The sequence below is a fragment of the Ranitomeya imitator genome, chromosome 1 (assembly GCF_032444005.1).
Source record: "Ranitomeya imitator isolate aRanImi1 chromosome 1, aRanImi1.pri, whole genome shotgun sequence".
Taxonomy (NCBI): Eukaryota; Metazoa; Chordata; class Amphibia; order Anura; family Dendrobatidae; genus Ranitomeya; species Ranitomeya imitator.
The window spans coordinates 187,930,175-188,002,263 of record NC_091282.1 but is presented as its reverse complement, the minus strand read 5'-3'; the positions used below and the strand labels follow the sequence as shown (position 1 = coordinate 188,002,263).

General features: G+C 46.7%; 1 protein-coding gene across 2 annotated transcripts; it reads left to right on the top strand.

The window, feature by feature from the left end:
- The first annotated feature begins 16,967 nt into the window (after window positions 1–16,967).
- Window positions 16,968–62,807, top strand: REEP5 (receptor accessory protein 5). 2 transcript variants are annotated; one of them, XM_069752868.1, is made up of 5 exons: window positions 16,968–17,265; window positions 24,503–24,596; window positions 54,648–54,786; window positions 62,061–62,229; window positions 62,384–62,807. In XM_069752868.1, the coding sequence occupies exons 1-5, from the start codon at window positions 17,046–17,048 to the stop codon at window positions 62,431–62,433; spliced, it is 672 nt and encodes a 223-aa protein (XP_069608969.1). In that variant the 5' UTR covers window positions 16,968–17,045; the 3' UTR covers window positions 62,434–62,807. The 2 variants fall into 2 exon arrangements, with proteins under 2 accessions (XP_069608969.1, XP_069608978.1); XM_069752877.1 differs by having other exon boundaries at window positions 16,998–17,265; window positions 24,506–24,596.
- The last annotated feature ends 9,282 nt before the right edge of the window (window positions 62,808–72,089 follow it).

The following is a 72,089-nucleotide window of genomic DNA, read 5'->3' as shown; positions in this document are numbered from 1 at the left end:
CATTGAGCACATGCATCTCATTGAGCACATGCATCTCATTGAGCACATGCATTTCATTGAACACATGCATCTCTGTTATGACCTGGTGGTCAGGACAATAATGGACCTGGTGGTTAAGAGCACACGGAATGACCTGATAGTTACTGATAATGAGGACGAGCTCTGGGACGTGGGAACTCTGCTGACCGCAATCCCTAAACCTATCAAACACACTAGAAATAGCCGTGGATTGTGCCTAACGCTCCCTATGCAACTCGACACAGCCTAAGAAACTAGCTAGCCCTGAATATAGAAAAATAAAGCCTACCTTGCCTCAGAGAAATTCCCCAAAGGAAAAGGCAGCCCCCCACATATAATGACTGTGAGTAAAGATGAAAATACAAACACAGAGATGAAATAGATTTAGCAAAGTGAGGCCCGACTTACTGAACAGACCGAGGATAGGAAAGGTTACTTTGCGGTCAGCACAAAAACCTACAAAAAGACCACGCAGAGGGCGCAAAAAGACCCTCCGCACCGACTCACGGTGCGGAGGCGCTCCCTCTGCGTCCCAGAGCTTCCAGCAAGTAAGACAACAAATTAAATAGCAAGCTGGACAGAAAAATAGCAAACCAAAGAAATACAAGCTGGAACTTAGCTTCTGATGGGAAGACAGGTCACAAGAACGATCCAGGAGAGAACTAGACCAATACTGGAACATTGACAGGTGGCATGGAGCAAAGATCTAAGTGGAGTTAAATAGAGCAGCAGCTAACGAATTAACCTCATCACCTGTGAAACTCAGAAACACCCACCAGAGGAAGTCCATGGACAGAACCAGCCGAAGTACCATTCATGACCACAGGAGGGAGCCCGACAACCGAATTCACAACACATCTCATTGAGCACATGCATCTCATTGAGCACACAGCTCATTGAGCACATGCATCTCATTGAGCACATGCATCTCATTGAGCACATGCATCTCATTGAGCACACATCTCATTGAGCACATGCATCTTATTGAGCACATGCATCTTATTGAGCACATGCATCTCATTGAGCACACATCTCACTGAGCGCTTTATAAGACACACCTGATTATAAGATGCACCCACAAATTTGGTGAAGAAAAATAGAAAAAATAAATTTTTATGTTAAATGGGGGTCTGTTTTATAATGCCAGTGACCGTCTTACAAATCATATATCTGTCCCTCATCATGGTATCTATATAGCGCCTGCTGCTGGCATACCACTGACCCCCTGTGCTGCTGACACACCACTGCCCCCCATCCCATCCTGGATATGACATCCCCGGTCACTATATGACCCCCTGCTGGCACGCACATGTTAAAATAACAAACACTTAAAGGGAACCTGTCCTCGGTTGCGCGACTACAGGTATTATCTCCATCTAGTCTCTTTAAAATTAAGAAAATGATGCTTCTAACTAGCCGCGGTGGTTGGGAATAAACTGCGGCAATGGAGCTTTGAAATAAATTATCGGTTATAAGAGACTTACACTGATTTTACACCCGGTGCAGTATAGAAGAAGAGGTGTGCTCTGAATGGGGACAGGGATTGGATCCCATTACTTCCTGTTGGGATATTTAAATGGGCCCAGAGAGGGTCTATACAGGTCTGTCCTCCTATCAAGGCACCTCACATCCATTGACTGGCTCTGCATCTGTTGCCTCCTAATGAACCGTATGGACGGGGAAACGCGTCGAGGCGGGAAGCTAAGTTTGGGCTAAACCCCAATTGTGTTGATTTATCTGCTTATCTGTTTTTTACATAGCCACAAATCGTGCAGTATTTGTTTGCATTCAAAGTGGCGTTTTTTTCATGTATAAACTGTATTGGTAAGGCTAGTCATATGGCCCCTTGGTTGTTGTTCTTTGGTGTATGTACAGACTTTGAAAAACTAATAAGGATTCATAAGGTCCATTTGTGTTATATGGGTCATATATATAAAAAATTGCCTGGCACGTAATACCTATGGACAAGGGTGTCAATTAGCACATAACCTACTCTGTTATCTAATAAGTACTATCCCTTCATCTCTTTAATTTGCTTGTTGCTTTCCCACCTATAGCATATCAGGGAATTATCAGGGTTAGTCAGGGATAGCCACCGTTGAGTGGGGGCGCCAAAAAATCAACTCTTTAAGGGTATGTGCACACGTCAGGATTTCTTGCAGAAATTTCCTGAAGAAGACCGGAAATTTTCTGCAAGAAATCCGCATTTTTTTTTTGCGCTTTTTTCGCAGTTTTTTTTCGCATTTTGCAAGCGTAATTAGCTTGCAGAATGCTAAAGTTTTCCAAGCGATCTGTAGCATCGCTTGGAAAACTGACTGACAGGTTGGTCACACTTGTCAAACATAGTGTTTGACAAGTGTGACCAACTTTTTACTACTGATGCTGCCTATGCAGCATCAATAGTAAAAGATAGAATGTTTAAAAATAATAAAAATTAAAAAAAATGGTTATACTCACCTGCAGACAGCCGATCTCCTCAGCGGCGTCCGTTCCTATAGATGGTGTGTGTGTGCAGGACCTTCGATGACGTCGCGGTCACGTGAGCGGTCACATGAGCGGTCACGCGACCAATCACAAGACGGCGACGTCATCGCAGGTCCTTCACACAGAGCATCTATAGGAATAGAAGAGAGAGCATGCACCAATGAGAGGCGGGAGGACTCCGGGGCCATCAGAGGGTGAGTATATCACTATTTTTTATTTTAATTCTTTTTTTTTTTTACCAATTATATGGTGCCCAGTCCGTGGAGGAGCGTCTCCTCTCCTCCACCCTGGGTACCAACCGCACATAATCTGCTTACTTCCCGCATGGTGTGCACAGCCCCATGCGGAAAGTAAGCAGATCAATGCATTCCTAGGTGTGCGGAATCCCCGCAATTCCGCAAGTTGAATGAACATGTTATTTTTTTTTCCGCAATGCGATTTTTTCGCGGAAAAAAAAGCAACATTTGCACAAGAAATGCGGAATACACTTTAAATAATAGGAGGCATATGTAAGCGTTTTTTTCGCGTTTTTATAGCAAAAAAACACGAAAAATACTGAACGTGTGCACATGGCCTTAGGGTGCCAACCTGCTTTAAGGGGTCCTCTGGGGTGATGTTATGGCAGCTAGATGGTATAACTTCCCACAGGTGAAGTATATCCCCAGGGCTCCCGGTGTTATGACCTGGTGGTTAAGAGCACACGGAATGACCTGATAGTTACTGATAATAAAGGACGAGCTCTGGGACGTGGGAACTCTGCTGACAGCAATCCCTAATCCTATCAAACACACTAGAAATAGCCGTGGATTGCGCCTAACGCTCCCTATGCAACTCGGCACAGCCTAAGGAACTAGCTAGCCCTGAAGATAGAAAAATAAAGCCTACCTTGCCTCAGAGAAATTCCCCAAAGGAAAAGGCAGCCCCCCACATATAATGACTGTGAGTAAAGATGAAAATACAAACACAGAGATGAAATAGATTTAGCAAAGTGAGGCCCGACTTACTGAACAGACCGAGGATAGGAAAGGTTACTTTGCGGTCAGCACAAAAACCTACAAAAACACCACGCAGAGGGCGCAAAAAAGACCCTCCGCACCGACTCACGGTGCGGAGGCGCTCCCTCTGCGTCCCAGAGCTTCCAGCAAGCAAGACAACAATAAAAATAGCAAGCTGGACAGAAAAATAGCAAACCAAAGAAATACAAGCTGGAACTTAGCTTCTGCTGGGAAGACAGGTCACAAGAACGATCCAGGAGTGAACTAGACCAATACTGGAACATTGACAGGTGGCATGGAGCAAAGATCTAAGTGGAGTTAAATAGAGCAGCCAGCTAACGAATTAACCTCGTCACCTGTGGAAGGAAATTCAGAAACACCCACCAGAGGAAGTCCATGGACAGAACCAGCCGAAGTACCATTCATGACCACAGAAGGGAGCCCGACAACCGAATTCACAACATCCCGGTGTGTAGATGGAAGATGAGGAATGGTGCAGTAAAGAACGAGGACACAAGGTTGCAGTCTCTTTACCTTTACTGAAGACTTCAGCATCCACAGTCCAGAGCACCAGATCACAGGGCAGGCAAGGCCCAGCCGGCTTGAAGGCAAGTTAGGAGTCCCCTTACCCTGGTGGAAATAAAAGCCTTCCTTTAGTGCCGTAGTGTTGTAGTCCCTTACTGCTAAAAGCTCACATAAGGTCCTCACAGATGTTGTCTCTCTCTGTCCCCAGGTAGGATAGGACATATCCCGTATGACTAGTGGCTTGAGGCTGTTTATAGGGACTCTAGCACGCCCCAGCCTCGGAGGGGTGCCACCGTGCCTCCTGGGTGTTAGCTCGGACAGGTAACGTAAAGTTCAGCTGTCCTGCCGGTCTCTGATGTAAGTCATAGAGTGCCTTACGATCCTCGGTATTCCGGCTACTGGTCCTGCGCCTCAGAAGTAGGCAGCCTGCTCAGGGCTGGTCTCCCTCTGATATTCACTCCTGTGCTTTGCTATCCTGTACACTCTCTGCAATCAATTTGGCTTTCTGAATGTCTCTTTCCAGGAACTGCTACACTGGGGCTACAGAGCTCCGTAAAACCTTCGCCTCCCTCCCTCAGATGGCTCCTGTCTCCTTCCTGGCAGGAACCCTCTGGAAAACTGACTAACTTTCCCTACAGACAACCAGTTATATACAGTGGGGCAAAAAAGTATTTAGTCAGTCAGCAATAGTGCAAGTTCCACCACTTAAAAAGATGAGAGGCGTCTGTAATTTACATCATAGGTAGACCTCAACTATGGGAGACAAACTGAGAAAAAAAAATCCAGAAATCACATTGTCTGTTTTTTTAACATTTTATTTGCATATTATGGTGGAAAATAAGTATTTGGTCAGAAACAAACAATCAAGATTTCTGGCTCTCACAGACCTGTAACTTCTTCTTTAAGAGTCTCCTCTTTCCTCCACTCATTACCTGTAGTAATGGCACCTGTTTAAACTTGTTATCAGTATAAAAAGACACCTGTGCACACCCTCAAACAGTCTGACTCCAAACTCCACTATGGTGAAGACCAAAGAGCTGTCAAAGGACACCAGAAACAAAATTGTAGCCCTGCACCAGGCTGGGAAGACTGAATCTGCAATAGCCAACCAGCTTGGAGTGAAGAAATCAACAGTGGGAGCAATAATTAGAAAATGGAAGACATACAAGACCACTGATAATCTCCCTCGATCTGGGGCTCCACGCAAAATCCCACCCCATGGGGTCAGAATGATCACAAGAACGGTGAGCAAAAATCCCAGAACCACGTGGGGGGACCTAGTGAATGAACTGCAGAGAGCTGGGACCAATGTAACAAGGCCTACCATAAGTAACACACTACGCCACCATGGACTCAGGTTCTGCAGTGCCAGACGTGTCCCACTGCTTAAGCCAGTACATGTCCGGGCCCGTCTGAAGTTTGCTAGAGAGCATTTGGATGATCCAGAGGAGTTTTGGGAGAATGTCCTATGGTCTGATGAAACCAAACTGGAACTGTTTGGTAGAAACACAACTTGTCGTGTTTGGAGGAAAAAGAATATTGAGTTGCATCCATCAAACACCATACCTACTGTAAAGCATGGTGGTGGAAACATCATGCTTTGGGGCTGTTTCTCTGCAAAGGGGCCAGGACGACTGATCCGGGTACATGAAAGAATGAATGGGGCCATGTATCGTGAGATTTTGAGTGCAAACCTCCTTCCATCAGCAAGGGCATTGAAGATGAAACGTGGCTGGGTCTTTCAACATGACAATGATCCAAAGCACACCGCCAGGGCAACGAAGGAGTGGCTTCGTAAGAAGCATTTCAAGGTCCTGGAGTGGCCTAGCCAGTCTCCATATCTCAACCCTATAGAAAACCTTTGGAGGGAGTTGAAAGTCCGTGTTGCCAAGGAAAAGCCAAAAACATCACTGCTCTAGAGGAGATCTGCATGGAGGAATGGGCCAACATACCAACAACAGTGTGTGGCAACCTTGTGAAGACTTACAGAAAACGTTTGACCTCTGTCATTGCCAACAAAGGATATATTACAAAGTATTGAGATGAAATTTTGTTTCTGACCAAATACTAATTTTCCACCATAATATGCAAAAAAAATGTTAAAAAAACAGACAATGTGATTTTCTGGATTTTTTTTTCTCAGTTTGTCTCCCATAGTTGAGGTCTACCTATGATGTAAATTACAGACGCCTCTCATCTTTTTAAGTGGTGGAACTTGCACTATTGCTGACTGACTAAATACTTTTTTGCCCCACTGTATGTATGGGGAGTCACCTAGCAAGTAGGATCAAAAGCTCCCCCTGGTGGCCTGGAGTGGGAATGTGTTGCATGTTTGTGGTACCTGGTTACAATTATCCCTTCTTGCCTTCAAATGTAACATCACTCTCCCCGTGAGGAAAGCAATGCTACTGTGACGACCAGTAGCAATGCTACTGCCACACATGCTCTGAGGGGGACTACATTATACTCTGAGGAGGCTGCATTATACTCTGTGAGGGAGCTGCATTATACTCTGAAGGGGCTGCATTATACTCTATGAGGGGGTGCAGCACTATACTATATGTGCTATATGGGACATGCATTATACTGTATCGAGGACTATCTCTACATCTGTACCCACCATTCCTCCTCAGCCGGTGTAAAGAGGCCGGAAAACAAGTGCCGAATGGCTTCAATATTGTCGATCACGCTCATTTAGCGGCCTGCACTCAGCACAAGTACGTAAATGCAATAGAAATGTTTCTGTGTGATGGTGCAATATGTGAGCATTTGGGGCCCCACTTTAAACTTTTGCTCAGGGCCCCACTTTGTCTAAAATCAGCCTTGGCCACCGCTACAGGGTAAGTGGGAAGAGCCTTGGCAAATTGCCAGAATTGATGCATCTTATAGATGTGCCTTTTTTGAGTGGCTGAGGGCTGCTGTTTTTAGGCTGAATGGGACACTGTCACCTGAATTTGGAGGGAACAATCTTCAGCCATGGAGGCGGGGTTTGGGGGCTTTTGATTCACCCTTTCCTTACCCGCTGGCTGCATGCTGGCTGCAATATAGGATTGAAGTTCATTCTCTGTCCTTCATAGTACACGCCTGGGCAAGGCAAGATTGTCTTGTGCAGGCATGTACTACGGAAGACAGAGAATGAACTTCAATCCAATATTGCAGCCAGCGGGTAAGGAAAGGGTGAATCAAAAACCCCAAAACCCCGCCTCCATGGCTGAAGATTGTTCCCTCCAAATTCAGGTGACAGTGTCCCTTGAAGGGGGTCAATATCCATGGCCTCCTACCAGCCTGAGTATACCAGCCCCTAGCTGCTTTAGCTTGGCTGGTTGACATAAATGAGGGAACCCCAGTTTTTTTAATTATTTATTTAAATAATAGAAAACAAAACAGCATGGGGACCCATCCATTCTTGATAACCAGCCTTGCTGAAGCTGACAGCTGAGGGTTGCAGCCCACAGCTGTCAGTGTTGCCTGGCTGGTTATCAAGAACACAGGATAACCCATGCCATTTTTTTAAATGTATTTATTTATAGCGCAGACTCCCATCAGCCACCGCCTGCTCTCACTGTTATTTGCAGCAATATGTGTAGGCTGAAGGGAGTAATAGTCCCATCAGCCTCCACCCGCTCTTGCTGTTATCAGTTGAATATAACTCTCATAATTCTCAGCTGCTCTGCCGGATGGAAGCCATCTTCAGCACCCGGCCCTGGGGAACAGCGCTAACTGTACCGCTGCTTCCCGGGCACCAGTACGCGTGGTAGTGATGCGGCACACGGTTGCCACTTATGTGCCCCCTGTATTACACACACGGACACTGATATCTCCTGCACTGGTTTTTCCAGTACTGGAAATATCAGGACATGTGAAACAGCATTAAAGGGTATATCCAGGATTTTATGAAAAACAAAAAATGTGCCTAAGCACAAACATGTAGGTAATTGCCACTTTCCTGCCTATTGTGTACAGCGCCGTTCTACCCTGGCACAGAGCGGTCAGATACGCTCCAGACAGGGATTCAGCTGCATTTGCTGACATCCCATTGAAAGAGCGGAGGCTTTTCTCTGCTTAGCTCTGTAGATGGGGCAGGACTGCCAATGTCATTCTGATTATAGTCGGATATCCGATGCATGACTGGAGGAGCTGGCTGTCAATCAGAATGAGTCAGAAGTCACACCTCGTTGTGTCAGCAGAGGCAGCTGACTCCCCAGCAGGAGTGGTCTGTGACCGCTCTGTGCCGGGGAAGAATGGCACTGAGCACATCAGGCAGGTAGGTAGCAACTACCTGCTTGTTAGTGCTTAGGCACAGTTTTTCAATAAAGTTCTGGATACACCCTTTTAGACTGACATGAAAAGTTCTGTTCTTCACGAATTGGGGTTGTAGTCTTGTGTAACTGTTTGCTAAGAAATAATTAAACTCCATAAAGCAACTCCATTCTAGCTGTATATTGTTGTAAATGTATACATTTGTCTTGTTATTTTTGACAGTATTTATGTAGGGAAAACATAGCACCCTATTTGGCCCACTGGATGGGGATATAGTTATACTCAGAGTGTAAATAAATTTGGGGGTAAAAATTGGTTCTTCTAGTCTGAAAAATATGCTAAATGCTGCTGAGGACAGGAAATAAATTGTCAGTGAGATCTGAACGATTTAGTGCAGGTCTACTGGTGAGGACTTTGCAACAAAATTGCAGTGTGTGAACATACCCCGAGCTTTAGAAGCATAGAAATAAAAATTAGACTCAGTTTTATTAAAAACACAAATAAATATGTCTAACAAAAAGGAGAACTATATCAAGATTTATACATACAAGTCTATAGCAATGAAATTTACAAATCAGTATGCAGAACTAAGCCATGTTAGAGATAACAAAAAGCACACGAGTGACAGAACCCTCTTCCCCCCACACAGCCCCACGAGTGACATAACCCACTTCCCAACACAGCCACAAGGTATTTACAAATGTGACAAAAATCCACCTTCTTGGAAATTGCTAAAATTTATTGTACATAGATATAAGATGAAAACATGCTAAATTGCAGAGACAGCATAGAAACGCGTTTCAGACGCACACGGCCTTGTGTGTTTGAAACGTGTTTCTATGCCGTCTCTGCAAGTTAGCATGTTTTCATTTTATATCTATGTACAATAAATTTAGCAATTTCCAAGAAAGTGGATTTTTGTCACATTTTATCTAAGGTATATACTCAAGTATAAGTCGACCTGAGTATAAGCCAAGGTACTTTTTCCACGGAAAACTGGGTAAGCTTATTGACTCAAGTATAAGCCGGGTATGTATTGTCCCCTCACCCCTGTTCTGGCTCCCCATCCCTGTCCTGGTATGTGGCTCCCCCTGTCCTGGTACGTGGTTCCCCCCTGTCCTGGTATGTGGTTTCCCCCGTCCTGTCATGTGGCTCCCCCTGTCCTGGTATATGTGGCTCCCCCTGTTGTATGCATGGCTCGGCTCCCTCGATCCTATGGTTGTATTCATGGCACACAAACCCCCCCCTCCTACTCACCCTCCTCACGCCTGCATCTTCGTCCCTGCATCTCCGTTGTCCCAGGGCGCAGTGTTGAGCGGTCACGTGGTACCGCTCATTAAGGTAATGAGTATGTGCTCCATGCCTATGGGAGTGGAGACGTGTACATATTCATTACCTTTACCCCTTCAAGACGCAGCCTTTTTGCATTTTCGTTTTTCACTCCCCTCCTTCCCAGAGCCATAACTTTTTTATTTTTCCGTCAATATGGTAGGTAGGGTATAGGTTATTTTTTATCTAAGTGGTGAAAAAAAATTCCAAACTTTGCTAAAAAAAAATAAAAAAATGTGCCATTTTCCGATACCCGTAGCGTTACTACTTTTGTGCAGATACGTTCTTTTGATCGCCCGTTATTGCATTTTAATGCAATGTTGTGGCGACCAAAAAAAAACGTAATTCTGCAGCGATTCTGAACGCGGCGATACCAAATATGCGTATGTTTGATTTTTTTTGTTTTATTTTGAATGGAGCGAAAGGGGGTGATTTAAACTTTTTTTTTCAGATTTTTTAAAACATTTTTTTTTTTATTTTTTACTTTTGCCATGCTTCAATAGCCTCCATGGGAGGCTAGAAGCTGGCACAACTGGATCGGCTCTGCTACATAGGAGCGATCACCAGATCGCTCCTATGCAGCTGAATTACAGGCTTGCTATGAGCGCCGACCACAGTATGGCGCTCACAGCAAGCCGGCATCAACCATAGAGGTCTCAAGGAGACCTCAGGTTGTCATGCCGATGCATCACTGACCGGGGTCGCCGATGCGAGCATTTCCGGCCCGATGGCCGGAAGCGGTAGTTAAATGTCGCTGTCTGCGGCATTTAACTAGTTAATAGCGCCGGATGGATCGCGATTCCACCTGCCGCTATTGCGCGCACATGTCAGCTGTACAAAACAGCTGACATGTCGCAACTTTGATGTGGGCTCAGCGCCGGAGCCCACATCATAGGGGGAGACACAACATGCGCAGTACTAATACAGCGCATGTCGTGAAGGGGTTAATGAGCGGTACCACGTGACCTCTCAGCACAGGAAGAGCTGCTGCACCAGGACATCGGAGATGCAGGGACGGAGATGCAGCGACAGAAGGTGAGAATGATGTCTTCTGTTAGCCGGTGGCTGCAGCTGTCACTGTGCCACAGAAGCCGGCTCCTGCCGCTGCTACGCCTCTCCCCCGCCAGCGTTCTGGACATTTGACTCGTGTAAAAGCCGAGGGGGGGGGGAGGGTGTTTTTAGCACAACACAAAGGTGCTGAAAATCTCAGCTTATACACGAGTATATACGGTTCATTTGGTCCCAGGGATTACATGCTTCTGTGCGCCTAGAGCTACGAGGCTGATGTTGGTTTCTTATTTGTCAGTTTCTTATTGGCCTTTGGGCCACTGATCTCACACTGCAGACATAAACTGTCATGGCCAAAAGTATTGACACCCCTGCAATTCTGTCAGATAATACTCAGTTTCTTCCTGAAAATGATTGCAAACACAAATTATTTGGTATTATCTTCATTTAATTTGTCTTAAATGAAAAAACACAAAAGAGAATGAAGCAAAACATTGATCATTTTACACAAAACTCCAAAAATGGGCCAGACAAAGGTATTGGCACCCTCAGCCTAATACTTGGTTGCACAACCTTTAGCCAAAATAACTGCGACCAACCGCTTCCGGTAACCATCAATGAGTTTCTTACAATGCTCTGCTGGAATTTTAGACCATTCTTCTTTGGCAAACTGCTCCAGGTCCCTGATATTTGAAGGGTGCCTTCTCCAAACTGCCATTTTTAGATCTCTCCACATGTGTTCTATGGGATTTAGGTCTGGACTCATTGCTGGCCACCTTAGAAGTCTCCGGTGCTTTCTCTCAAACCGTTTTCTAGTGCTTTTTGAAGTGTGTTTTGGGACATTGTCCTGCTGGAAGACCCATGACCTCTGAGGGAGACCCAGCTTTCTCACACTGGGCCCTACATTATGCTGCAAAATTTGTTGGTAGTGTTCAGACTTCATAATGCCATGCACACAGTCAAGCAGTCCAGTGCCAGAGGCATCACAGCAACCCCAAAACAACAGGGAACCTCCGCCATGTTTGACTGTAGGGATCGTGTTCTTTTCTTTGAATGCCTTTTTCTCCTGTAAACTCTATGTTGATGCCTTTGCCCAAAAAGCTCTACTTTTGTCTCATCTGACCAGAGAACATTCTTCCAAAACGTTTTAGGCTTTTTCAGGTAAGTTTTGGCAAACTCCAGCCTGGCTTTTTTATGTCTCCGGGTAAGAAGTGAGGTCTTCCTGGGTCTCCTACCATACAGTCCCTTTTCATTCAGACGTCGACGGATAGTAAGGGTTGACACGGTTGTACCCTCGGACTGCAGGGCAGCTATAACTTGTTTGGATGTTAGTCGAGGTTTTTTATCCAACATCCGCACAATCTTGAGTTGAAATCTCTTGTCAATTTTTCTTTTCCGTCCACATCTAGGGAGGTTAGCCACAGTGACATGGGTTGTAAACTTCTTGATGACACTGCGCACGGTAGACACAGGAACATTCAGGTCTTTGGAGATGGACCTGTAGACTTGAGATTGCTCATACTTCCTCACAATTTGGTTTTTCAAGTCCTCAGACAGTTCTTTGGTCTTCTTTCTTTTCTCCATGCTCAATGTGGTACACACAAGGACACAGGTTGAGTCAACTTTAATCCATGTCAACTGGCTGCAAGTGGGATTTAGTTATTGCCAACACCTGTTAGGTGCCACAGGTAAGTTACAGGTGCTGTTAATTACACAAATTAGAGAAGCATCACGATTTTTCGCACAGTGCCAATACTTTTGTCCACCCCTTTTTAATGTTTGGTGTGGAATTATATCCAATTTGGCTTTAGGACAATTCTTTTTGTGTTTTTTCATTTAAGACAAATTAAAAGAAGATAATAATACCAAATAATTTGTGTTTGCAATCATTTTCAGGAAGAAACTGAATATTATCTGACAGAATTGCAGGGGTGTCAATACTTTTGCCCCACATCAAAACCCAGGACTCTCCAGCCTGGCCCAAATGGGTTCTGGGCATCAGAACTGGCATCAAAGTGGGCAGTCAATTTTGGCCATTTGAATAAGTAACTGATGGTTTTAAGGGGTTAAATGACTTTGGGACACTGATCTGACACTTAACCCCTTAAGCCCCGAGGGTGGTTTGCACGTTAATGACCGGGCCAATTTTTACAGTTCTGACCACTGTCCCTTTATAAGGTTATAACTCTGGAACGCTTCAAGGGATCCCGGTGATTGTGACATTGCTTTCTCGAGACATATTGTATTCCTGATAGTGGTAAAATTTATTTGATATTACCTGCGTTTATTTGCGAAAAAAAAAAGGAATTTGGTGAAAATTTTCAACTTTGAATTTTTATGCCCTTAAATCATAGAGATATGTCACACAAAATACTTAATAAGTAACATTTCCCACATGTCTACTTTACATCAGCACAATTTTGGAAACCAAATTTTTTGTTAGGGAGTTATAAGGGTTAAGGGTATGTGCACACAATGGGGATTTTGCTGCGGATCCGCAGCGGTTTCCCATGTGTTTACAGTTCAATGTAAACCTATGGAAAACCAAAAACGCTGTGCACATGCTGCGGAAAAAAAAACGTGCGGAAACACAGCGGTTTACATTCCGCAGTATGTCACTTCTGCGGATTCCGCAGCGGTTTTACAACTGCTCCTATGGAAAACCGCCGTTGTAAAACCGCAGTGAAAACCGCGTTTTTGCCCTGCAGATTTATCAAATCTGCTGCAGAAAAATCCGCAGTGGCCAAGAATACGTGTGCATATAGCCTAAAAGTTGACCAGCAATTTCTCATTTTTACAACACCATTTTTTTTTTAGGGACCAGATCACTTTTGAAGTCATTTTGAGGGGTCTATATGATAGAAAATAACCAAGTGTGACACCATTCTAAATACTGCACCCCTCAAGGTGCTCAAAACTACATTCAAGAAGTTTATTAACCCTTCTGGTGCTTCACAGGAATTTTTGGAATGTTTAAAGAAAAAAAAATAAAGAAAAAAATGAACATTTAATTTTTTTTTCACAAGAAATTTACTTCAGCTCCAATTTGTTTTATTTTACCTAAGGTAACAGGTGAAAATGGACCCCAAAAGTTGTTGTACAATTTGTCCTGAGTACCCCATATGTGGGGGTAAACCACTGTTTGGGCGCATGGCAGAGCTCGGAAGGGAAGGAGCACTGTTTTACATGTCACGTTTGGAGAGCCCTGATGTGTCTAAACAGTGGAAACCCTCAACTCTAACTGAACCCCTAACCCAAACACACCCCTAACACTAATCCCAACCACACCCCTAACCAGCACACCCATAACCCTAATCCCAACCATAACCCTAACCACACCCCTAACCCTGACACACCCCTAACCCTAATCCCAACTATAAATGTATTCCAAACCCTAATGGGAAAATAAATACATTTTTTTATTTTTCTCTAAGGTGGTGATGAAGGGGGGTTTGATTTACTTTTATAGCGGGTTTTTAGCAGATTTTTATGACTGGCAGCCGTCACACACTAAAAGACGCTTTTTATTGCAAAAAATATTTTTTTGTGTTACCACATTTTGAGAGCTATAATTTTTCCATATTTTGGTCCACAGTCATTTGAGGTCTTGTTTTTTGTGGGACGAGTTGAAGTTTTTATTGGTAACATGTTCGGGCACGTGACATTTTTTGATCGCTTTTTATTCCGATTTTTATGAGGCAGTATGACCAAAAAACAGCTATTCATGAATTTTTTTTGGGGGATGGGGGGGGGGGGGGGTTGGGAGGCTGCGTTTATACCGTTCCGCGTCTGGGAAAATGGATACAGCAGTTTTATTCTTCGGGTCAGTACGATTACAGCAATACCTCATTTATATCATTTTTTTATGTTTTGGCACTTTTATACGATAACTATTTTATAGAAAAAATAATTATTTTTGCATCGCTTTATTCTGAGGATTATAACTTTATTTTTTCGCTGATGACGCTGTATGGCGGCTCGTTTTTTTGCGGGACAAGATGGTTTCAGCGGTACCATGGTTATTTATATCCGTCTTTTTGATCGGGTGCTATTCCACTTTTTGTTTGGCGGTATGATAATAAAGTGTTTTTTGCCTCGCTTTTTTTTTTTTTTTTTTACGGTGTTCACTGAAGGGGTTAACTAGTGGGACAGTTTTATAGGTCGGGTCGTTACGGACGCGGCGATACTAAATATGTGTACTTTTATTGTTTTTTAATTTAGATAAAGAAATGTATTTATGGGAACAATATTTTTTTTTCTTTATTTAGGAATTTTTTTTACACATGTGAATATTTTTTTTTTTTACTTTACAACATTGCACAGCGTAAGATCAGCGATCTGACAAGCAGTGCTCCTGGCTTACCAGCACCTGCTCTGAGCAGGCGCTTGTAAGCCACCTCCCTGCAGGACCCGAATGCAGCCCCACGGCCATTTTGGATCCGGGGCCTGCAGGGAGAAGGTAGGAGACCCTTGGAGCAACGCGATCACATCACGTTGCTCCGAGGGTCTCAGTGAAGCACGCAGGGAGCCCCGTCCCTGCGCGATGCTTCCCTATACCGCTGGAACACTGCGATCATGATTGATCGCAGTGTGCCGGGTGAGGTCCGTGATCGCTCCTGGCACATAGTGCTGGATGTCAGCTGCAATAGTCAGCTGACACCCGGCCGCGCAGCCGATCGCTATGACGTACTATCCCGTCCCTAGGAATTAAGTCCCAGGTCACATTGATGGGGTAGTACGTCAAATGGGTTAAAATACACAGATAGTGATGCCCAGAACCCATTTGGGCCAGGCTGAAGAGACCTGTTTTTGATGTGGGGCTCTCGTTTATATATGTCTGCACTGTAGTATCAGTGGCCCAAAGGCATTTAACCCCCTAAAAATATCAGTTACTTTTACAAATCTGTGAAAATGGGCTGATTGCCCACTTTGATGCCAGTTCTGGTGCCCAGAACCCATTTGGGCCAGGCTGGAGAGTCCTGGGTTTTGATGTGGGGCACCCTGTTCTATTTGTCTGCAGTGTGAGATCAGTAGCCCAAAGGAATTTAACCCTTTCTTCAGCGCTCTTTGGTGACCACTTTGATGCCCATTTTTGTACCAGATTTATTGTTTTTGTAGCTGTTCAGTGTATTCACATCAGGGCACCCAACTGCATTGTCTTTTATTATTGTGATGCTTATTTTTTGTTGTTAAACCTATAAAAAACAGAAAAGAAAGAATTGCCGAATAAGAAACTGAATGAGTAAGAAACCAACTTCAGCCTTGTCCTAGAGGTTGAGTATTTTATGTACAAGGTGGATACATCACACACACACCCCTCCTCTGCACAGTACCTCATCATCTTCCCTATGCAGCCCCACTGAAGGAACATCAACCCTTTACAAAATACATCTTCAGTGCATTCACACCGAGCCCTGTGTCCTCATTCCCATTTGCACAAAGGTCCATGGTGCAGCCCCTCGGTCCTCTCCTCACACGGCTCCACGGTGCAGCCCATCGGTCCTCTCCTCACACGGCTCCACGGTGCAGCCCCTCGGTCCTCTCCTCACACGGCTCCACGGTGCAGCCCATCGGTCCTCTCCTCACACGGCTCCACGGTGCAGCCCCTCGGTCCTCTCCTCACACGGCTCCATGGTGCGGCCCCTCGGTCCTCTCCTCACACGGCTCCACGGTGCAGCCCCTCGGTCCTCTCCTCACACGGCTCCATGGTGCGGCCCCTCGGTCCTCTCCTCACACGGCTCCACGGTGCAGCCCCTCGGTCCTCTCCTCACACGGCTCCACGGTGCAGCCCCTCGGTCCTCTCCTCACAGGGCTCCATGGTGCGGCCCCTCGGTCCTCTCCTCACACGGCTCCACGGTGCAGCCCCTCGGTCCTCTCCTCACACGGCTCCATGGTGCGGCCCCTCGGTCCTCTCCTCACACGGCTCCATGGTGCGGCCCCTCGGTCCTCTCCTCACACGGCTCCACGGTGCGGCCCCTCGGTCCTCTCCTCACACGGCTCCACGGTGCGGCCCCTCGGTCCTCTCCTCACACGGCTCCACGGTGCGGCCCCTCGGTCCTCTCCTCACACGGCTCCACGGTGCAGCCCCTCATTTCTCGCCTCTCCCTCGGCAGCTTCCAGTTATCGGGTCTTTACTCTTCACTGGATTGAAGGAGGCCCCGCCCATTCCAGTGACATCATTACCTTAAAAAAACAACTCTGTTCTAGTCGCTACTGTGGCTGCAGTGCGGGGAGAGCAGGGCGCAGGGGAGGGCAGAGGGCAGCGGGCAGGGGAGGGCAGCGGGCAGGGGAGGGCAGCGGGGAGGGCAGCGGGGAGGGCAGCGGGCAGGGGAGGGCAGCGGGCAGGGGAGGGCAGCAGACGGGAGGGCGGGCTGCCAGCTGACGGCTCTTGTCTCCGGGACTCGGCCTAAATGCTGACGACAAGTGATGGCGGCGCTGAGCTCCGCCTGCGGCTCCTCCCTCCTCCATCTTCAGACCGAGCTCTGCTGCGGGTGTCACGCATCAGCCATCACACGGCCCGGACTCGGCATGGCTACAGCACTGAAGGACGGCTTCGAGAAGTTCCTCAGCCACAAGAATGTGTGCACCGACCTGCTGGAGAAGATCGAGGCCAAGACCGGGGTGAACCGGCGCTACATAGCCCTGGGTGAGCCGTGCCGCCGCGTCTGTACCCGATGTGGCAGCGCCCCATACACAGGAGCAGGCGGCTGCTGGGGGAGCACTGCTGCTGCTGCTCTCTGCTGTCACCGCCTTTGTACACGGGCCCCGGGTCTGTGCTGGGAAGTGTCGCAGTTCAGTGCTGTGTGATGAGACCTTTGTGTTGTCGCAGGAGGCACTGCCATTGTGCGCCAAATGCTGACAACACAAGGAGTGCTGGCAAACAGGGCGGGATCCTGCACCCATAGGTGCGAGACACTGGGAAAAAGTCTGATGATACCAATCCCATCACTAACAGCTGCCCCACCTGATGTTACTGTCATGTCTGTCATCCAGATCTGTGTCCTGGTGATAAGAGCTCCCATCATAGGTGGCTGGAGGCAGTGACGGGAGGCTGGAGCTGGTGGTATACGGATACGGGAGGCTGGAGCTGGTGGTATATGGATACGGGTGGCTGGAGCTGGTGGTATATGGATACGGGCGGCTGGAGCTGGTGGTATATGAGCGGCTGGTGGTATGTGGGCGGCTGGAGCTTGTGGTATATGGATACGGGTGGCTGGAGCTGGTGGTATATGGATACGGGCGGCTGGAGCTGGTGGTATATGAGCGGCTGGTGGTATGTGGGCGGCTGGAGCTTGTGGTATATGGATACGGGTGGCTGGAGCTGGTGGTATATGGATACGGGCGGCTGGAGCTGGTGGTATATGAGCGGCTTGTGGTATATGGATACGGGTGGCTGGAGCTGGTGGTATATGGATACGGGCGGCTGGTGGTATGCGGGCGGCTGGAGCTGGTGGTATATGGATACGGGCGGCTGGAGCTGGTGGTATATGGATACGGGCGGCTGGAGCTGGTGGTATATGGATACGGGCGGCTGGAGCTGGTGGTATATGGATACGGGCGGCTGGAGCTGGTGGTATATGGATACGGGCGGCTGGAGCTGGTGGTATATGGATGCGGGCGGCTGGAGCTGGTGGTATATGGATGCGGGCGGCTGGAGCTGGTGGTATATGGATGCGGGCGGCTGGAGCTGGTGGTATGTGGGCGGCTGATCTCTACCTGCCAGGTGCTGCCATCTATTTGGCTGTACAGTAGGAGGGAATAACAGTGTAACACCTGCTCGGATCCATGTGGTCTCCCGGCTGCCAGCTACCATATGGCAGTGCTCTCGCCAGGCAACATATGGGCCTCCGCTCATCTGCCGACATAAGGGTGTATTGCAGAAATGTAAGGAGACGTTTACAAAGTACACAGTACAAAATGACTTCTCACAGCCAGCGCTCTCCATGGCGAGATGTACGAAACCTGGCGGCTCCTACAAGCGTACACAATAGTGTGTGACTGCCCAATACACAGAAGGCCAAAATTTAAAGCTTGGACAAAGTCACTGCCAGCCTTAAATTTATTTAAAAAAAGGTCTACAATTGAGGACGTCTTTCCTTATCATGAAATATAACAATGAACTTTTTTATATAGAAACAGACTGAAAGGGTTTATCCCACAAAGTACATTTTACAGTAATTAATACATCTTAGAATAAAATATTGGAATAATGTTATGTAAGAGCAATAAAAAGCAACTCGCTACATGGTCTAATTTAAATATGTAATAACAAAGGATAAAAACAAATAATACAAATAATAAAGTATGATGCAAACAAAAGTGCCACCCCCGCAGTGAATTCCTCCACAGTACCCACCATATGCACCTTACCATAACACTACTGTACCCCACACTGTTTCATACAGTATAATGGGGCCATGCATTGCCTTGCATACAGTATAAGGGCCCCACATAAAAAAGAACCAACCTCTCCCAGTTCCCTGACTTGCTCCGGTCTCTTCATGGTGTCTTCTGATCCTCGGTACAGCGGGCGTGTTGTAATAACGTCATCATGCCGCTGCGCTGAGACCTTAGACATAGAGGTGGAATGATAGGATGGAGCATCAGCTGACGCTCCTTTCTCCATCACTGCTTTCAACCATCCAATTCTGTCATCCAGGACGCCTATACAGGTGAAAGCGCTATACCTGGCGGGGGACGCATGCGGCCTTCTGGGCCAATTACACGGTACTTGCCCTGTGAGCCTGAATTTGACCTATGTGCTCTAAAGTCTTGGTAGGGTGAGCAGTGCACATCGGCTCTTCTAGGTGAGTTCTTCATGTAACCCCCTCATAGGGAATCTGTCACCTGAATTGGAGCCTGACAGCGGGGTATATTTTTCTCTCAAACGTCAAAGCATTTCAGAGAAAACCGTTTGATCCGGCAGGTGACAATAGGGAGAGACAAGATTAGTCCAGTGCCGCCGCCCTGGCCGCCTTCTCCCCACATCACATGTCAATCAGCTAGAGCCGTGCTGGCACAATGCGATGTATACCTCCGCCTGGGTGGACGATGTGGCAGCCATACGCCATAGAAACCCTTTACAGAAAGCTAGATATAACTGACAATAATATATATAATTAGTACGTGTGAAAATGAGCAACTTTTATAATATATCTTATCAGAGTAATCCACTACTTTCTGCTCCTGGACTGATCATTCTATTCAGTGGTGAAATCTGTTTTCTGTAAAGACAGATTTTTCCTGTTTTTGAGGAGATGACAGTTGCTGCTCATAAAAATCTATGGAGGGCGGAACTAGAGGCAGACAAATTCTGCTGCAATCTCTCCTTAACTGAAAAATACACTATAAGGCCACAATCACATTTTCTGTATTTGGTCAGTATTTTACCTCCGTATTTGTCCCATTTCTTGCTTTGGCTTACGATTAGTGGAGAAGTATCACAGAATCACATCACCACTTCTGTATTTATTACCCACTCCTGGTTTTGGCTTATAAATACTGAGGTAAAATACTGGCCAAGTACTGAAAGTGTCCTAAGGATTATTGTGTGTTTCCTAGCACATACTTTTGGTTGTCCCTACCCTTCTGCACATGTATGCTCGGATTTCTCACAAATATGTACCCCTCATCCATGCGCAGCACACTAACCCATAGTTTAGTGGAACCATTCACACGTTCATTTACCTAACAGGATGGACACACGGACCTGTTAAACTCATCACATGTTCAGTTGTCCTCATCTCAGACTCGGCCATTCAAGTCTATGGGAATCCAAGAAAAATGGATGAAAAACTGAAAAAAATCTATTTTTCCATTAGTTTTTCATTTGCTTCCAACTAATCCATCAATGGAGAAATAAGTTCACAGTGTACCTTACTAAACACAGGGGAGGAAAAGAAGTGATGTAAAAATGGATGACAGAACAAAAGGCCATTACTTTTATGGCTATGAATATGGAGGCAGCTGCATGAACGTAGTCTATGGGAGTAATGTTCTGTCCATGGCCCGGTAGAACTGCTGAGTAACATTCCTATCCGACCCATAGAGGAAAACTACTCTCTCTGCCTTGCAGGTCTATCGGGATCCGCATTCAGGTGGTGGAAATGCAGAATATTCTCCAGTGTAGATTCGCTTGCAGAAAATCCACAGTATTTTTCAGTGACAACATGGTGCACTATATTGAAAAAGAATCTCCTACTGCACAGTTACCCAGAAATATTCTCATCAGAGTGCTCCTCTATAACCTGTTCCTCCAGTATGACAATCCCAGTGTCCAACGAGCTCCGGTGTGGTGAGGTCCTAGAGCTGGTCACCAGTGGATTTCTCCCTGACTGGTAATTTTTGAAAAACTTTTACACTTTCCCTGCATAAAAACTACTAAAAGTGACCATGTAGTATCCTCACATCCTGGTGGAGCCCATGGTGACCCGCTCCTTCCACTACGGAGGGTCGGGTATTCTTGCCCCCTTACATGTTGCAGTGAGGCCGCTCATTTTCTCCACCTTCCCCCATGTGTATATTGCTCTGCATCTTGCTTCAGATTTGCACAGGAGAACTTCAGATCTTTACTCATCGCTATTTTCAGTGTTTCTGTTCCTCTCCTGGATTTGGCAAGCGCTTACTGTCCAAATTACGCAAGTGTGACTGAGGCATGGCACCACAAAGCTGTTGTATGACTTCAACACCCTCTTTGTACATAGCTGCCACATGGAGGACGGAATATGGCCAGTCTGCTCTCTTCTGCTCGTCATGGTTTACCCTTCTCATTAAACCCTGCACAGCGCCTGATATGAGTAACAAATCGCAGGAGAGATAATGAGGACACAACGTCTTACTAATAGTTTCTTCTCTGCTGTATTGTAACATGGCAGTGCCAGTGATAAGGGCATAGCAAAACTGCAGTCATGAGAATGGTGAAAGTGGGCAGAGGACGTCTCTGTAGTCCAGTATCTCCTTCACACCCATACAGCCATGTGGTGCCCGATCAGGTCGCGCAGGGTGTAACTGCCCTTCTCTCATCGCACCCATATATACTCCTAGATCGTAAACTACTCCCTGCTCTGCTCAGTTATACATCTTATTCTGACCTCCCTATTTCATAAGCATGCTATCTGTGAATTTTATAGAACGTGTACCCATTATATAGAAACTATCTTTATAAGGAAGTACTAAAGAAATGGAAACAGTTTATCAAGAAATACCAGGGTTCACAAACTCAAAGCATAAATGTTAAATTCCCTAGTACCGAAAAACCATTCAAAATGTCCACAATGTTCATATTTTAATTAATACAATTAACTTTGCATTAGTCAAATCGTGAATATTGCATAAATGTTCGATTTTGCTTTTCCCCTTTTCACATGCCAGTGTGTTTAGTGATTTTGCATGTTCCCATTACAGTCTAGGAATCTACGGGACAATGTTTGATTTTCAGATCAAAATCGCTCATTCAAATTATTAGGTCAGTGAAAAATCTAAAAATAGACGGCACACAGTAAGAATCAAAAATGATTAAAAACTCCAAAAGAAGTGACCTGGCATCCTGCTGGCACAATCATTGGAAGACGCTATATAGTGTACAAAACAAGTCAATGAGAAAGCTCAATACATCCAGACATTTTTTGGCGCATTTCTTCATTGTTTCTGCTTAAATAATAATTAAAAACCCTAGTGGCTTCTTCATTATTCAGTGGAGTGAAATAAGACAAACAAAACATGGCCACATAAAGACAGTAAAATGGACTCCACAAAACCCATGGGAAAACACTACAAGAAACTTACCGCAGCCAAAACTGTCAGAATAAAATACCAAAAAACGTCAGTGTTTCCTTAAGGGTATGTGCCCATGTTGCGGATTTTTCTGCACAGTTTTTGAATAATCCGCAGGTAAAACGCATTGCATTTTACCTGCCAATTTACCATGGAATTCCTGTGGATTTTGTGCGGATTCCACCTGCGGTTTTACACCTGCGGATTCCTGTTATAGAGTAGGTGTAAAACGCTGCGGAATCTGCACAAAGAATTGACATGCTGTGGAAAATAAACCGCAGCGTTTCAGCACAGTATTTTCCGCACCATGTGCACTGCGGATTTGGTTTTCCATAGGTTTACATGGTACTGTACAACACATGGAAAACTGCTGCAGATCCGCAGCGTCAAATCCCCGCAGCAAAATCCACAACGTGTGCACATAGCCTAAGTCTTCTGCTTGAAAAACGCTGCAGTTTCACCAGAGTTTAAAAGATGTTGTGTGCATAAAGCCCTATTCAGACCTAACGTGGCTATGAAGATCTGTTTGATAATGTAGAAATCTACTTTGCGCCCCATATATTTATTTCATAGCTTCACCCACTCATAAATGTTTAGACTGCAGCATACGCCTCTCCATTAGCTGGGGACATCACAATGACTCTATATGTGATTTCACGTTTTGTATTGAAGAACTGAAATAAATATACTTTTTGATGATATTCTAATTTACTGAGAAGCCCTTGTACATGGCACTGGATGAAGTCTGTATAGCCGTAAACTACGGCCACAGGCCGTGCACTGCCAGGTAGGATCATGTGCATCAGTCCTGAAGATAGAATATGGTCTGGTGTGCAATCCCTCCTTTATTAGTTTTACGTCTATCTGTAATAGTCAGTTGTTACCCCCCATGGATGACCCTTTTTTGTGTGCAGGGGCATGTGTGATGACCATTTTTATGCGCAGGGGCATGTGTGATGACCATTTTTGTGCGCAGGGGCATGTGTGATGACCATTTTTGTGCGCAGGGGCATGTGTGATGACCATTTTTGTGCGCAGGGGCATGTGTGATGACCATTTTTGTGCGCAGGGGCATGTGTGATGACCATTTTTGTGCGCAGGGGCATGCTTGATGACCATATTTGTGCGCAGGGGCATGCTTTACATAGTAACATAGTTAGTAAGGCCGAAAAAAGACATTTGTCCATCCAGTTCAGCCTATATGCTTTGACCATTTTTGTGCGCAGGGGCATGTTTGATGACCATTTTTGTGCGCAGGGGCATGTTTGATGACCATTTTTGTGTGCAGGGGCATGTTTGATGACCATTTTTGTGTGCAGGGGCATGTTTGATGACCATTTTTGTGCGCAGGGGCATGTTTGACCATTTTTGTGTGTAGGGCTATATTGGAGATGGGGTTGAATACATACTTGCAGTTCCCAGTTGGCTTCATAGACTAGGCCGCTTTCCTATATCCTCCTAGCTGTTTTGTTTGTATTGTGAAACTCCTAAAATAGCTTCTGTAGAAGTACTGCATCCTGGTAGCTGTATATGTCTTATGTAGGTGGCGTTCTTTTCACCCATGCTTTATACTATGAGGCTCCCTCTTTATACTGATCAGTCCTGGTATAATATCCTGCCTGTGTGTAAAATGAGAGCGGCCATGTAGTAATCGCACAGCGACAGCTGAAGCTGTATGGGTATGCTGCCATTTGCATGTGTAGGAGGGGGGGAAGGAGGCAGACTTGGCAGCCGGAGCATTGACGTGCACTATAGGAAGCTGCAGACAAACACCCTGGAAGATGATTCGGTTCCTTGCAGCAGGTAAGCAGCGGAACGGAGTCTTCACAGTAAAACGTCCATATGTCGGTAGCGTTGCGTGCTGCAGTACAGAACAGTTCCCGTAGCCTTTGTGTGGTGCCCTGGTCTTAATCAGAAACTGAGAGAATACCATAAACTCTCCAGATTGAAGTGGTTTCATGCAGCTCACACACTTCGAGGCACCAAAAGGAATGGAAAAGTTGAGTAAATTATATTTTTTCTTCACGGATATGTAACAGAAAGCCTTTGTTCTGCAGAGACTCTGTACATCTGCTGATATTAATGCCTCATTTGTTTTATTTCCCCAACAGCAGTCATTGCCATCTTTGCAGTGTACTTGGTGTTCGGTTATGGGGCGTCTCTGCTTTGCAACTTGATTGGATTTGCCTATCCAGCCTACATCTCGTAAGTGTCTATATGCGTTGTAACTGGCTTATCTGCCGTTTCTTATCCCAAATTGTCATACAATTAAATTTATGCCTAAATTATTCCCAACTTTCTTTGAGAGATATTCTAAGGGCTCATTCTCACTTGTTCGAGACTCGGATAAAGGCCCCTTCACATTAAGCGACGCTGCAGCGATACCGACAACGATCCGGATCGCTGCAGCGTCGCTGTTTGGTCGCTGGAGAGCTGTCACACAGACCGCTCTCCAGCGACCAACGATGCAGGTAACCAGGGTAAACATCGGGTAACTAAGCGCAGGGCCACGCTTAGTAACCCGATGTTTACCCTGGTTACCATCCTAAAAGTAAAAAAAAAAAAAACAGTACATACTTACCTACAGCTGTCTGTCCTCCAGCGCTGTGCTCTGCACTCCTCCTGTACTGGCTGTGAGCACAGCGGCCGGAAAGCAGAGCGGTGACGTCACCGCTCTGCTTTCCGGCTGACCGACGCTCACAGCCATTGCAGGAGGAGAGCAGAGCACAGCGCTGGAGGACAGACGGCTGTAGGTAAGTATGTACTGTTTGTTTTTTTTTACTTTTAGGATGGTAACCAGGGTAAACATCGGGTTACTAAGCGCGGCCCTGCGCTTAGTTACCCGATGTTTACCCTGGTTACCAGTGAAGACGTCGCTGGATCGGTGTCACACACGCCGATCCAGCGGTCTCCAGGGAGTCCAGCGACGAAATAAAGTTCTGGACTTTACTCAGCGACCAACGATCTCCCAGCAGGGGCCTGATCGTTGGTCGCTGTCACACATAACGATTTCATTAACGATATCGTTGCTACGTCACAAAAAGCAACGATATCGTTAACAATATCGTTATGTGTGAAGGTACCTTAAGTCTCGCACGGCAATAAACCAGCGCTGCTGCCGGCACAGAGGAGCGGAGTGTGCGGCTGCATGTATTCCTATGCGGCCGCACGCTCCGATCCGGGTGCAGAGCCGGGTTTTAACCATGCGAGACTCATCCGAGTTTCTTGCAAGTGAGAAGGAGCCCTAAGCTTGTACATCACGACTGAGCTGGGAAAAAAATCATGGAGTGTTTTCTTAGTTTACATTTTCAACACTAGTCTACATCAGTATATTATATGGGGGAAAGATGTCTTTGTTTCCATTGACACCTTTAATTACATACATTTCTACAACTAAGCAGCTTAGCGATTTCCAGTATGGCTGTAACACACTGTAACAGCTAGATGTGTCAAATGGCACAAGGAATTCAGACACACTGTTGGGGGCCGCAAATTGAGAAACAGCACCTGACTCTCGGGTTGGGTAATTTCTTGAGGTCACATAAGAGTATGAATGTTATGTACAGTACACAGGCTTCCTCCACTATGCTGATTCATACCTCAGCCAATGTAGTGTCTTTTTTTTTTTTTTTTCTGATAAGGAAACTTTTGCATTCTGAAATGGGAATACCAGCCTAAGATTGTGACTGTGCTGCCTCCTGTCTGTACTTCCCGTAACACTAACAGAGTCCGCTGGGATAAGCAGCATGTAATCGGGTATTTGCTTTTCACGAACGGCTGTCCTTAAAGGGTTTATCTGGGACTCTTCAAAAAATAGAAAATGTACCTAAGCACTACCAGGCAGGTAATTGCAGCTTACCTGTTGTGCACCCCCAGCACAGAGCCATCACAGACTCTCCTCCCGGGGATTCAGAAGCCTCTGCTGACATCACGTCTACAGAGCAGAGTCTTCTTTTCCGCTCTGTAGATGGGGCGGGACTTCCCAGGTCAGCCGGATCCCCACTGCCTAATTGGGTGAGCTGGCTGTCAATCAGACTGACCTCGGACGTCTCACCCCTCGCGTCAGCAGAGGGAATCCCTGGCATGAGGTCTGTGACTGCACTGTACTGGGGAAGGACAGCGCCATGCACAACAGGCAGGTAAGCTGTAATTACCTGCCTGTTAGTGCTTAGATACATTTTTTTTTTTTTTTTAAAGTTCAGGATACTTCCTTTTTAAAAGGAATCTGTCAGCAGGTTTTTGCTCTACAATCTGAGAGCAGCATAGTGTAGGAGTAGAGACCTTGATTACCCCCGCGCCGCAGCCCTTTTTTGTTTTTCGTTCCCCTTCTTCCCAGAGCCATAACTTTTCTAGCTTATTTTTTGTGGGACGAGTTATACTTTTGAGTGACACCATTGGTTTTACCATGTCGTGTACTAGAAAACAGTGAAACTGCAAAAAAAAAAAAGTGCAATCCCACATTTGTTTTTTGTTTGGCATTTTTGCTAGGTTCACTAAATGCTAAAACTGACCTGCCACTATTATTGTCCAGGTCATTACGAGTTCATAGACACCAAACATGTCTAGGATCTTTTTTTATCCAAGTGTTGAAAAAAAAAAAACTCTAAATTTTGTGCAATTTTCCTAGACCCCTAGCGTCTCCATTTTTCGTGATCTGGGGTTGGGGGAGGGCTTATTTTTTGCGTGCCGAGCTGACATCTTTAAAGATACCATTTTGGTGCAGATACAATCTTTTGTTCGCCTGTTATTGTATTTTAATGCAATGTTGCAGTCACCAAAAAAGTGTAATTCTGAAGTTTTGAATTTTTTTCTTGCTACGGCATGTAGTGATCAGGTTAATTCTTTTTTTTTGATAGATCGGGCGATTCTGAACGCAACGATACCAAATGCGTATGTTTCAGGTTTTTTTGTTTGTTTAATTTTTAATGGGGCGAAAGGTGGGTGATTTAAACTTTTATATATGTATTTTTTTTTCATATTTTAACACTTTTTTTTTTTTTTTTTTTACTTTTGCCATGCGTCAGTAGCCTCCATAGGAGACTAGAAGCAGGCATAGCCAGTTTTGCTCTGCTACATAGCAGCGATCATCAGATCGCTCCTACAGTCATGGCCAAAAGTATTGACACCCCCGCAATTCTGTCAGAGAATACTCATTTTCTTCCTGAAAATGATTGCAAACACAAATTATTTGGTATTATTATCTTCATTTAATTTGTCTTAAATGAAAAAACACAAAAGAGAATGAAGCAAAAAGCAAACATTGATCATTTCACACAAAACTCCAAAAATGGAGTTATGGATATTTGAAGGGTGCCTTCTCCAAACTGCCATTTTTAGATCTCTCCACAGGTGTTCTATGGGATTCAGGTCTGGACTCATTGCTGGCCACCTTAGAAGTCTCCAGTGCTCCAGTGCTTTCTCTTAAACAATTTTCTAGTGCTTTTTGAAGTGTGTTTTGGGTCATTGTCCTGCTGGAAGACCCATGACCTCTGAGGGAGACCCAGCTTTCTCACACTGGGCCCTACATTATGCTGCAAAATTTGTTGGTAGTGTTCAGACTTCATAATGCCATGCACACGGTCAAGCAGTCCAGTGCCAGAGGCAGCAAAGCAACCACAAAACATCAGGGAACCTCTGTCATGTTTGACTGTAAGGACCGTGTTCTTTTCTTTGAATGCCTCTTTTTTTCTCCTGTAAACTCTATGTTGACGCCTTTGCCCAAAAAGCTCTACTTTTGTCTCATCTGACCAGAGAACATTCTTCCAAAACGTTTTAGGCTTTTTCAGGTAAGTTTTGGCAAACTCCAGCCTGGCTTTTTTATGTCTCCGGGTAAGAAGTGGGGTCTTCCTGGGTCTCCAACCATACAGTCCCTTTTCAGTACGGGTTGACACTGTTGTACCCTCGGACTGCAGGGCAGCTTGAACTTGTTTGGAGGTTCTTTATCCAACATCCGCACAATTTTGCGTTGAAATCTCTTGTCAATTTTTATTTTCCGTCCACATCTAGGGAGGTTAGCCACAGTGCCATGGGCTTTAAACTTCTTGATGACACTGCGCACGGTAGACACAGGAACATTCAGGTCTTTGGAGATGGACTTGTAGCCTTGAGATTGCTCATGCTTCCTCACAATTTGGTTTCTCAAGTCCTCAGACAGTTCTTTGGTCTTCTTTCTTTTCTCCATGCTCAATGTGGTACACACAAGGACACAGGACAGAGGTTGAGTCAACTTTAATCCATGTCAACTGGCTGCAAGTGTGATTTAGTTATTGCCAACACCTGTTAGGTGCCACAGGTAAGTTACAGGTGCTGTTAATTACACAAATTAGAGAAGCATCACATGGTTTTTCGAACAGTGCCAATACTTTTGTCCACCCCCTTTTTTATGTTTGGTGTGGAATTATATCCAATTTGGCTTTAGGACAATTCTTTTTGTGTTTTTTCATTTAAGACAAATTAAATGAAGATAATAATACCAAAGAATTTGTGTTTGCAGTCATTTTCAGGAAGAAACTGGGTATTATCTGACAGAATTGCAGGGGTGTCAATACTTTGGGCCATGACTGTATGTAGCTGAATTACTGCATTGCTATGAGCGCCAACCACAGGGTGGCGCTCACAGCAATCTGGCATCAACAACCATAGAGGGTTTTCAGAAGACGTCTGGTTGTTATGCCAACGCACCAATGACCCCTGATCATGTGACGGGGTCAACGGTGTGTGTGTTTCCAGCCCGATTACCGGATGCGATTGTTAAATGCCGCTGTCAGTTTGACAGCGGCATTTACTTAGTTAATAGCGGCGGATGGATCGCGATTCCACCCGCTGCTATTGCGGGCACATGTCAGCTGTACAAAACAGCTGACATGTCCCGACATCTCCCAGCGCCGGAGCCCGCATCAAAGGGGGAGACACGACATGCGCTGTACTAGTACCGCTCATGTCGTGAAGGGGTTACACATGTTTTGCTATTTCAATACAATCTGTGTTTTATCAGCAGGAGATTATCACTACAGGACAATTGGCTGTATGGGTGCTAGTCTCACTCTGCCCCCAGCACTGATCTGTCACTATATAATGTACACAGAAAGCTGTGGTGTGGACGGGGTTATACATAGGGCTCAACAACTCAGATCTGCAGAGAAATCTGTGACTCTATCACAACTGCTGCACCCAGTAAACTAAATGATACATCACTGGAATCAGGGTCTGTGTCCCTACATCATGCTGCTGTCAGATTACACAGAAAAAACCTGCTGACCATTTTAAGAGCAATACAAAAATGTCAATAATTGACGAAGTGATTTCCCTAGCTGTAAGTCTCTTCTTTGTACCTGCCTGATGTGTGGTGTTGGAGGCAGTAATGCCGGTGTGATCCGGTGCTCCTGGGGCCAGTGTTTGCATACGGCACAATGCCGAGTCTGTTCTGTATGTCCTTTAATCTGTAATCTACCCGGGCAGAGACAGGATGGCACCAAGGTCCTTCTATTGTCAACTTCTGCTTTTCGCACTTCATATTCGATATGCTTTAAACTACTTTTTTACAACCTGAATCCTTCCTTGTTTGTTACATTTTTAGTTTCCATCTCGTGTACTGGATTTTATTGCACTTGAGCTGATGTACAGTTTTATTTTTTATACATATGTTAACCCCTTCATGACCCAGCCTATTTTGACCTTAAAGACCTTGCCGTTTTTTGCAATTCTGACCAGTGTCCCTTTATGAGGTAATAACTCAGGAACGCTTCAACGGATCCTAGCGGTTCTGAGATTGTTTTTTCGTGACATATTGGGCTTCATGTTAGTGGTACCGTAAATTTAGGTCAATAAATTCTGCGTTTATTTGTGATAAAAACGGAAATTTAGCGAAAATTTTGAAAATTTCGCAATTTTCACATTTTGAATTTTTATTCTGTTAAACCAGAGAGATATGTGACACAAAATAGTTAATAAATAACATTTCCCACATGTTTACTTTACATCAGCACAATTTTGGAAACAAAAATTTTTTTTGTTAGAAAGTTATAAGGGTTAAAATTTGACCAGCGATTTGTCATTTTTACAACGAAATTTACAAAACCATTTTTTTTAGGGACCACCTCACATTTGAAGTCAGTTTGAGGGGTCTATATGGCTGAAAATACCCAAAAGTGACACCATTGTAAAAACTGCACCCCTCAAGGTACTCAAAACCACATTCAAGAAGTTTATTAACCCTTCAGGTGCTTCACAGCAGCAGAAGCAACATGGAAGGAAAAAATGAACATTTAACTTTTTAGTCACAAAAATTATCTTTTAGCAACAATTTTTTCTATTCGCCACGACAGCACCCACTAGAGAGAGGGGATCCGCCCCTAGGAACAGGAAACCTACAGAGAGATAAAAGGGGCGGCCCCCCCTCGCTCCTCAGTTGGTTTCCTGTTCCTAGATGGAGACCCACAGAGAAGACTCTATGGATAGGAAGAGGAAGACCTGCCTGGACTACCGCCTGTACGACTCTGCTGAGCGGCAGGGGTTCCGGAAGCAGGTAGACAGAGTCGGGGGAATGATCCTGCGGGCTCCCCCCTCATCTGGTGCGGCTGACAGGCAGCCTGAAGTTATCCAACGGTCTCCCTGCTGGGACACTGTTGTGGAGACGCCGACAGTGCGGGTACCTGGTGCGACGTCCTCCGGTGTGCGTCTGAGCAGCGGTGAGACGGTTACACGATACGAGGCCCTCCTGTCCCTCCAAGGTAAGAGGTGACATGGTGGGATGCAGCAGGCAGCGGCGTCTCCCGGCATACAGGACGTGGGCGCATGCGCAGTAGCGTCGGCGTCCCGGAATTGGAGAGGAACTTCCGGGGCACGGTGTTGGAGGTCATTTCCGGGGGAACCGCCATATTGGATTCCCCCATGCGGTGCCATTACTCTAAACGCCGGATCTGTAAGTAAAAAAAAAAAAAAAAAGTGGAGACAAAGCAAGGGGTGTGCACATTACTACACTATAAAGTGTAGTCAGTTAAGGCAGTCAGTGTGCCATTATGTCGTCCCAAGAGGAGGTCAGGGTGCACCCTATGGAAGAGCCATTAGTCCCTAGTGGTGAAGCCAGGAAAAGGAATAGTGGACACTCTAAAATAAGTGACTCCATTGATAAATCAGGAAGAAAATCCTCCCGTTCCACACCCCAAGCTAAGGCATCTCCGCAGCCGGTATAAATATTACGCTGGGTGAGTGCGTATATAGCTTCACTGAAGCTTATATTGATTCCTTTGCTTATATTATTTCTAGGCAAAGAGGACGGGGAAGAGTAAGCACAAACAATGTGCCATATGTACCGAACCCCTGCCTGACTCCTATCTTAAAAGTCTGTGTCAGGCATGTATAGACAACACCTTACGGCAGGAGGAATCGGTTAAAATGAATGAGATACGTCTCATAATTCGGGAAGAACTCCAGTCGTTGGGAGGTGGTTCTACTTCTTCAGTAAATATGGAGAAACGAAGGAGGAAAACATCCTCTCCTAGAGCTGACACATCAGCGGAGAGTGGGGAGGTCGACTCTGATATTTCTCAGCAATCTAATTCCTCAGAGGAAGAGGACTTCGTCTGTTTTCCAACTGAGGGCATAAACAACCTAGTAAAATCAGTGAGAAATACGATGGGGGTGTCTGAATCAAAAGAACCCCAGACGCCACAAGAAGTTATGTTCGCTGGTCTTTCTCAGAAGAAAGGCCACGTATTTCCAATAAATCAGGCCATAAAAGATCTCGTTAAAAAAGAATGGAGTAGAGGTCAAAAGGGGTTGGTCCCAATATCCTGTAAGAGGCGCTACCCCTTTGATGATGAGGATTTGAATACCTGGGCCAAGATACCAAAAGTCGATGCGGCAGTTGCGTCTACATCTCGCCGTTTCTCCTTACCAGTAGAGGATGCAGGTTCCTTATCAGATCCTATGGACCGGAAATCAGACGCACTCCTTAAAAAATCGTGGGAGGCCTGTGTCACGGCATTCAAGCCGGCTATTTCAGCCACATGTACTGGCAGATCAATGCTAGTCTGGCTGGATCAGCTGGATCAGAAGATTAAAAGTGGCGTATCTAGAGAAAAATTAAGGGCATCTATCCCTTTGATTAAAGGTGCTGCGGCTTTTATTTCAGATGCCTCAATTGATTCCCTCCGCCTGGCGGCCAGGACAGCTAATCTCGCTAATACGGCTCGGCGGGCTTTATGGTTAAAAAACTGGAAGGGGGATGCCCAGTCAAGATCCAAATTATGTTCCATACCCTGTCAGGGTGAGTACCTGTTTGGCACAGTCCTTGATGATATTCTCACTAAGGCGGGCGAGAGGAAGAAAGGATTCCCTAATCCCTTTATTCCGTCTTACAGAAGGGCGTTCAGGAAGCCACCATTCGGAAGAAAGGGAGGCTTCAGAGACAGGTGGAATAATAAGGATTTCAAACAAAAAGGAAATCTGTTTAATAAACGCCCCTTCAAGCCAACCGATAAATTCCATCAGTGATATTTCTCCGGTGGGGGGAAGACTAAAACAATTCAGTCATCAATGGAAAGAAATAACAACTAATCAATGGGCTATTAAATTAACATCCTCAGGCCTCACACTAGACTTTATTAAAACTCCTCCGGATTCTTTCCTTCTTACCACCTTAAGATCCAAGCCTCAGCAAGAGGCACTTGAAACCGAGGTTAAAACCCTCCTACGCAAACATGTCCTAGTAGAGGTTCCATCTTCTCAGATAGGGAGAGGTTTTTACTCTCCCTTGTTCCTGATTAGTAAGCCGGATGGCTCTTTCAGAACTATAATCAATTTGAGGAAGCTGAATTCCTTTATAAAACCTAAAACATTCAAAATGGAATCCATTCGTTCAGCTATAAAAAATCTATTTCCAAATTGTTACATGGTAGTATTGGATCTTAAAGATGCTTACTACCATATTCCCATTCATAATTCACACCAACAATTTCTTCGGGTAGCAGTTTGTATAGAGGGGCAAATTCGTCATCTACAATATAGAGCAATGCCCTTCGGGTTATCTATGGCCCCAAGGATTTTTACTAAGTTACTATCAGAAGTAATGTCTTTTTTACGGGTAAAGGATACTTTGGTCATTCCATATCTAGATGACCTATTGATTGTGGGTAAAGACCCCCTACAGTGTGAGCAGAGATTACGGGAAGTAGTCATATCCTTACAATCCCTGGGTTGGCTAGTTAATTGGGAAAAATCTAGACTTCAGCCTGTAACGTGTCAAAGATTCCTTGGGCTCCTTCTGGATTCCGTTGACCAGATTTGTAAACTGCCTGAGGATAAGAAATTCTCCATAGTTGATAAGGTGTCCTCAGCAATAAAAAGACGTAGTATGTCACTAAGACAGGTCATGTCATTGCTAGGCTCTCTAACATCGTGCATTCCTGCGGTACAGTGGGCACAGTTCCATACTAGGCAGCTACAAAAATTTGTATTGGAGGAGGACATTAAGAATAGAGGATGTCTGGATAGAACAGTTTTTCTAACATCGGAAGTATTACACTCCCTTAGGTGGTGGTTGGATCAGAATAATCTTTCAAAGGGGGTTCTATGGGTAATCACTCCTTCTAGTGTTGTGACCACAGATGCTAGTCCTGAAGGCTGGGGGGCACGTTTTCAGGATCAATGGGTTCAGGATCTTTGGTCCAGCTCAGATCTTAATAATTCCTCGAATGTCAAGGAGTTGAGGGCGGTATATTACTCCCTTCTCCACTTTCTTCCCCAGCTCAGCGGCTCTCATACAAGAGTATTCTCCGACAACACCACTGCGGTGGCGTATCTGAACCATCAGGGAGGTACAAGGTCGGACAAACTCAGGGAGGTGGCATCAGACATCATGGAATTAGCTGAAGGTCATCTACTATCACTATCGGCAGTACACATCAGAGGCACAGACAACTTTCGTGCCGATTTCCTGAGCCGTCATACTCTTCATCAAGGGGAATGGATGCTGAGCAGGAAGATTTTCAAGGCAATAACAGCTCGATGGGGTGTTCCTCAAATAGACTTGTTTGCCACAAGAGCCAACCGTCAAGTCAAGATGTTTGCCTCTCTAAACAGGGAGGACAAGCCAGACATACTCGATGCCCTCCAGACGCCATGGACATTCGATCTGGCCTATGCTTTCCCTCCATGGAATCTATTACCTATAGTAATAAGAAAAATAAGGGAGGAGGGCGCAAAAGTTCTGTTGATAGCCCCATTTTGGCCCAAGAGGCCATGGTTCTCATGGCTGAGGGCGATGTCAGTGTCAGATCCATGGATTCTGCCTCAGTCCAAGGACCTGCTCTCTCAGGGTCCATTCCTCCATCCTCAGGCAAAAGGCATGAACTTAACTGCCTGGAGTTTGAGAGGCGGTTACTAAATCTCAGGGGGTTTTCTAATGGGTTAATCGATACTCTTATGAAGAGCAGAAAACCTTCAACTACCCGGATTTATGTTAGAATTTGGAGGAAATTCCTTCAATTTCATACTACACAATTTTCCTCTGAGATTCCTATATTTCAAATATTAGAATTTCTACAAAAAGGGCTGGAATTAGGGCTCTCCGTGAGCACTCTGAAGGTGCAGGTTTCAGCATTAGGAGCTCTTTTTAATCATGACATTGCAGGAAATAAATGGATATCCCGGTTTATATCCGCTTGTGAAAGATCAAAACCAATTAACATTCCTCGGGTTCCTCAGTGGGATCTTTCGATAGTTTTGAATGCATTAACACAACCACCTTTTGAGCCTCTCCATACAGCCTCACTAATGAACATTTCTTTGAAGACTGTTTTGCTAGTGGCATTAGTCTCTGCCAGAAGAGTGAGCGATCTCCATGCATTATCTATAGATCCTCCCTTTTTAACGGTAACATCAGATAGGATACTTTTAAAAACAGATCCTTGTTATCTCCCTAAGGTGGCTTCTACCTTTCATAGATCCCAGGAGATCTTGTTACCCACTTTTTATGAGAACCACTCAACTCCAGAAGAAGAAAGACTTCACACCCTAGATGTAAAAAGGTCTGTCCTAGCCTATTTAGAGAGAACTAGGGACTGGAGGAAGAGTAGGGTTCTCTTTGTGTCTTTCCAGGGTAAAACCAAGGGTGCCGGAGTCACAAAGAACACATTATCTCGCTGGATCAGAGAGGCCATAATCTTGGCGTATAAAGCTGGAGGGAAAGATCCTCCAATGCATGTGGGAGCGCACTCTACAAGAGCCTTGTCGACTTCCTGGGCAGAAAGGGCGAATGTGCCAATAGACCTTATATGTAAGGCTGCAACTTGGTCTTCACCAAATACCTTCTATAAGCATTATAGATTAGATCTATCCTCTGCTTCTGATCTAACTTTTGGTGTATCGGTCCTTGACTCAGTAAACCCACCCAGTCTATAGTCTCTGCAATTCTCTCTAGTGGGTGCTGTCGTGGCGAATAGAAAATACCGGATTACGTACCGGTAATGCTCTTTTATAGAGCCCACGACAGCACCCGTTCACATCCCTCCCTTTTCTGTATATAGTTGCACATGGTGCTTGTTTGGTGAGGTGTAAATATTAGAAAGATATAATATGAGGTTGTAAATATGTGTATATATGTATATACCTGAACCTGTTAACTAAAACTTGGCGGCGGTTCCTCCTATTCTCTGTAAAACAACTGAGGAGCGAGGGGGGGCCGCCCCTTTTATCTCTCTGTAGGTTTCCTGTTCCTAGGGGCGGATCCCCTCTCTCTAGTGGGTGCTGTCGTGGGCTCTATAAAAGAGCATTACCGGTACGTAATCCGGTATTTTTATTTTCCCAATGGTAAAAGGAGAAACTGAACCACGAAAGTTGTTGTCCAATTTGTCCTGAGTACGCTGATACCTCATATGTGGGGGTAAACCACTGTTTGGGCGCACGGCAGGGCTTGGAAGGGAAGGAGCGCCATTTGACTTTTTGAATCAAAAATTGGCTCCACTCTTTAGCGGACACCATGTCACATTTGGAGAGACCCCGTGTGCCTAAAAATTGGAGCTCCCCCACAAGTGACCCCATTTTGGAAACTAGACGCCCCAAGGAACTTATCTAGATGCATAATGAGCACTTTAAACCCCCAGGTGCTTCACAAATTGATCCGTAAAAATGAAAAAGTACTTTTTTTTCACAAAAAAATTCTTTTAGCCTCAATTTTTTCATTTTCACATGGGCAACAGGATAAAATGGATCCTAAAATGTGTTGGGCAATTTCTCCTGAGTACACCAATACCTCACATGTGGGGGTAAACCACTGTTTGGGCACATGGTAAGGCTCGGAAGGGAAGGAGCGCCATTTGACTTTTTGAATGAAAAATTATTTCCATCGTTAGCGGACACCATGTTGCGTTTGGATAGCTCCTGTGTGCCTAAACATTGGCGCTCCCCCACAAGTGACCCCATTTTGGAAACTAGACCCCCCAAGGAACTTATTTAGATGCCTAGTGAGCACTTTAAACCCTCAGGTGCTTCACAAATTGATCTGTAAAAATGAAAAAGTACTTTTTCACAAAATTCTTTTCGCCTCAATTTTTTCATTTTCACATGGGCAGTAGGATAAAATGGATCATAAAATTTGTTGGGCAATTTCTCCCGAGTACGCCGATACCTCATATGTGGGGGTAAACCACTGTTTGGGCACACGGCAGGGCTCGGAAGGGAAGGCGCGCCATTTGACTTTTTGAATGGAAAATTAGCTCCAATTGTTAGCGGACACCATGTCGCGTTTGGAGAGCCCCTGTGTGCCTAAACATTGGAGCTCCCCCACAAGTGACCCCATTTTGGAAACTAGACCCCCCCAAGGAACTTATCTAGATGCATATTGAGCACTTTAAACCCCCAGGTGCTTCACAGAAGTTTATAACGCAGAGCCATGAAAATAAAAAATAATTTTTCTTTCCTCAAAAATGATTTTTTAGCCTGGAATTTCCTATTTTGCCAAGGATAATGGGAGAAATTGGACCCCAAATATTGTTGTCCAGTTTGTCCTGAGTACGCTGATACCCCATATGTGGGGGTAAACCACTGTTTGGGCGCACGGCAGGGCTCGGAAGGGATGGCACGCCATTTGGCTTTTTAAATGGAAAATTAGCTCCAATCATTAGCGGACACCATGTCACGTTTGGAGAGCCCCTGTGTGCTTAAACATTGGAGATCCCCCAGAAATGACACCATTTTGGAAACTAGACCCCCAAAGGAACTAATCTAGATGTGTGGTGAGGACTTTGAACCCCCAAGTGCTTCACAGAAGTTTATAACGCAGAGCCATGAAAATAAAAAAAAAAATTATTTTCTCAAAAATGATCTTTTAGCCTGCAATTTTTTATTTTCCCAAGGGTAACAGGAGAAATTTGACCCCAAAAGTTGTTGTCCAGTTTCTCCTGAGTACGCTGATACCCCATATGTGGGGGTAAATCACTGTTTGGGCACATGCCGGGGCTCGGAAGTGAAGTAGTGACGTTTTGAAATGCAGACTTTGATGGAATGCTCTGTGGGCGTCACGTTGCGTTTGCAGAGCCCCTGATGTGCCTAAACAGTAGAAACCCCCCACAAGTGACCCCATTTTGGAAACTAGACCCCGAAAGGAACTTATCTAGATGTGTGGTGAGCACTTTGAACCCCCAAGTGCTTCATAGAAGTTTATAATGCAGAGCCGTGAAAATAATAAATACGTTTTCTTTCCTCAAAAATAATTATTTAGCCCAGAATTTTTTATTTTCCCAAGGGTTACAGGAGAAATTGGACCCCAAAAGTTGTTGTCCAGTTTCTCCTGAGTACGCTGATACCCCATGAGTGGGGGTAAACCACTGTTTGGGCACACGTCGGGGCTCAGAAGGGAAGTAGTGACTTTTGAAATGCAGACTTTGATGGAATGGTCTGCGGGTATCACGTTGCGTTTGCAGAGCCCCTGGTATGCCTGAACAGTAGAAACCCCCACAAGTGACCCCATTTTAGAAACTAGACCCCCCAAGGAACTTATCTAGATATGTGGTGAGCACTTTGAACCCCCAAGTGCTTCACAGACGTTTACAACGCAGAGCCGTGAAAATAAAAAATCATTTTTAGCAAGCATTTTTTTAGATTCACAAGGGTAACAGGAGAAATTGGACCCCAGTAATTGTTGCGCAGTTTGTCCTGAGTATGCTGGTACCCCATATGTGGGGGTAAACCACTGTTTGGGCACACGTCAGGGCTCGGAAGTGAGGGAGCACCATTTGACTTTTTGAATACGAGATTGGCTGGAATCAATGGTGGCGCCATGTTGCGTTTGGAGACCCCTGATGTGCCTAAAAAGTGGTAACCCCTCAATTCTACCTCCAACACTAACCCCAACACACCCCTAACTCTAATCCCAACTGTAGCCATAACCCTAATCACAACCCTAACCGCAACACACCCCTAACCACAACCCTAACCACAACACACCCCTAACCACAACCCTAATTCCAACCCTAACCCTAAGGCTATGTGCCCACGTTGCGGATTCGTGTGAGATATTTCCGCACCATTTTTGAAAAATCCACGGGTAAAAGGCACTGCGTTTTACCTGCGGATTTTCCGCGGATTTCCAGTGTTTTTTGTGCGGATTTCACCTGCGGATTCCTATTGAGGAACAGGTGTAAAACGCTGCGGAATCCGCACAAAGAATTGACATGCTGCGGAAAATACAACGCAGCGTTTCCGCGCGGTATTTTCCGCACCATGGGCACAGCGGATTTGGTTTTTCATATGTTTACATGGTACTGTAAACCTGATGGAACACTGCTGCGAATCCGCAGCGGCCAATCCGCAGCCAAATCCGCACAGTGTGCACATAGCCTAATTCTAAAGGTATGTGCACACGCTGCGGAAAACGCTGCGGATCCGCAGCAGTTTCCCATGAGTTTACAGTTCAATGTAAACCTACGGGAAACAAAAATCGCTGTACACATGCTGCGGAAAAACTGCACGGAAACGCAGCGGTTTACATTCCGCAGCATGTCACTTCTTTGTGCGGATTCCGCAGCGGTTTTACAACTGCTCCAATAGAAAATCGCAGTTGTAAAACCGCAGTGAAATGCGCAGAAAAAAATGCGGTAAATCCGCCATAAATCCGCAGCTGTTTAGCACTGCGGATTTATCAAATCCGCAGCGGAAAAATCCGCAGAGGAACAGAATACGTGTGCACATACCGAAACCCTAACCCTAGCCCTAACCCTAGCCCTAACCCTACCCCTAGCCCTAACCCTACCCCTAACCCTAACCCTATTCTAACATTAGTGGAAAAAAAAAAATTTCTTTATTTTTTTATTGTCCCTACCTATGGGGGTGACAAAGGGGGGGGGGGGGGGTCATTTATTATTTTTTTTATTTTGATCACTGAGATAGATTATATCTCAGTGATCAAAATGCACTTTGGAACGAATCTGCCGGCCGGCCATTTTGGAAGATGGCGGCGCCCAGGGAGAAGACGGACGGGACCCCGGCTGGATCGGCAAGTATGATGGGGTGGGGGGGACCACGGGGGGGGGGGATCGGAGCACGGGGGGGGGGAATCGGAGCGCGGGAGGGGTGGAACGGAGAACGGGGGCGTGGAACGGAGCACGGAGGGGCTGGAACGGAGCACGGGGGGGTGGAACGGAGCACCGGGGGGGGGGGTGATCGGAGCACGGGGGGGTGATTGGAGCACGGGGGGAGCGGACAAGAGCACGGGGGGGGAGCGGAGCACTGGACGGAGGGGAGCCGGAGCAGTGTACCGGCCAGATCGGGGGGCTGGGGGGGCGATCGGTGGGGTGGGGGCACATTAGTATTTCCAGCCATGGCCGATGATATTTCAGCATCGGCCATGGCTGGATTGTAATATTTCACCCGTTATAATAGGTGAAATATTACAAATCGCTCTGATTGGCAGTTTCACTTTCAACAGCCAATCAGAGCGATCGTAGCCACGAGGGGGTGAAGCCACCCCCCCTGGGCTAAACTACCACTCCCCCTGTCCCTGCAGATCGGGTGAAATGGGAGTTAACCCTTTCACCCGGCCTGCAGGGACGCGATCTTTCCATGACGCCACATAGGCGTCATGGGTCGGAATGGCACCGACTTTCATGACGCCTACGTGGCGTCATGGGTCGGGAAGGGGTTAATGTCTAAATATATGAGGGGACAGTGCAAAGACCTTTCTGATGATCTTTTTAATCATAGACCTGAGACAGGGACAAGGGGGCATCCTCTACGTCTGAAAGGAAAGAAGGTTTAGGCATAATAACAGACGCGGGTTCTTTACTGTAAGAACAGTGAGACTATGGAACTCTCTGCCGTATGATGTTGTAATGAGTGATTCATTACTTAAATTTAAGAGGGGACAGGATGCCTTTCTTGAAAAGTATAATGTAAGGCTACGTTCACATTAGCGTTGCGCGCCGCTGCGTCGGCGACACGACGCACAAAACAACGCGCGCAAACGCACGCAAAAACGCTGCGTTTTGCGACGCGTGCGTCGTTTTTTGACGAAAATCGGACGCACGAAAAATGCAACTTGTTGCATTTTCTTGCGTCCGACGCTAGCGTCGGAAACGACGCACGTGTCGGAAAACGCAACAAAAAAACGCACGCGTCCCCCATGTTAAACATAGGGGCGCGTCGCCGCTGCGTCGCCGACGCAACAGCGACGCACATTAGCGGAACGCTAATGTGAACGTAGCCTTACAGGGTATGTATACTAGATTCTTTGATAGGGCATTGATCCAGGGAACTAGTCTGATTGCCGTATGTGGAGTCGGGAAGGAGTTTTTTTTCCCCAATGTGGAGCTTACTCTTTGCCACATGGGTTTTTTTTTTTGCCTTCCTCTGGATCAACATGTTAGGGCATGTAGGTTAGGCTATGGGTTGAACTAGATGGACTTAGTCTTCCTTCAACCTTAATAACTATGTTACTTGTGGCGTTCCATAAACCGCTGAAAAAGTAATACCCCTTTCAGTTTTATTGTGGCCTTTGGAAGTAGTTCAATGTGGTCCTTGGACTAGAAAAGGTTTTTCACCACTGATGTAAGTGAATACGGTTGTATTGTAAATTCAAGTTGCTGTAATCGGGTGCAGCAGATTGTTTGGCCTTGTGGTGGCATCGACTTGTGACCCCATTCACTTACATTGATGTCGCTGTAGCATAGTGCTCTCTTTGGCCCGTGCCGTGCTGTAGCATAGTGCTCTCTTTGGCCCATGATATTCTGTAGCATAGTGCTCTCTTTGGCCCATGATATGCTGTAGCATAGTGCTCTCTTTGGCCCGTGCCATGCTGTAGCATAGTGCTCTTTGGCCCGTGCCGTAGCATAGTGCTCTCTTTGGCCCGTGCCGTGCCGTAGCATAGTGCTTTCTTTGGCCCGTGCCATGCTGTAGCATAGTGCGCTCTTTGGCCCGTGATTTGCTGTAGCATAATGCGCTCTTTGGCCCGTGCCGTGCTGTAGCATAGTGCGCTCTTTGGCCCGTGCCGTGCTGTAGCATAGTGCACTCTTTGGCCTGTGATGTGCTGTAGCATAGTGCACTCTTTGGCCTGTGATGTGCTGTAGCATAGTGCTCTCTTTGGCCCGTGATGTGCTGTAGCATAGTGCACTCTTAGGCCCGAGCCGTGCTGTAGCATAGTGCACTCTTTGGCCTGTGATGTGCTGTAGCATAGTGCACTCTTTGGCCGGTGATGTGCTGTAGCATAGCGCACTCTTTGGCCCGTGCCGTGCTGTAGCATAGTGCTCTCTTTGGCCTGTGATGTGCTGTAGCATAGTGCTCTCTTTGGCCCGTGATGTGCTGTAGCATAGTGCACTCTTTGGCCTGTGATGTTCTGTAGCATAGTGCTCTCTTTGGCTCGTAACATGTTGTCGCTGTATTATAGTGCTCTCTTTTGACCAGTGACATGTCTTGCTGCCAACATGATTGTGTACTTTCTTTAGTGATGGTCTCTTTAAATCTGAGATGTTCCATAGTACACTGTGTGCAGAATTATTAGGCAAGTTGTATTTTAGAGGATTAGTTTTATTATTAATCAACAACTATGTTCTCAATCAACCCAAAAGACTCATAAATATCAAAGCTTAATATTTTTGGAAGTTGGAGTTGTTGTTTTTTTTTTGTAGATTTGGCTATCTTAGGAGGATATCTGTTTGTACAGGTAACTATTACTGTGCAGAATTATTAGGCAACTTAATAAAAACCAAATATATTCCCATCTCACTTATTTATTTTCACCAGGTAAACCAATATAACTGCACAATATTTAGAAATACACATTTCTGACATACAAAAACAAACCCCTAAAAATTAGTGACCGATATAGCCACCTTTCCTTATGATGACACTCAACATCCTTCCATCCATAGATTCTGTCAGTTGCTTGATCTGTTTACGAACAACATTGCATGCAGCAGCCACCACAGCCTCCCAGACACTGTTCCGAGAGGTAATAATAATAATAAATTTTTATTTATATAGCGCCAACATATTCCGCAGCACTTTACAATTAAGCAGGGACATGTACAGACAATTCAGTAAAAGTTAAGACAATTTAAAAATTTAAACAGTGACATTAGGGGTGGGGTCCCTGCTCGCAAGCTTACAATCTACAAGAGAGGTGGACTGTTTTCCCTCCCTGTAGATCTCACATTTTATGAGGGACCACAGGTTCTCTATGGGGTTCAGATCAGGGGAACAAGGGGGCCATGTCATTATTTTTTCTTCTTTGAAACCTTTACTGGCCAGCTACGCCGTAGAGTAGTTGGAGGCATGTGATGGATCATTGTCCTGCATGAAAATCATGTTTTTCTTGAACGATACCGACTTATTCCTGTACCACTGCTTGAAGAAGTTGTCTTCCAGAAACTGGCAGTAGGTCTGGGAGTTGAGCTTCACTCCATCCTCAACCCGAAAAGGTCCCACAAGTTCATTTTTGATGATACCAGCCCATACCAGTACCCCACCTCCACCTTGCTGGCGTCTGATCAGAGTGGAGCTCTCTGCCCTTACTGATCCAGCCTCTGGCCCACCCATCTGGCCCATCAAGAGTCACTCTCATTTCATCAGTCCATAAAACCTTTGAAAAGTCAGTCTTAAGATATTTCTTGGCCCAGTCTTGACGTTTTATGTAATATTTCTTGTTCAAAGGTGGTCGTTTTCAGCCTTCCTTACCTTGGCCATGTCCCTGAGTATCGCACACCTTGTGCTTTTTGTTACTCCGGTAACGTTGCAGATCTGAAATATGGCAAAACTGGTGGCAAATGGCATCTTGGCAGCTTCACGCTTGATTTTCCTCAATTCATGGGCAGTTTATTTTGCGCCTTTTTTTGCCCAACACGCTTCTTGCGACCCTGTTGGCTATTTGCCATGAAACGCTTGATTGTTCGGTGATCATGCTTAAAAAGTTCGGCAATTTGAAGACTGCTGCATCCCTCCGCAAGACATCTCACAAATTTTGGACTTTTCAGAGCCCATCAAATCCCCCTTCTGACCCATTTTGCCAAAGGAAAGGAAGTTGCCTAATAATTAAGCACACCTTATATAGGGTTTTGATGTAATTAGACAACACCCCTCCTCATTACAGAGATGCAAATCACCTGATTTACTTAATTGGTAGTTGGCTCTCAAGCCTGAACAGCTTGGAGTAGGACAACATGTATAAAAAGTATCATGTGATCAATATACAACTTGCCTAATAATTCTGCACGCAGTGTAGTGTCAGGTAATGGGAAGGAGAATTGTGTAGTGTATTTGATTGGACTCATGTTGGATATGTTATGGTTCAACTCTTCATGAACTTGACGGCGGTATCCCAGGTTTTGCCCAGTCCTGCCCTTTATGCTTCTGTCAAGCCCTCCATTATTCAGCAGAGAGGAGAAGCCTCGCCTGCCTTTCCCTGCAGACATGCTTCCTTAGAGAGGATGGGTGATAAATGTATGAATGTTGGATTTCAAAATGGCCAATCCTTTTGTTCTTGAGTCACATAAGCATCCTCCAGAGATATTTAGCAGCGATTTATCCTTTTCCTATTAAGAATTCATAACAGTATAGCAAAAAGAGGGTAATGAACCACTCAAACTTGAAAAAGGGTGCCCAAAAAATTATATGTAAATAGCAAAAAGGGGGACCTAAAATATAACGTTTAATAAGTACTAATTAAAAAACCATATGACACAACATATAATGAAAAAATCGTACATTGACCAACAGGTCAATCAGACAGAGAACTGATAACCAGTCCAAAGAGAAAAAATCAGTAGTCAATTTGGAACCCTTACACAGCCTTCAGGGCTTATAATCACAATATGCACCCTGTCAAGTAAAGCAGGGGAACCAACATTACAATTGTATGCTACTGTTAAAGAGATATAACTTGAGGTTCTCTGTAAGGTGAAAAAAGAAAGCACCGCTATCTGTCACCAGTAAGAAACCTTCAGATACACGGGGATACACATAAAGCTATTGGAACAATCTCACCAAGTTGTGATGCTGCAGCATTTTGAGATGTGTTCCCCATGTCAAAATAAGAGTCCTTATGGATCAGGTATCGACCATCTAGAATCCGTTGGACTTCCGGACCACCTCCTGCGTTAAAGACCACCTCCCTACGCGTTTCATCTCAGGGAAGAATCCTCAGGGGACACGGCAGTCAGTACGTGGTCAGGGTTTGAAGGAGCGCTCAACCGAGACATGAAATCTCCAGGGAGCCTCTCATCAAATCACCCAAGAATGGCGTCTCTTTTATATGGTACTCCTATCAGGGGTAATGCCTATTCATCCAGAACAGCTGAAATTCAGCCAATCAGTCCTGGGCTTACATCCCACATACAGCGGTCCAACTAACCTCATTGGTGAATCAGTGTTAATGGCGGCGGCCTGAGTTCCACGTGGATTACACAACAATGGAGGTGTGTGTCAGGTACACTTCCGTCTTTCAGTGAAGGGCGCGCACCTCTGACTCATAACAATGAGTCATGGACATGCGCAGAGACCCTGGAACGCAAGCGGCGTTAATGCTGTCGGAGCGTGCGCGTCTGACTCGATGTAATGAGTCACAACCATGCGCCTGGAACGCAAATAGTGGCGAGGACATCTATGCCCAGGCGCGCACATATGACTCACCGGAGTGAGTCACAGCCACCTGAGTTACAGAGGGTGGATCATGCTATAGCCAATACGAATGCCAGGTCCACAGTTCTGACGTAAGATGTGCTCAACACCCCGACAGTAAAGCATTAACTAGAGATCAGCAGAGATTTACGCAGACAGCGCTCACACACCTATGCAGACAGTGCTCACCCACTGCTTCTAAGTTCGAGCCCACCCTGCATAACTTTGTAAAATTAAAACGGCATTCACTACAAGTTCTATTCCATTACTTATAAGACACTTCATACCATTTAGTGCCCCGCACAAAAAATGGAAACATCCTATTATATGTCTTTCAAACAAAGGGGAAGAGAAGATAAAGTGCCGTAATTATTACGTGGGGGATTCACTTCATAAGGAAGACGGACTACTGAATTTAGGAAACAAGCACAAGGCTGTTGTGTCTTATCAAAGAGAGGAAAAAAAATAAAAAACTACAAATTCCTCTCTTATCGACTTAGGGCCACCAGGTCTAAAGCTAACAAAGACCCGGGGCACAAAAGTACCTGATTGTATATCAGTATAAAATAATGAGTATTTTGGCTGGCTTCACAAAATACGACACGGACAGACAAACAAAAAGACCCACCAGGGCACAAGGGCATCCGAGGGAAAAAAGGGGGGATGATAAGAGCGGGGAGACAGACTGGGCACCAGGTCCACAAGAAAGTCCAAACTGTATAGGGTCATAATAGAAAGGGACAGAAAACGGAAAAAATTGAATGACAGATGAGGAAGGTAAGCCTATATGAGGCCCTGATGACATACTAAACTACCTCACCCTACCTAACAGCGGAGGTTGGCACCCTAAACCTGCGCAGTGGCGCCCCCACTCGACGGCGGCTATCCCTGACTGGTATACCCTATTAGTGCCCTCACCGCTTTAAAGAAAAGAGACAAAGGAAAGCTGCTCGTTCAGTCCTGCTGGATATGTGGAGCCCAATTTATATATCCACCTTGTCTCATGTGCGGGGCACTAAATGGTATGAAGTGTCTTATAAGTAATGGAATAGAACTTGTAGTGAATGCCGTTTTAATTTTACAAAGTTATGCAGGGTGGGCTCGAACTTAGAAGCAGTGGGTGAGCACTGTCTGCATAGGTGTGTGAGCGCTGTCTGCGTAAATCTCTGCTGATCTCTAGTTAATGCTTTACTGTCGGGGTGTTGAGCACATCTTACGTCAGAACTGTGGACCTGGCATTCGTATTGGCTATAGCATGATCCACCCTCTGTAACTCAGGTGGCTGTGACTCACTCCGGTGAGTCATATGTGCGCGCCTGGGCATAGATGTCCTCGCCACTATTTGCGTTCCAGGCGCATGGTTGTGACTCATTACATCGAGTCAGACGCGCACGCTCCGACAGCATTAACGCCGCTTGCGTTCCAGGGTCTCTGCGCATGTCCATGACTCATTGTTATGAGTCAGAGGTGCGCGCCCTTCACTGAAAGACGGAAGTGTACCTGACACACACCTCCATTGTTGTGTAATCCACGTGGAACTCAGGCCGCCGCCATTAACACTGATTCACCAATGAGGTTAGTTGGACCGCTGTATGTGGGATGTAAGCCCAGGACTGATTGGCTGAATTTCAGCTGTTCTGGATGAATAGGCATTACCCCTGATAGGAGTACCATATAAAAGAGACGCCATTCTTGGGTGATTTGATGAGAGGCTCCCTGGAGATTTCATGTCTCGGTTGAGCGCTCCTTCAAACCCTGACCACGTACTGACTGCCGTGTCCCCTGAGGATTCTTCCCTGAGATGAAACGCGTAGGGAGGTGGTCTTTAACGCAGGAGGTGGTCCGGAAGTCCAACGGATTCTAGATGGTCGATACCTGATCCATAAGGACTCTTATTTTGACATGGGGAACACATCTCAAAATGCTGCAGCATCACAACTTGGTGAGATTGTTCCAATAGCTTTATGTGTATCCCCGTGTATCTGAAGGTTTCTTACTGGTGACAGATAGCGGTGCTTTCTTTTTTCACCTTACAGAGAACCTCAAGTTATATCTCTTTAACAGTAGCATACAATTGTAATGTTGGTTCCCCTGCTTTACTTGACAGGGTGCATATTGTGATTATAAGCCCTGAAGGCTGTGTAAGGGTTCCAAATTGACTACTGATTTTTTCTCTTTGGACTGGTTATCAGTTCTCTGTCTGATTGACCTGTTGGTCAATGTACGATTTTTTCATTATATGTTGTGTCATATGGTTTTTTAATTAGTACTTATTAAACGTTATATTTTAGGTCCCCCTTTTTGCTATTTACATATTAAGAATTCATACACAAAACACAAGCCAAGCAATCATGTGTGGGGAGGGCACACTATGTAAGGTGTACTGTATGGCAACGTTAAAGGGATTAGTTTATCCCAGAAACACTGTGTAAACTGACTACATAGTCACATAGGGTCCCCTAAAAAAAAATTCTGTTGGTGTAAAGCAGTTTGTCTGATACACTAGGTGAACTCAACATGCTCATTTACGTATGTTTACACATCTCTGATAATGCCACTGTCATACTGGGTTCTTCTAGAACACATGTAAAACTTTGGCCTGCGGGCGAGTATATTTGGCCCACGACGCCGGACGGGTCCCCGGGCAGGGCCCACCTGTGAGCGCACATTCAACTGTATTTGCATCTTGGATTCATTCCCCATCTGCTTGTGACGCCTCAGCGCAGCGGGTATGATGGCGTTAATTACAACTTGCCCACTGTGCTGAGATGTGAAGAGGATCAGAAGACTCCATGAAGAGACCGAAGCAGCGAAAGAACTGGGAGAGGAGTGTGTTTTTTTTTTTTTTTTTTTTGTGGAGCCCATTATACCGTATGGAGCACTCTTTGGGGGCCATTATACTGTATGGAGCACTCTGTGGGGGCCATTATACTGTATGGAGCACTATGTGGGGCCATTATACTGTGTGGAGCGCTGTGTGAGGATTACAGTTGGGGAATAATACTGTGATGAGAGCGCCTCATTTTACTGGGATTGAGGGAAGGGGTACAGTAGGGTCATACTGTGCGTATGGGGGTATCTTGGGGTGTTTGGGGGAGCACTTTTGTTGGCATCATACTTTATTATTCAAGGTTCTTTATTCTTTATTACATATTTAACCCCTTAAAGGGAACCTGTCACCCCCAAAATTGATGGTGAGGTAAGCTCACCGTCATCAGGGGCTTATCTACAGCAGAAGGACAGACAGAAAGACGGAAGTGACCCTTAGACAATTATATAGTAGATAAAGTGACAGAATTGTAAAATTTAGCCTGGTTATTAAGGTCAAAATTGGCTCGTTCATTAAGGGATTGTTAGGCCATTGGGCCACATGATTTTTACTGCTCTTAAATAACAATATTCCAATATTTTATTCTTAAGATCTATTGATTAAAATGTACGTTGTTTGTGGACAACCCCTTCTATGTTTGTTTCCTTATTAAATATGGAAACATTTCCTAAACTGTAGACATTTGTTTTTAAATAAATATCCAGGTCGGCCTGCGACTGTGTCCTTTTCATTTTGTCCTTCTGTGTTTGACATCCCTGTATCTATAGTCTAGATGGATGCCGCCTCCGGTGTCTGCTGACATACTAATACATAGAGATAATCTGCCATTACTGACCACAGGATGCTGGCATCGGTTCTTTCACTTCCTGAAACTAGCACACTAGTTGTGTTTTTTTATTTTATTTCCGTTTTCTTTGATTTTTCTAAGTATAATTGGCCACAAACTGTAAAAAGCCATTATTAGTTTCTGCCACTTCATGTACACCATGTAAAGACTTGGAGCAAGGAAGAGTAACAGGTTTTTCCTGCTTGTAGTTAGCAATAGTGACATACAGTGACTTGAAAAAGTATTCATAACCCATGAAATGTCACCATTTTTTCAAATTATACCTGCAAACTTGAAATGTATGTTATTGAGATTTTATTTGACACACAAACACAAAGTAGCAAATATTTGTGAAGTACCGGTATATAGGAAATTATACATGGGTTTTCCAAATAGTTTTAAAATCTAAATCTGAAAATTGTGACGTGCATTTGTATTCAGCCCCCCCAGTCAATACTTTGTAGGACCAACTTTCACTTCAATTACTGCTGAAAATCTTTTGGGATATGTCTCTTCCAGCTTTGCATATCTAAAGGTGACGTTTGTGGCCATTTTTCTTTGCAAACTAACTATTGCTCAGGGAGATTGTATGGAGGCACCTGTGAACCAGGGCTGTGGAGTCGGTATAAAATGGACCGACTCCTAAATATATAATACATTGGGTACAGTAGGACATTGCAGGAAGTGCTGTAAATATTTCATAATTTGGGAAAGTGATGAAATGTCCTATAAATGTCCGTTCTATTCCTGATCTAAGGACCTCGGCTTTAAGTGGAGATGAATCTGTGCTGCACTTTATGCACATGCTCAGTAGTGATCTGGCCTGTTACTAGGTCAGTCACACACATGAATATGCTTTGATCTAAACCATTCCATTGTTTCTCTGGCAGCATGTTTGTCATTGTCCTGCTGGAAGGTGAATCTACGCCCCTGTTTTAAGTTTTTTTGCAGCCTTGAAGAGGTTTTCCTCCTGGATTGCCCTGCATTTAACGCCTCCATCTTCCCATCAACTCCCTGCTGAAGAAAAGCATCCCCACAGCATGAGTCTGCCATCATCATGTTTAATGGTGGTGTTTTCAGGGTGATGTGCAGTGTTACTTTTGTGTGTTTTTTAATTGTAGTGTTTTGCATTTAGCCCCAAAAGTTCTACTTTGTTCTCATCTGACTACACCTACTCCTTCCATTTTTAGATGATGGATTGAACAGTGCTCTGTGAGAAGTTCAGAGCTTTTTTTTTTTTTTATTATTATTATTTTTTATTATTATAATAACCTAACCCTACTTTACTCTTCTCCACAACTTTATCCCTGACCTGACTGGTGTGTTCCTTGGTTTTCATGATGATGTTTGATCTCTAATGTTCTAAAACAAATCTCTGAGCTGTAGTTATTCTGATAATAAATTATATACAGGTGGAGTCGATTTTATAATTCTATGCCTTTTGTAGGCAATTGGTTACTCTGTATTGTATTTAGGGGTATCTGACTACAGGGGGTGAATACAAATACACATCATTTTCATATTTATATTCTGCAAATAAATAGAAAACCATGAATCATATGCAGCTTAGATGAAAACCATAATTGTAATAACTCACAGGAAAGTCCATTATGAAATACTGCCTCCAGTCAGGTTCTGTAATCTACAGAAATTAGCCTATTCCCACACGTTAATCAGGCTGGCTGTTTACCGAGTCATGCTCTGCGTTGTGTGCAGTGGTTTTTTTAACACTCCTCACTCCCAAACAGTAAATGCCCCATGATCTGTGTACACTGGGTGTGCATGTGAGTCACTGAACCCCCCCAATAGTCCTTTGTGCTCAGTCTGTCCTGACATATGTGCTGCATTGTTACAACATGGTCAACTCTCTAATTGGAGGACAGACCTGCCATGGGATAATTAAAGGTGTGGATTTTTTTTTCTCCTGAGAGGAATATAAATTTTGCAATTCCTAGACCAGTTTTTCCACCTCTACGTTATGTGAATTCTATGGTCTTATGCATACCAGCACATTTCATCTTCGTTGTCTATAGAGCCACAATAGAGTGTCAGAGTTTCTCTGACTTAATATGGAGGAAAGGTCAGGTTCTTTCATAATTGAATTCCTGTAGAGCGAAAACAAATGGTGAAATGCTCCATCGGACGCGATAGCTTTTCAGATATACTGATAGGATATAATTCCCTTATCGACTTTTTGCGGCTAGGAGAAAATGCCGCCCAGTGCTTTATTCCTGGCACAGACTATTGTTGCTGAAATCAGACCAGTCATGTTCACAAATTGCAGACGTTTTTATATTCCATGTGCTTTTCCCATTATGGTCCGGCCAGATTCGCACGCTCATGTGACCGCCATTCATGGACTGGTCTTGAGTCTTGACAGCCTTGTATATAAGCATGTCGGCTGAATTCAGTCAGTAAAACCACAGCTAGTCCATGGGTCACGGAAGTGTGAATACATCTTTAAGGGCAGGAGCTGTCTGCTATTGCGTGCATTTGTCTGGACCATAAAAGTTTCCAACTGGTGCATACCATGTCTCTTGTCACACGACCCATGGTTCTTTATGGAAAATCACTTGTGTGTACTTGCACATAAGTTGAAGGGGCTATGACCTGTCATTTGGACTGGTCATCAACATCCGATCTTTGGGATTTGGACACCTGGATTCTGCTTTCCAGAAGAAAAAGATGGGGCTGACAGCATTCATTAAGCTGGACGCTCGTTTAAAATTCCAAGGAACCAACTTTGAGGTTCCACAGCATGCAAAAATGCAAACCGCGTCCAATCCAGGTTAGGTTGATGAAATCCAAATACCGTAAGTCAAGTTTCCACCATCCAATAACTCTTCGAACTATTGCAGGTCTTTTTTTTGTGTGTGTTTAAAGCAGCTCTGACCTGTCATTTGGATAGGTCCTCAATCGGACCGTGGACTGGCAGGGTCCTGCTGCGGGATGGACAAATGTAGCCGCTCTTCACTGCAGCTCTTTGGTGGAGGAGACTCCTAAATGACAGGCTCCTTTATATTAACTCAGAATGCCCTACTGGGGTATTTAGTATGGGTTTCTCATACTGTACAACCCCTTTAAATTCTGGTTTTGCATGGTTTCTGGATAGAATGCTAAATTGTGAATGAGAGCTTCAATCACAACGGTCATCTTCTGTATCTGGATGCCTTGTAACACAAGACACGTTGTTGCTCCACACCATACCATAGTCCTCAATTTATTTATTTTTTTATGGCTGGAAGTGTTGTCCCCAGGCAGTGCTGGCTGATAATCTCAATTTCATTAACTGCGGTGACAATTTGTTCTAATAGCCCAAGTGCTGTTTGATCTGTTTGAGGACGCTACACCTCTGTACAGCGCTCAGACGACCGTTTTGATCACATAACTATTAATGTCATCAAATTTACTATCCATTAAAGTTAAAAACCTGACGTTCTGAACCTATGAACGTCACTTAGGATCATCCGTTATGGTTAAATACATAACCACATGAAAGGGTCCCCACGGTGAAGTGCTTATATCAATAGTTGGGGTATTTTCAGTATGTTAGAAATTTCTGTATCTTATATGCTGAATAACTTTTATTTCTGAAAACATTAAAATTGTTTAATGAGAATTTGGACAAAAGGTGTAATAAAAATAGTAGGTTTTAGCATCTAAGCTTTTCTGGTGTTAAAACCTGATATTGCTTGACATCTCGGGGCCCCAGATGGTGACCACAGCGACCGGCAGTGTGGGGAAAAAAATTAGTATTTGGAGCAAAATGTGCTGAAGTGCAGCTAGTTTACAGTCTGACCTTCGGGCAGGAGAACGGGACATTAATTTTGCTGTCCTGTTGTACAGTTTAAGCTTCTGCTCTCCATTTACATACCCGGGGGGCATCTAACTTGCGCATCAGATTTCTTAAATATATATATATATATATATATATATATATATATATATATATATATATATATATATATATATATATATATATATATATATATATATATATATATATATATATACACATAATTGTTGACAAATCACATTTCAATTGCAATGTAATTAGAAGGAATGCAATACCTTAGACAGTAGTGAGTTATACATCTGATCTCCTTTACATCACCATACGGCAGCAGTAAAGAAAAGAATATAAGGGTAAGTTCACACAGGACTTTTTTGCTGCGCATTTTTGCTGCGTTTTTTTATGCTAATTTAGGTGCGTATTTGGAGCGTTTTTTTGTTTTTTTTTTGTGCGTTTTCTTTTTTTCTCTTTTTCCAGGCTAATGTCCTTGGATGTTCAGCAGCAAAAACGCAGCAAATAATGATACCTGCGTTTTTGCTGCGTTTTTTTTTCAACACCCATTCAAGTCAATGGGTGAAAAAAACGCAGCAAAAACGCTGAAAGAAGTGACATGCTCTGTCAAATGCAGCAAAGCACAAAATACTGATCAAACAAAAAACCAATGTGTGTGCATGAGATTTCTGAAATCTCGTAGGCTTTGCTGATACTGTAAAAAGCAGCTGAAAATTAGCATAAAAAACACAGCAAAAAAGTCCTGTGTGAACTTACACTAAATGTTAGCGGGAAGTGTTGCTCTGGATGCTGGACGTTGTGAAAGACTAACAATTGTTGGCTTTTTCACCCTCTGAATTGCTGTTATGTCATACAGCTGACTTAAGGTAACGTCTCTCCCCCAGTGGAGAGGGACATGCATGGCATACCAAGGTGAGGAGACTTATAAGCCATGCATGCTCCTGGAAAATGAAATCTGCAAATTGCCACTTTATAGAGGAAGAGGACTTGAACTGTAGCCCCACCTATTGGAAGTGGAAATCCTACAAGTCACCCTTTGAGCCTTGAAATATGACTTAGGATAAAACTATTCAGGTGCTTTTTCTACTTTTATTCTCTGGAGTTTATGGATATACAGGTGACCTGAAATGGATCATGCGACTTCTCTTGGTCAGTCTGATTAAGAAAAAGCCCTTAAAGTGTGTGTTCTGTCTTTTCCTTGCCACTGCATGGCTCTTGGTTGATTGGCAGTTTGGAGCAGCAGCATTGTTGCATCGGTGGCCTAACCTGTGCCCTTCCATTGCTGCTATGTTGGGTAGTTCTGCAGCACAGGAGGCATGCAGTAGCAATGAATGTGTGGGAAAAGGAGTTAAAGGAGCCATGAAAATGCAGCCCATTCTGCCGGCACTTTGTTATAGGTGTGCCGATCTTCCTATTTCCACTAATGGGGAGCACGCCTTATACCTGAACATATAAAATGCATAAGAAATTCTCTTCTGACATTTAGAGACAAGTCAGATCAGACATCTTCTCTTTTGGTCTTTTTCCAAATGTAACAAAAGCTGCAGAATGGTAACTGGTTGGTGTCATTTCTGGGCACAATAGACGTGTAGTAATCCGGGCACAGTGCAATCTGTTCTTCCCCGCATGTAAGCTGCCAGCATGATCTGTACAAGTGTCTCTCCTGTAACCACAGCTTGTTCTTCCCTCTAGAATCAAAGCCATTGAAAGTCCCAGCAAGGATGATGACACCCAGTGGCTGACGTACTGGGTGGTGTACGGAGTATTCAGCATCATTGAGTTTTTCTCTGATATCTTCCTGTCCTGGTTTCCCTTCTATTACATAATCAAGGTGGGGTAATGTATATTACGCTTTATAACTTCCTTTTTTGTTTCACACAGTAAATGTAATGTATATTTAGATCAGATAGTTAAAGGGAACCTGAAATACGGCTAGTCTGCAGGTTAATAATGTTCTAAAGTTGTTCAGCCACCGTACTGAGAGCCCGGTTGCCAGGGGGAAAAGAACCTTGTTCCTCCCGACAGCCTCTGGCTTTGTCATGAAGGAGCTGTTCAGTCACTGCTCAGTACATAGTAATCGGCAGCTGTAACCATGCCCCGGGACTGACGAACAGCCGCCTCTGTACTGATGCACTGCTGAGCCTGTGTGATCACAGCCATCACGGTGTACTGCCAGTGACTGAAAGCTGCACCTCCGTGACTGAAAGCCAGAGGCTCGGCAGGAATAAAGTTAATTTCCTTCCGGTTGCTGGGCTCTGTGGCAGCCACATGGCTGCAGAACACTGGTAACCTGCAGATTAACCCTATATCTGCAGGTTTATAGCATTTTTTGACATAAGTTACAGGGTCCCCCTTATTGCCTTTATACAAATAAATGCATTGCTTAATCCGAGCTGTACCACCACAGTTTCTTCAGTCTTTTATTTAAGAGATGACTTTAGGACCAGACTTGTTTTGCGCAGTTGAATTTTTTCCATTTTGTAGTCGTGTTTCCAGTTTGGATAAATTGCGTTCTGTTCAGATATCTGATTTTAGAACAGAAGAAAAGTTCTACATGAAGTTACTCAGTAGTGTAGTTTAGTGTGAATGATTGAGTGCATACAGTTTTTTTATGGTTTTATCTGTCACAGCAGAAACCTTTTTCCCTACTGTCTACAGGTGAGACTAGGCCAGGCTCCCCAATAATACCGCCAATTTCCCCTCCGTACGGTATATACATCATTAATGTACTGTCCTTTACATACCACTGACAATGCGCTGAGATGTAGTTAATGTCACTTTATTAAACTCTGGCCTTGCGGCTCCATCAGCCGTATCTTGTGACCACAGACTGCCCCCGCACCCATGGCTTCTGTAAATATGTATGTATTGTAAAGCCGCCCGGCAGCTGGGTGCGTCCTCACGGTTCAGAAACCAGTCTTGGTTTACATCAGTTTCTCGTCATTTACATACCTCACACATTCAGCAGTGAGTCTGCGTTTTTTTTTAAAGGTTTAGTTTTTCTGTAATGTAAAAATCTTGACATGGATGGCTCAGACAGAATGCCTTCCTCCTAGATTGATGAGCTGATTAATCCTTGTCCTGCTCCAACCCCGGCATACAGCTGATTGTGCCAGAGGAAACCGTGAGCCGCCAGGCACTGAGCATTTACATGGCGACCATTCAGTCAAATGACCTTGTACTAAAAGATGGCAAGAGTGGATGAGAACAGGAGCCGCTCCTAAAGTGAAGGATCTGTCCTGGCCCATGTTAGGCAGGACCCCGCTCTGCATTATTATCCTGTGAGCACTAGATAAAAAGGGCCATAAAGCGGAAAAAAGAATACTCAGGAGCTGTGGGAATAAAATAGGAGTTATTGACGTGTGTGTGTGTATCTAGCTATCTATATATTTAATATGTATTTGTGTATGTAGTGCAACATACTTATGGAAGAATAATTAGAGGGTTTTGTCTTGTGTACCCCTGTTTCGGTGGCACATTTGGGTTTTCTGCCATCTTGATTCTTTCTTCACCCCTCTGATATGGTTCCATTTTTATTTAGACTAAATTGCCTATGATACAATCTTATTCTTATCATATTGCTCTTTCTCCTTTCTAACAGCGGCAATTGATAGATCAGTGACATAGTGCTGCTGTCACCTGATGTATACAGTTTTCCTGTATCCTGTGTGATATATAGCCAGCAGAGTCTGGGTGTACCCCATGTGATGTGTATATACAGCAGTATCTCCCTGTATCCTATATGATTCTAGGTGGAGGAGTCTGAGAGCTGCCGGGGGGCAAATTTTATGGGTGATGATTGCATTCTGCATCCGGCCTAAAAATTGGCACATGTACTGGTCCGGTTGTTAGACTTCTGATCACATGAACGAATGTCCTACAATGAAGGGGGGGAGGGGGTGTAGCAATAACCGAGGGGAGAGATTTTTGAATAAGTGCCGTACATATATCTGCTAAGAAATAAAAATGCTGCAGCGCTTCTTTATCTTTTCCAATTTTTTATGTACACTCCTAAATACTCTAGTGGTGCTTTTCGTTAAAGAAAATGTTCCAAAGTGTTCTGCAAATGATAGCGCTCATGCAAAAATCACAACATAATATAATACTCTGCCCTCCCTCAGTCCACTGACTGCTGTTCTCCGCTGCTCCTGTCTGTTCTGGCTGCAGCGGTGATGTCATTTTGGCAGCTAATAATAATAATTTTTACTTATATAGCGCCAACATATTCCGTAGCACTTAACAATTAAGCGAGTTCCTGCTCGCAAGCTTACAGTCTACAAGGAAATGGGGGGACACAATAGGTGAAAAGTGTATATATATATAGTAGTAATGGAGACCGCGCAAAAGGGAGTATAATAGAACAAAGGAAAATATGCGATACTACAGCACTAAATGATATAAAATAGAACTAAAAAGGACCCTTAGTTACTGTGGACTAATATAGTCAACAAACGGCGATCCACAAAGAGGCCCGGACAAAATCACCAAAACCAAAATGAAACCTGAAATATGTATACATATATAGTAACACACAAACCGAGATGGGCTGTGTCACTAAGTATATATGGTAATCGTACCTGTAACTCCTGGGTAACCGCGTATGGGAGCTGTGCCGAGCAAAATGGCTATGTCTGAGACTGGAATGAAAGTGCCCACATGCCAGGTGCAGAGCCGTGCGTGGCGCTGCCAGGAAGAATGACCGGCGCCAATAGTATGGATACGGTGGAAGGTCCGCAGATACCCGAAGCGGTACTGCACTCCGGGGCTGCAGGGAGGCTATGCAGAGCCAGGGAGAACCCCGGCCGGTGGCGTCCCTGGATACAAGCACGAGGAAGATGGCCGACAGAGATCTAAGCGTGTGACGTCACAGCCAGGAAGCTACGAAGCGGCGCTAGGGACAAGGTAGTAATCAACGCGTATCGAAGGAACAGCGTCCTTCTTCGTCAGGGTTACCCGGCCGCAGTCGCTCCCAAGAATATAAGTTAAACCCCTGTCAATCTCCCTGAAAAGGCCCCCCCCACCTATCCAATTTAATGAATAAATGGTCGTGCATACATGCATCCACAGTGTCGCAGTAGCTGCCATATGGGATATTACTTACTGGGAAAAAGTGAGCCAGACAAACAAAATAGCCCAGTTCCCAGTAAGTAATATCCCATATGGCAGCTACTGCGACACTGTGGATGCATGTATGCACGACCATTTATTCATTAAATTGGATAGGTGGGCGGGGCCTTTTCAGGGAGATTGACAGGGGTTTAACTTATATTCTTGGGAGCGACTGCGGCCGGGTAACCCTGACGAAGGAGGACGCTGTTCCTTCGATACGCGTTGGTTACTACCTTGTCCCTATCGCCGCTCCGTAGCTTCCTAGCTGTGACGTCACACGCTTAGATCTGTCGGCCATCTTCCTCGTGCTTGTATCCAGGGACGCCACCGGCCGGGGTTCTCCCTGGCTCTGCATAGCCTCCCTGCAGCCCCGGAGTGCAGTACCGCTTCGGGTATCTGCGGACCTTCCACCGCATCCATACTATTGGTGCCGGTCATTCTTCCTGGCAGCGCCACGCACGGCTCTGCACCTGGCATGTGGGCACTTTCATTCCAGTCTCAGACATAGCCATTTTGCTCGGCACAGCTCCCATACGCGGTTACCCAGGAGTTACAGGTACGATTACCATATATACTTAGTGACACAGCCCATCTCTGTTTGTGTGTTACTATATATGTATACATATTTCAGGTTTCATTTTGGTTTTGGTGATTTTGTCCGGGCCTCTTTGTGGATCGCTGTTTGTTGACTATATTAGTCCACAGTAACTAAGGGTCCTTTTTAGTTCTATTTTATATCATTTAGTGCTGTAGTATCGCATATTTTCCTTTGTTCTATTGTACTCCCTTTTGCGCGGTCTCCATTACTACTATATATTGTTTTCTATCCTTTGTTTACACCAGGAGTGGCGTTTCCCTGGTTTGGAGTCCAGCTGCAAAGGGTTTCTACTTTTAGGTTGAGTTAGCGCTGGTGTGTTTAGTATAATAGGTGAAAAGTGTTTATTTCAGGTCTGGTAATTATAATAAACTAGATGGTGGCCCGATTCTAATGCATCGGGTATTCTAGAATATGTATGTCCAAGTAGTATATTGCACAGCCCACGTAGTATATTGCACAGCCCACGTAGTATATTGCACAGCCCACGTAGTATATTGCACAGCCCACGTAGTATATTGCCCAGCCCACGTAGTATATTGCCCAGCCCACGTAGTATATTGCCCAGCCCACGTAGTATATTGCCCAGCCGCGTAGTATATTGCCCAGCCGCGTAGTATATTGCCCAACGCCACGTAGTATATTGCCCAGCGCCACGTAGTATATTGCCCAGCGCCACGTAGTATATTGCCCAGTCACGTAGTATATTGCCCAGCGCCACGTAGTATATTGCCCAGCGCCACGTAGTATATTGCCCAGACACGTATGTAACAGGTTAAAAAAAGAGTTAAAATAAACATATACTCACCTTCCGAGGGAGCCCTTGTAGTCCTGTCGCCTGTGTGCGGTGCATGCGGCAGCTTCCGGTCCCAGGGTTGGATGAGCGCAGGACCTGTGATGATGTCTCTGTCACATGACCGTGATGTCATAGAACGTCTTTCTCGCATACCAACCCTGGGACCAGAACCTGCCGCTTGCACTGCCAAGGAGAGGACGTGACGGCGGAGGGTGAGAATAACCTTTTTTTTTTATTATTTTTTTTTTTTTTATTATTATTATTATTTATAACATTAGATCTTTTTACTATTGATGCTGCATACGCACCATCAATAGTAAAAAGTTGGTCACACAGGGTTAATAGCTGCGTTAATGGAGTGCGTTACCCCGCGGTCCATTAGCGCCGGCATTAACCCTGTGTGAGGGCTGACTGGAGGGGAGTATGGAGCGGGCACTGACTGCGGGAGGAAGGAGCGGCCATTTTTCCGCCAGACTGTGCTGGTCGCGGCAAAACAGCCACGACCAATCAGCGACTTGGATTTCCATGACAGAAAGAGGCAGCGACCAATGAATATCCGTGACAGAAAGACAGACAGAAAGACAGACGGAAGTGGCCCTTAGACAATTATATAGTAGATAGGGATTTTCATATAAAGCTGCATGATCCGGTCATCAGCCCGTGTGTTTAAGTGCAATAGTCAGGTATCAAGTGCAGTTATCATGTGCATGGAGGGTGTGGAGACAGATGAATAGTAGGGTGCAGATTCAGAATAATATTTGGAAGGAGGGAACAGGGCAAAGTTAGTTTACTGAGTAGTTGATGTGGTAGGCTTTTTTGAAGAGATGGGTTTTCAAAGCGCGTTTGAATAGGTCAGGGCTAGGTATCAGTCTGATCATCTGGGGAATTGCATTCCAGAGAGCTGGCGCAGCACGTGAGAAGTCTTGGAGACGGAGGTGCGAGGCTTGGATTACGGGGGATGTTAGTCTTAGGTAATTTGTAGAACGGAGGGCATGCGTAGGGCGATAAACGGAGATGAGAGAGGAGATATAAGGTGGTGCAGAACTGTGGAGAGCTTTGTGGGTCAGAGAGATGACCCTGTAGGGAATGGTTAGCCAGTGTAATGACTGACACAAGATCTAGTATCTAATCACTGAGCTCAGCAGCTCTCCTGCTATAGACCGGGCACTGAGCTCAGCGGCTCTCCTGCTATAGACCACGCAGTGAGCTCAGCGGCTCTCCTACTATAGACCACGCACTGAGCTCAGCGGCTCTCCTGCTATAGACCGCGCACTGAGGTCAGCGGCTCTCCTACTATAGACCGGGCACTGAGCTCAGCGGCTCTCCTGCTATAGACCGTGCACTGAGCTCAGCGGCTCTCCTGCTATAGACCGCGCACTGAGGTCAGCGGCTCTCCTACTATAGACCACGCACTGAGTTCAGCGGCTCTCCTGCTATAGACCGCGCACTGAGGTCAGCGGCTCTCCTACTATAGACCACGCACTGAGCTCAGCGGCTCTCCTGCTATAGACCGCGCACTGAGGTCAGCGGCTCTCCTACTATAGACCGGGCACTGAGCTCAGTGGCTCTCCTGCTTTAGACCGCGTACTGAGGTCAGTGGCTCTCCTACTATAGACCACGCACTGAGCTCAGCGGCTCTCCTACTATAGACCACGCACTGAGCTCAGCGGCTCTCCTACTATAGACCGGGCACTGAGCTCAGTGGCTCTCCTGCTTTAGACCGCGTACTGAGGTCAGTGGCTCTCCTACTATAGACCACGCACTGAGCTCAGCGGCTCTCCTACTATAGACCGGGCACTGAGCTCAGTGGCTCTCCTGCTTTAGACCGCGTACTGAGGTCAGTGGCTCTCCTACTATAGACCACGCACTGAGCTCAGCGGCTCTCCTGCTATAGACCGCGCACTGAGGTCAGCGGCTCTCCTACTATAGACCGGGCACTGAGCTCAGTGGCTCTCCTGCTTTAGACCGCGTACTGAGGTCAGTGGCTCTCCTACTATAGACCACGCACTGAGCTCAGCGGCTCTCCTACTATAGACCACGCACTGAGCTCAGCGGCTCTCCTACTATAGACCGGGCACTGAGCTCAGAGGCTCTCCTGCTATAGACCGGGCACTGAGCTCAGCGGCTCTCCTGCTATAGACTGCGCACTGAGCTCAGCGGCTCTCCTGCTATAGACTGAGCTCAGTGGCTCTCCTGCTATAGACTGCGCACTGAGCTCAGCGGCTCTCCTGCTATAGACCGGGCACTGAGCTCAGCGGCTCTCCTGCTGTAGACAACAAGACACATGTTTTTTTATAGCTTGCTCACGGGGTTGGGGGGATGTAAGGCGGACATGATGGCTATTTTTCCTTTAGATGTTTTTGTGTATTCAGCGGTTGTCTCACATAGCCAGAATGGGTAATGTAATTTCTGGTTCCTGGCGATTGCTTAGAGCACTGTCATTGCCATACAGCACATGGGGTGCATATCACCACATTACAAGGGACGCAGAAGTTCCCTGTGGGTATGATGCATCACAAGGATCAGCATGATATACCCACTACAATGAGTATAGACAGCGCCAGTCTGGCTTCAGTACATCATATTTTCCTATTCTTTATTGCAGTGTGCATTCCTCTTGTGGTGTATGGCTCCCAGCCCATCCAATGGTGCTGAGCTCCTGTACAAGAAAATTATTCGCCCCTTCTTCCTGAAACATGAGGGACAGATGGACCGCCTGGTGAAGGACATTAAAGACAAGGCTTCAGAGACTGCAGACACCATTGGCAAAGAAGGTAATTTGTTTGTGCAGCATGGTGTGAATTGAGCCTTACTGATGTAGACAGTCTTGTGCCCCTTACACCATTGCATTACAAACTCTTACTCTTATATGGCAGAAATGTCTTGCTTTACAAAATCTACAGTATTAACTTTTTTTTTTTATTCTAGCTAAACGGGCCACAGTGAATTTGCTGGGTGATGAGAAGAAGAGCACCTAATCCCAGAGATATGGATGGATTCAGTCCCTTCTAAACACCTCGGTGTTATTCGAGGACCGTGGTCTCCTTTGTACTTCTCCTTTGCCCAGGGGTCTGGGACACATGGCTGACCACACATGGGATGTTCTGTGTTCCAGACCTCGCTGAGGCTGAGGAGCATTAATATTGTTGCCTTGAAAACCTGTTTTTTTGATATGAAGACAAGAATATGTTGACTTTGCTGTACTATTTTGCTGTTGTATGTAGAGGAGGTCGGCGTTTTTATTTGTCATAGAGTGTCCAAAGCTTCAGAAATAAATCAGTGAGGGGAAGGCTTTTAATGTATTGTATTGTCCCGCATTGAATGGACCTGAATAAACAGTCACCATACTGAACACCCCTTATCTAATGTTTGTATTTGTTCTTCCCGTCATCATGAGTCTTATCCTAGATTATTTCTAGTGGCTGATCATTATTCATAAGGCCCGTTCAGATGTGCAGATCGAAGGCTTAGGCCGGGATCACACATGTGAGAAATACGTCCGAGTCTCGCTTGTTAATACCCGGCATTGTCACCATCACTCAGGAGCAGAGCGTGTGGCTGCATGTCTTGTTATGCGCCACACGCTCTGCTCCTGAGTGGCGGCGGCAATGCCGAGTATTAACATGCGAGACTCAGCCGTATTTCTTGCATGTGTGATCCCGCCTTACTCTTCAGCCGCAGAGCCATTCTAAAGCATACGTCATAGTAGTATTGGATGCCTACATATTACACCTACAAGAGCCTTCAATTCTACATCTATAAATATTAACATGGAGTCAAACAGGTTGTCCCTTTTGCATCTATATCATTTTCCAATCCTCTACAAAAGTTTTCTAGTGTGTCTGTTGGAAAAAAACATTTGTAATGTCCAGCATTGATGTTGTATGAGACGACCTGGCTCGCAGTCTCCATTCTAGCTTATCCCAGAAGTGTATGATGGGATTAACATTCATGGCTAAGTGCGGCCAGTTAAGCTCTTCCACACCAAACATGCCCAACCATGTCTTTACAGAGCTTGCTTTGTGCACTGAGCTACAATCATGGGAACAGAAAATGGTCTTATGCAATCCGTTCCCACAGAGTAAGGGTACCGTCACACTGAAACGACGCTGCAGCGATACGACAACGATGTCGATCACTGCAGCGTCGCTGGAGAGCTGTCACACAGACAGCTCTCCAGCGACCAACGATCCCGAGGTCCCCGGTAACCAAGGTAAACATCGGGTTACTAAGCGCAGGGCCGCGCTTAGTAACCCGAGGTTTACCCTGGTTACCAGCGTAAACGTTAAAAAAATAAACACTACATACTTACCTTCAGCTGTCTGTCCTCCGGCGCTCTGCTTTCCTCTGCACTGTCAGCGCCGGTCAGCCGGAAAGCAGAGCGGTGACGTCACCGCTCTGCTTTCCGGCTGGCCGGCGCTGACACAGGATGCAGGAGGAGTGCAGAGAAGCAGAGCGCCGGGGACAGACAGCTGAAGGTAAGTATGTAGTGTTTATTTTTTTAACGTTTACGCTGGTAACCAGGGTAAACATCGGGTTACTAAGCGCGGCCTTGCGCTTAGTAACCCGATGTTTACCCTGGTTACCAGTGAAGACATTGCTGGATCGGCGTCACACACGCCGATTCAGCGATGTCAGTGGGAGATCCAGCGACGAAATAAAGTTTCAGACTATCTGCTACGACGTACGATTCTCAGCGGGGTCCCTGATCGCAGTAGCGTGTCAGACACAGCGAGATCGTAACGATATCGCTGGAACGTCACGGATCGTGCCGTCCTAGCGATCAAAGTGCCACTGTATGACGGTACCCTAAGGCTGCCGTCACACTAGCAGTATTTGGTCAGTATTTTACATCAGTATTTGTAAGCCAAAACCAGGAGTGGAACAAATAAAGGAAAAGTATAATAGAAACATATGCACCACTTCTGCATTTATCACCCACTCCTGGTTTTGGCTTACAAATACTGACGTAAAATACTGACCAAATACTGCTAGTGTGACGGCAGCCTAAGACGCAGTCAATTAACCAACATTCTATGCCGAAGCATTAAGATTTCCATGAATTGGAATGAAGGTGCCTAGGCTGAACCTTAAAAGAACCAAACCCATAACACCCCTCATTCACTAATCAGATAAGTCAGACTCGTCCATCAGACTGCCAGATGGAAAGCGTGATTAGTCACCCGACAGTATACATTTTCACTACTCCAGAGTTCACAGGCGCCATGTTTTACTCCACTCCATCCCACGTTTGATATTTTTGATATAAGGCGTGTATGAGTCTGCTTGATTATGGAAACCACGTCATGAAACTGTTTTTGTGCTGATAATGCTGGAGGAGGCTTGGAACTCTGCAATTAGGCTAGCTTCACACTAGCGTTTGGCTGGGCTGCGGATGGCAGCCTTCTTCCTCCGTGAAGCCCCGCCCACTGCCGTGCCTCTTCCTTCAGCTCCACCTACGTCTGCATGCGTTCTGCGTACCCTATCTTTATCATTGGGTACGCAGGCAATGTGGATGTATGTGGATGCCTCCGCATGCGTTGTTTCGAAGCTATGCCGACCGCAAAAAAATCCTAACATGTTTTGTTTCATGCAAGTCAGCGCAGCGTCAAGACGCATGTGGAGGCATCCGCATACATCCGCATGGCCTGCGTACCCAATGTTAAAGAATAGGATACACACAACGCATGCAGATGTAGGCGGAGCTGAAGGAAGAAGTACGGCAGTGGGCGGGGCTTCACTAAGGAAGAAGGCTGCCATCCGCAGCCCTGCCGAACCCCAGTGTGAAGCTAGCCTTACCGAGCAGAACGTTTGTGACTTGTATGAACTATGTGAAGACAAAGATGAGAAATGTAGAAAAACAATGAACACTTATTAAAAGATAGATTTTGAAACGCCTAGCTATCTGATTTCTTCTTCAGGTTAACATGCTTCATGGATATAAAAGCTGTGTCTTTATTGGTAGCGACATAAAAACATCTTTACATCCATAATTTAGTCTATGGCTAGAATCGCACCAGCTTATGGCATCTGATGAGAGATATTATACTCTGCCCTCCCTCAGTCCGGTGACTTTTCCTCTCTGCTTTGGCTGCAGCGGTGATGTCACTTCGACAGCTTGTATCTAATCACTGAGCTCAGCGACTCTCCTACTATAGACCGCGCATTGAGCTCAGCGGCTCTCCTACTATAGACCGGGCACTGAGCTCAGCGACTCTCCTGCTATAGACCGCGCACTGAGGTCAGCGGCTCTCCTACTATAGACCGCGCACTGAGCTCAGCGGCTCTCCTACTATAGACCGCGCACTGAGCTCAGCGGCTCTCCTACTATAGACCGCGCACTGAGCTCAGCGGCTCTCCTGCTATAGACCGGGCACTGAGCTCAGCGACTCTCCTGCTATAGACCGGGCACTGAGCTCAGCGGCTCTCCTGCTATAGACCGGGCACTGAGCTCAGCGGCTCTCCTACTATAGACCACGTACTGAGCTCAGCGGCTCTCCTGCTATAGACCGGGCACTGAGCTCAGCGACTCTCCTGCTATAGACCGGGCACTGAGCTCAGCGGCTCTCCTACTATAGACCACGTACTGAGCTCAGCGACTCTCCTGCTATAGACCGGGCACTGAGCTCAGCGACTCTCCTGCTATAGACCGGGTACTGAGCTCAGCGGCTCTCCTGCTATAGACCGCGCACTGAGCTCAGCGGCTCTCCTCCTATAGACCGCGCACTGAGCTCAGCGGCTCTCCTACTATAGACCGCGCACTGAGCTCAGCGGCTCTCCTACTATAGACCGGGCACTGAGCTCAGCGACTCTCCTGCTATAGACCGGGCACTGAGCTCAGCGGCTCTCCTGCTATAGACCGGGCACTGAGCTCAGCGGCTCTCCTGCTATAGACCGGGCACTGAGCTCAGCGACTCTCCTACTATAGACCGGGCACTGAGCTCAGCGACTCTCCTGCTATAGACCGGGCACTGAGCTCAGCGACTCTCCTGCTATAGACCGGGCACTGAGCTCAGCGGCTCTCCTGCTATAGACCGGGCACTGAGCTCAGCGACTCTCCTACTATAGACCGGGCACTGAGCTCAGCGACTCTCCTACTATAGACCGCGCACTGAGCTCAGCGACTCTCCTGCTATAGACCGCGCACTGAGCTCAGCGGCTCTCCTGCTATAGACCGCGCACTGAGCTCAGCGGCTCTCCTCCTATAGACCGCGCACTGAGCTCAGCGGCTCTCCTACTATAGACCGCGCACTGAGCTCAGCGGCTCTCCTACTATAGACCGGGCACTGAGCTCAGCGACTCTCCTGCTATAGACCGGGCACTGAGCTCAGCGGCTCTCCTGCTATAGACCGGGCACTGAGCTCAGCGGCTCTCCTGCTATAGACCGGGCACTGAGCTCAGCGACTCTCCTACTATAGACCGGGCACTGAGCTCAGCGACTCTCCTACTATAGACCGGGCACTGAGCTCAGCGACTCTCCTGCTATAGACCGGGCACTGAGCTCAGCGGCTCTCCTGCTATAGACCGGGCACTGAGCTCAGCGACTCTCCTACTATAGACCGGGCACTGAGCTCAGCGACTCTCCTACTATAGACCGCGCACTGAGCTCAGCGACTCTCCTGCTATAGACCGGGCACTGAGCTCAGCGGCTCTCCTGCTATAGACCGGGCACTGAGCTCAGCGGCTCTCCTGCTATAGACCGGGCACTGAGCTCAGCGGCTCTCCTGCTATAGACCGCGCACTGAGCTCAGCGGCTCTCCTGCTATAGACCGGGCACTGAGCTCAGCGACTCTCCTGCTATAGACCGGGCACTGAGCTCAGCGGCTCTCCTGCTATAGACCGCGTACTGAGCTCAGCGACTCTCCTGCTATAGACCGCGCACTGAGCTCAGCGGCTCTCCTACTATAGACCGCGCACTGAGCTCAGCGACTCTCCTGCTATAGACCGGGCACTGAGCTCAGCGACTCTCCTGCTATAGACCGGGCACTGAGCTCAGCGGCTCTCCTACTATAGACCGCGCACTGAGCTCAGCGACTCTCCTGCTATAGACCGGGCACTGAGCTCAGCGACTCTCCTGCTATAGACCGCGCACTGAGCTCAGCGGCTCTCCTACTATAGACCGCGCACTGAGCTCAGCGACTCTCCTGCTATAGACCGGGCACTGAGCTCAGCGGCTCTCCTGCTATAGACCGGGCACTGAGCTCAGCGGCTCTCCTACTATAGACCGGGCACTGAGCTCAGCGACTCTCCTACTATAGACCGCGCACTGAGCTCAGCGACTCTCCTGCTATAGACCGGGCACTGAGCTCAGCGGCTCTCCTGCTATAGACCGGGCACTGAGCTCAGCGGCTCTCCTGCTATAGACCGGGCACTGAGCTCAGCGGCTCTCCTGCTATAGACCGCGCACTGAGCTCAGCGGCTCTCCTGCTATAGACCGGGCACTGAGCTCAGCGACTCTCCTGCTATAGACCGGGCACTGAGCTCAGCGGCTCTCCTGCTATAGACCGCGTACTGAGCTCAGCGACTCTCCTGCTATAGACCGCGCACTGAGCTCAGCGGCTCTCCTACTATAGACCGCGCACTGAGCTCAGCGACTCTCCTGCTATAGACCGGGCACTGAGCTCAGCGGCTCTCCTGCTATAGACCGCGCACTGAGCTCAGCGGCTCTCCTGCTATAGACCGCGCACTGAGCTCAGCGACTCTCCTGCTATAGACCGGGCACTGAGCTCAGCGGCTCTCCTGCTATAGACCGCGCACTGAGCTCAGCGGCTCTCCTGCTATAGACCGGGCACTGAGCTCAGCGGCTCTCCTGCTATAGACCGCGCACTGAGCTCAGCGACTCTCCTGCTATAGACCGGGCACTGAGCTCAGCGGCTCTCCTACTATAGACCACGCACTGAGCTCAGCGACTCTCCTGCTATAGACCGCGCACTGAGCTCAGCGACTCTCCTGCTATAGACCGCGCACTGAGCTCAGCGACTCTCCTGCTATAGACCGCGCACTGAGCTCAGCGACTCTCCTGCTATAGACCGGGCACTGAGCTCAGCGGCTCTCCTACTATAGACCGCGTACTGAGCTCAGCGGCTCTCCTGCTATAGACTGCGCACTGAGCTCAGCGGCTCTCCTGCTATAGACCGGGCACTGAGCTCAGCGACTCTCCTGCTATAGACCGCGCACTGAGCTCAGCGACTCTCCTGCTATAGACCGCGCACTGAGCTCAGCGACTCTCCTGCTATAGACCGGGCACTGAGCTCAGCGGCTCTCCTGCTATAGACCGCGTACTGAGCTCAGCGGCTCTCCTGCTATAGACCGGGCACTGAGCTCAGCGACTCTCCTGCTATAGACCGGGCACTGAGCTCAGCGACTCTCCTGCTATAGACCGGGCACTGAGCTCAGCGACTCTCCTGCTATAGACCGCTCACTGAGCTCAGCGACTCTCCTGCTATAGACCGGGCACTGAGCTCAGCGACTCTCCTGCTATAGACCGGGCACTGAGCTCAGCGACTCTCCTGCTATAGACCGGGCACTGAGCTCAGCGACTCTCCTGCTATAGACCGGGCACTGAGCTCAGCGACTCTCCTGCTATAGACCGGGCACTGAGCTCAGCGACTCTCCTGCTATAGACCGGGCACTGAGCTCAGCGACTCTCCTGCTATAGACCGTGCACTGAGCTCAGCGACTCTCCTGCTATAGACCGGGCACTGAGCTCAGCGGCTCTCCTGCTATAGACCGCGCACTGAGCTCAGCGACTCTCCTGCTATAGACCGGGCACTGAGCTCAGCGACTCTCCTGCTATAGACCGCGCACTGAGCTCAGCGACTCTCCTGCTATAGACCGGGCACTGAGCTCAGCGACTCTCCTGCTATAGACCGGGCACTGAGCTCAGCGGCTCTCCTGCTATAGACCGCGCACTGAGCTCAGCGACTCTCCTGCTATAGACCGGGCACTGAGCTCAGCGACTCTCCTGCTATAGACCGGGCACTGAGCTCAGCGACTCTCCTACTATAGACCGGGCACTGAGCTCAGCGGCTCTCCTGCTATAGACCGGGCACTGAGCTCAGCGGCTCTCCTGCTATAGACCGCGCACTGAGCTCAGCGGCTCTCCTGCTATAGACCGCGCACTGAGCTCAGCGACTCTCCTGCTATAGACCGGGCACTGAGCTCAGCGGCTCTCCTGCTATAGACCGCGCACTGAGCTCAGCGGCTCTCCTGCTATAGACCGGGCACTGAGCTCAGCGGCTCTCCTGCTATAGACCGCGCACTGAGCTCAGCGACTCTCCTACTATAGACCGCGCACTGAGCTCAGCGGCTCTCCTGCTATAGACCGGGCACTGAGCTCAGCGACTCTCCTGCTATAGACCGGGCACTGAGCTCAGCGGCTCTCCTACTATAGACCGCGCACTGAGCTCAGCGGCTCTCCTGCTATAGACCGCGCACTGAGCTCAGCGACTCTCCTACTATAGACCGGGCACTGAGCTCAGCGGCTCTCCTGCTATAGACCGCGCACTGAGCTCAGCGGCTCTCCTGCTATAGACCGCGCACTGAGCTCAGCGACTCTCCTGCTATAGACCGGGCACTGAGCTCAGCGACTCTCCTGCTATAGACCGCGCACTGAGCTCAGCGACTCTTCTGCTATAGACCGGGCACTGAGCTCAGCGACTCTCCTGCTATAGACCGGGCACTGAGCTCAGCGGCTCTCCTGCTATAGACCGCGCACTGAGCTCAGCGACTCTCCTGCTATAGACCGGGCACTGAGCTCAGCGACTCTCCTGCTATAGACCGCGCACTGAGCTCAGCGACTCTCCTACTATAGACCGGGCACTGAGCTCAGCGGCTCTCCTGCTATAGACCGGGCACTGAGCTCAGCGGCTCTCCTGCTATAGACCGCGCACTGAGCTCAGCGGCTCTCCTGCTATAGACCGCGCACTGAGCTCAGCGACTCTCCTGCTATAGACCGGGCACTGAGCTCAGCGGCTCTCCTGCTATAGACCGCGCACTGAGCTCAGCGGCTCTCCTGCTATAGACCGGGCACTGAGCTCAGCGGCTCTCCTACTATAGACCGCGCACTGAGCTCAGCGGCTCTCCTGCTATAGACCGGGCACTGAGCTCAGCGACTCTCCTGCTATAGACCGGGCACTGAGCTCAGCGGCTCTCCTGCTATAGACCGGGCACTGAGGTCAGCGACTCTCCTGCTATAGACCGGGCACTGAGCTCAGCGACTCTCCTGCTATAGACCGCGCACTGAGGTCAGCGACTCTCCTGCTATAGACCGGGCACTGAGCTCAGCGGCTCTCCTACTATAGACCGCGCACTGAGCTCAGCGGCTCTCCTGCTATAGACCGCGCACTGAGCTCAGCGACTCTCCTGCTATAGACCGGGCACTGAGCTCAGCGGCTCTCCTGCTATAGACCGGGCACTGAGCTCAGCGGCTCTCCTACTATAGACCGGGCACTGAGCTCAGCGGCTCTCCTGCTATAGACCGCGCACTGAGCTCAGCGGCTCTCCTGCTATAGACCGCGCACTGAGCTCAGCGGCTCTCCTGCTATAGACCGCGCACTGAGCTCAGCGGCTCTCCTACTATAGACCGGGCACTGAGCTCAGCGGCTCTCCTGCTATAGACCGCGCACTGAGCTCAGCGACTCTCCTACTATAGACCGGGCACTGAGCTCAGCGGCTCTCCTGCTATAGACCGCGCACTGAGCTCAGCGGCTCTCCTACTATAGACCGCGCACTGAGCTCAGCGGCTCTCCTGCTATAGACCGCGCACTGAGCTCAGCGGCTCTCCTGCTATAGACCGCGCACTGAGCTCAGCGGCTCTCCTACTATAGACCGCGCACTGAGCTCAGCGGCTCTCCTACTATAGACCGGGCACTGAGCTCAGCGGCTCTCCTGCTATAGACCGCGCACTGAGCTCAGCGACTCTCCTACTATAGACCGGGCACTGAGCTCAGCGACTCTCCTGCTATAGACCGCGCACTGAGCTCAGCGGCTCTCCTGCTATAGACCGGGCACTGAGCTCAGCGACTCTCCTGCTATAGACCGCGCACTGAGCTCAGCGGCTCTCCTGCTATAGACCGCGCACTGAGCTCAGCGGCTCTCCTACTATAGACCGGGCACTGAGCTCAGCGGCTCTCCTGCTATAGACCGCGCACTGAGCTCAGCGACTCTCCTGCTATAGACCGGGCACTGAGCTCAGCGGCTCTCCTGCTATAGACCGCGCACTGAGCTCAGCGGCTCTCCTGCTATAGACCGCGCACTGAGCTCAGCGGCTCTCCTGCTATAGACCGCGCACTGAGCTCAGCGACTCTCCTGCTATAGACCGGGCACTGAGCTCAGCGGCTCTCCTGCTATAGACCGCGCACTGAGCTCAGCGGCTCTCCTGCTATAGACCGCGCACTGAGCTCAGCGACTCTCCTGCTATAGACCGCGCACTGAGCTCAGCGGCTCTCCTGCTATAGACCGCGCACTGAGCTCAGCGACTCTCCTGCTATAGACCGGGCACTGAGCTCAGCGGCTCTCCTGCTATAGACCGGGCACTGAGCTCAGCGGCTCTCCTGCTATAGACCGGGCACTGAGCTCAGCGGCTCTCCTGCTATAGACCGGGCACTGAGCTCAGCGACTCTCCTGCTATAGA

Excerpts from the sequence above, each read along its gene's own strand:
- REEP5 (XM_069752868.1), top strand. The coding sequence starts at position 17,046 with ATGGCGGCGCTGAGCTCCGCCTGCGGCTCCTCCCTCCTCCATCTTCAG. Across the intron at positions 24,597-54,647 it reads GCCTATCCAGCCTACATCTC|AATCAAAGCCATTGAAAGTC; the intron begins GTAAGTGTCTAT and ends TCTTCCCTCTAG. Across the intron at positions 54,787-62,060 it reads CCTTCTATTACATAATCAAG|TGTGCATTCCTCTTGTGGTG; the intron begins GTGGGGTAATGT and ends TCTTTATTGCAG.